General features: G+C 43.6%; 1 long non-coding RNA gene across 2 annotated transcripts; it reads right to left on the bottom strand.

Moving 5' to 3' along the window:
* Positions 1 to 37298: 37298 nt before the first annotated feature.
* On the bottom strand, positions 37299 to 58314 carry LOC115089291. 2 transcript variants are annotated; one of them, XR_003856044.1, is made up of 5 exons: positions 58213 to 58314; positions 57552 to 57649; positions 55586 to 55683; positions 54585 to 54679; positions 37299 to 37688 (listed from the first exon to the last, which is right to left on the bottom strand). It is a non-coding gene; the product is annotated as an uncharacterized LOC115089291 (long non-coding RNA). The 2 variants fall into 2 exon arrangements; XR_003856045.1 differs by having other exon boundaries at positions 54585 to 54665.
* Positions 58315 to 72089: the final 13775 nt, after the last annotated feature.

Raw genomic sequence — 72089 nt, 5'->3', positions numbered from 1 at the left:
CCTGCTGGGAAGACGGTGGTGGCCAGAAGTTTAAGAAAGAGACTGTTGAAATGGGCACACGATTCTCATCTGGCAGCCATCCTGGACAGAGTCATACCTCAGCAATGTTGCAAAGGTGATATTGGTGGCCAACCATGAAGAAGGACGTGCAAACGTACGTGGGTTCCTGTGCTGTCTGTGCTGAGCAAAAGCCACCACCCAGGTGACTTTGGGGTTTATTACAACCTCTACCATCACCAGATGAACCTTGGACCCATATCGCTACTGACTTTGTAGTGGATCTACCATCCTCCAGTGGCAACAACACCATATGGGTGACGGTCAACTGTTTCTCTAAAATGGCACACTTTGTAGCATTACCAGGATTACCCTCTGCAACTGAATTATCTAAACTCTTCATAAAGCACATCTTCCATCTTCATGGAATGCCCAAACATATACTATCCGACAGAGGAGTGCAATTTACTGCAAAGCTTTGGAGAGCATTATGTCAGAAGTCTGACATCGTTTTAGATCTAACTTCTGCCTACCATCCTCAGTCTAACGGTCAGACTGAGAGGATGAATAAGACGCTGAAACAATTCTTGCGATCCTATGTCAACTCTAGACAGAAGGACTGGGCTGAATTACTGCCTTGGACAGAATTTGCCATCAATTCACATTCTGCTTCTTCTACAGGGTCTTCCCCTTTCCAACTTGTCTATGGGAGACAACCTTTACCTCCGCTGCCTATTACATTGACAGTAGCCTCTCCTGCTGCCCAGGCTACCGCAGCAGAATTATCCCAGCTTTGGCGACAGATGAAGGAGCTCCTTTTTAAAGCAGGAAAAAAGGCAAAGAAGACCTATGATGCCCATCAAAAAAAGGCACCTCAGTTCCAGCCAGGCGACAAGGTCTGGTTAAGCACAAAATACCTCCGACTCAAGCTCCCTTCTGCAAGATTTGCTCCTCACTTTCTGGGACCTTTCGCCATCCTTCAGCGATTAGGAAATTTAGCATACAGTCTCAAACTGCCTCCATCAGTGAAGATACACAATGCATTTCATATATCTCTACTAAAGCCAGTGATACTCTCCAAGTTCTCCAGAAAGGAATGAGAGCCCACCAGCCTGGACACAGAGGATGACATTGAATATGCCGTAGATGACATCCTTGATATATGTAAAAGAGGCAAGACATAGGAGTATCTCATCTCTTGGGAGAACTATGGCCCAGAGGAAAACTCCTGGGAACCACTGGCCAATATTACAGACAAGGAGATGTTGTGCCAATTCCATCTGGCACACCCATGCAAGCCCAGACCACCTGGAAGAGGTCTTGGAGGGGGCCCTTTGAATGGGGGTATTGTTGCATCCGTCGGTCGAAGACAGCTGTGACCGCTCTGCCTTACCTCTTTCTCTCCCCTTTCCCTCTCTTTGGGCAAGATGGCTGTCTCCGGTGCCGAGTGCTGTGGGCCTTGGCGTTCTCAGACCAGGAGGCTTTCAGACCTCCTAGGGCGCGAGCGCGCACATCTCTGACCCTTAAATATACGTCATGGCGGGAACCTTGGGGTGGCCCCACCGCATGACGTCAATACCTCCGGGTATACTTAGCCTCCGCTACCAATTTGAGTTAGCAAAGACTTCGCTTCGCTACTCTGCCTGCTCTAAGCTGCCAGCTTAGGCACTTCCTTTCTCTAAGGGCCTCGCTCCAACAGAAACTCTAGACACCCGCTCCTCGGGGGTCTCTCACTTCCAACTTCCCTTCGGGGTCCTCACTAACTTACACAACCGCTCCTAGGGGGTCTTTCTCTTATTTCATTTCAGGATATTGGACCACTGGGTACTCGCTCCTCGAGGGCCTATCTACTTCATATCCTGCACCACGGACCTTTAGTCCCACCATTCTACCATCAGGAAGATGCCTTCACTCTGTGAGTACCTCTACGAACCGGCGCTCCAACTCCACCCACTAGCTGCGGCATTACCCGCACTGCAGGCTCCTGCCTATCGTGAACATCTGGGTGAGATTCTATATCCGAGCCTGTTGAGCATATTGGCACCTTGTGGATCAGGGCCTTACCTTCCTGCATTACCATCTAATTACATCAGTACAATAAAGCCTCTATCCATTCTGTGTCTGCTGTGTCAGCCTATCGCTGTGATTCCCCATGGGGCTCCTCCCCGTGGGCGGAGTCATCTCCATTGCGACTAAGAGTCCACAATGCCTCAAACACAACAAGAACATGATATTTCATGTGGACAAATGCAAAGTGATGCATGTAGGGAAAAGCAATCAAAATTATAGCGACACAATGCAAGGTTCCACATTGGGAGTCACCATCCATGAAAAGTATCTAGGCATTATAGTGGATAACATGTTGAAATCCTCTGCTCAGTGTGCAGCATTAGCCAAGAAAGCACATAGAGTGCTAGGAATTATTAGAAAAGGAATGAAAAATAAAACAGAGGGTGTCTTAATACCTCTGTATTGTTCCATAGTGCGACTGCACCTTGAATATTGTGTGCAGCTTTGGCCACTGCATCTCAAAAAAGATATAGCAGAACTAGAAAAGGTACAGAGAAAGGTGACCAAAATGATAAAGGGGATGGGCCGATTCCTTTATGAGGAAAGGCTAAAGAGGTTAAGGTTCTTCAGCTTAGAGAAGAGATGGCTGAGGGGGGTTATGATAGAGGTCTATAAAATAATGAATGGAGTAGAACGGGTAAACGTGAATTGGTTGTTTACTCTTTTAAAAAGTACAAAGACTAGGGGACATTCAATGAAGTTACTGGGTGATATTTTTAAGGCAAATAGAAATTTTTTTTCTTTTACTCAGTGCATGATTAAACTCTGGAATTTGTTGCCAGAAGATGTGGTGAAAGCTGAGATGGATTTAATAAAGGTTTGGGGAAGTTCCTGGAAGAAAGTCCACAAACCATTATTAAGGTGGAACTGCAGAAATCCACTGCTTATTCTTGGGATAAGCAGCTTGGAATCTGTCTACCCCTTGGGATCCTGCCAGGTACTTGTGATCTGGATTGGCCACTGTTGGGCTTGATGGACCTTTGGTTTGATCCAGTATGGGAAATCTTAGGGTCTTATGTTATGTTCTTATGAACTTGCAAAGCAAGGCCTGATATGCCCCAAACATGCCACTTTGTCCATGCAAATGCGGCAATACGCATGTACTCGACCTTTTTGAAAATACACATACTTGCCTACAAGCCATTGTTCCACATGGGACCCCTTTTGAAAATGTACTCAAAAGGGTGCGCTGGGATTTCTTTTCATTTCATTTTTGTTTTTGCTTTGTTGGTGAGGGTTGGGTTTTTTGTTTTTTTTTATTTTGTTTTATGGTTTTTTTATTTTCCTTTCATTTAGTTCTGTGCGTGCTATTGGCAGTGTGCGCTAAAAGCTGGCAGCCAGCCCAGTCCCTTCCCAATGCCATGAAGCCCCTGTCACAAAACTGTACTAAAAGCCCACCTGGGATGCCCCCTCCATCCCCTCCACTCCCTTAAACACCTCCCCCTTAATTGTGCCCAATCTCCAGAGCCTAAATAGGTCAGAAGATATCCCCCACTTACTCAAGCCCCACTAATGCTGCACTCCAAAACACTGGAAATTTTTTATCTTTATTTAACAATTGGATTTAGTCTTTTTTTTTTTTTTTTTTTTAATAATGATTGTTAAATTTCACCTCCTTCTATACCTCGCTCTGCGTACGTTGTAGTGGAATGAGACACAAACTCTGCAAAAAAAAAGCCCCCACATTTATAAATTAGTTATAGTGTAAATTGCAATTAGTAGTAAATAAAAATGTCCCTCTGACGGGAATGCCTCAGTCCCTGCAGAGGACAGTTCTCAAAGTCATTGCCTCAGGCAGATAACAAATGTACCTGGGTAACGTTCCCTCAGAGTGATGAAAAATCCATGCACTTGTAGCCATTTTACAAAGGGGAAATCCTCTGGGTGTGCTTGGGTCAGGGGGAGTGAAACAGTATGCGTTGTCCTCCCCCCACCACTTGTTGGTGTTTGAGGTAGTTGTGGGTGGATCCTTTGGCCGGTGGCAGATGACCACGCCCCCCAGGGGAAGATCCCGAGAGGGACCACCGGTCAGGCTCAGAGTATGGAGACAGACACACACTAGTTCTTTTATTAAACAGTATATGGAACCACCAGAGGTGGCAGTAGTGAGCTGGAAGTTCCTGGCAGGGCTGTAGTCCCTCAGGTACTGGAACAGCGATCCTGGATAACTGAGCTGTAGAGAAACTGAATATAGTGAGTAGGCAGGGTATGCAGAGTTCAGGAACAGAACCTTGATGGTAACACTCACACAATAGTCTCTAGAAGTAGTCCAGGTGTTGGAATGAGTTGGGCCCTCGAGGAGCGAGTACCTGGTTCTAGGGAAAGCTCTGAGAGAGAGAAGGTAACTCACCGGTGTAGTAGGCAGTGATGACTTCCAGGCAGAGTAAGTATTCAGCAACCAGTCTGGGAACATGGGCCCTCGAGGAGCGAGTGCCGGTTCCTGACTGTGACCTGATAAACGAAGAGAGAGCGAGGACCCCGAGGAGCGGGTACCCCTGGTAAGTCCGAGGAGGCAGAGTAGCTTAGAACGAATCCATTCCTTGCTAACTTGATTCGTTAGCGATTTCTAAGACCTTATATATCCGGTACTGCTGACGTCATCCCCTGAGGTTCGCGCCCTTGCTGGTACATCAGTCGGGGCTGCACCGCGTACGCGCCCTTAGGCCCTTGTGAAACATGGCGGATTGCAGCGTCCAGCCGCTCCGGAGATGCCGGAGGAAGACGTCAGAATGACGCCGCGGCAGCCAACCTTCCACTTGAGCAAGAGGGAGTCACCAAGGAGGTGAGGAGGGCGGAGTGGAGACGTCGGGCAGCGATGGTTGCAAGTCCACTCCGCTGCACTGCTTGCACAGATAGCAGGTGCAAAGCCTGCAGGTGCTTTTACGCGCGTAAGTGGCACTGTGAAGATCAGTCGGGGGTTGTGCGTGTGAAAGTATGCAATGAAGCCCCTCATCAACGACACCTCCGCCCTCCCAGTAAGAGGCGTTCCAGAGGGGGTGGAGTTGGGGGTGGGGAAAGCTTTTATATATGTACTTTCGATTTACATTTCGGGTACCTACAGTACCTACCTCAATGTAATCCGCTTTGCAGTGGCTGAAAGGTGGACTACAAAAAAAAAAAAATCAAATCAAATAAAAAAATGAATGCAATTAATTCATTCATTGATTGGTCTACACACGGACTGTTACAGCTGCATGGAAACTGGTGCAACATCCTGGGCATTGCGTACATGGTACATACTGGGACAATAGGTGAATTTTCAATAGCGGACTTCTGCGCTGTTATAAAATTACCCACGGAATGCACGCTATAGCATTTCTTTTCATTTAGTTACCTTTAGTATAGTAAAGAAATATGTTATAGTCCATATATACTAATCCAAGTTATATCGACCTGTTCATTGTAAGACATTTACCTGTCAATGTTATTGTTTAGAATGTAAACCGAATTGATCAGTAATTCTGTTATTGGAAAGTCGGTATATAAAAATGCTAAATAAATAAATAAATAAATAAATTCATTACAGGGTAGATTTTTAAAAAATACACATGCGCCTCCATGTGCTCGTGCTACCTGGCGTGCGCATGTTATAAAATCCAGGCTGGCGCGCACAAGGGGGGAGATTTGGCCAGATTACGCGCGGCAACAAAATCGGGCCTCCGCCAGTTCCCTCCCCTATCTTCCCCTCCCTCTTCCCCTCTCCTCCCTACCTTCGGGACCGCCCCTCCCCACCCTTGGGACCGCCCCTTGATAGAGGCCTGGCTCTTGTGTGTGTAACAGGGGTTATCCACGCGGCCGGGCCTCTTCTAAAATGCACGCAGCGCAGGCACAACCCCCATTTTTTATGCACGGGGGGGGGGGGGGGGTGTGTTGAAAAATCAGGCCTTAATCTGTTTTATTATATGTGATCTCAATTGGCTAACCCAGGGCTAAAAGGGTTAATTTCACCTCTTGGACCCCTATCATGCATTAAGAGTGTTGCAATTCACCTGCCTCTGTTTTAGCAACTGGGAATAAGAAATATAAGGGTAGATTTTAAAAGAAGCGCACGCGGCCTATATGTGTGCGCGCTACCTGGCGCGCACAAGTATGCCCGATTTTTTAACAGGCACGTGCAGGCACACGCATGTTATAAAATCGGGGGTCGGCACGCGCAAGGGGGTGCACAATTATGCACCTTGCGTGCGCCGAGCCGTGCTGCCTTCTCCCCGTTCCCTCCCATCTAACCTGACCTTCCTACCCCTTCCCCTAACCTTTACCCCCCAGCCCTACTCTAAACCCCCCCCCCCAAAAAATTTTATTTTACCTTTTGCTCCTACCTCTGGGCAGGAGCAAGTTGTGTGTGCCGGCCAACTGCCGGCGCATGATCCCAAGCACAGCGGTAAATGGCCGCTGTGCCTGAAGCCTCTGACCCCACCCCGCCCTGCCCCTGGATCACCTTGCCCCGCCCACGCCCCACCCAATGCCCCGCCCCTTTAGTAAAGCCCCGGGACTTACACGCGTCCCGGGGCTTTACGCGCGTCGCCGGGCCTTTTGAGAATAGGCCCGGCCCATATAGCTTAAATAGATTTCCAGACCTATGAAACCCTATCATGTCGTTCTACTGGAAATGGGATTGGGAGAGAATATTAATCAGTACCTTTCACTAAGTATGTGTGAAAAGATAGGGCTTTGTGAATAATTTCATGACAATTTGGTATTTGTTGCGAAATCATTCACCCTAGGATTTAGAGCACGTTGCTTTGAGGAAGCAGTCCAAATCTGGTAAACATTCTTGCAAAATAGGTGAAAAAAAACCACCCATCGATACAATGACTGTGCCAAACAAACAACCAGAGTTCGTGTAAATTAACAATTATGTGAAATGAATGATGAATTTTCATTAAAAAAAAAAATAGCCACAAGAAAATAAAAAATATCACTGTGAGGGTGAATACTCCAGAGTTTGCACTTTTCACTTCTGGAGGTCAATGTACTTAATTAAGCTGCACCGGAACTCACAGAGATGAGTTTGCACATTTAACTCACAGTCAGCGCACGCTAAATCAGTTATCACATGCTGTTTGCCTTTTTAGCCCAAGTCATTTTACTTTCCTTTGCAAGCAGCAATTTTAGCATGCATGCGTTTTTCTTTTGTTTCAGGCAAAAATAAACGCTGAGTGACTCCGATGCAAAATTATACAAGGCAGCTCATTAGCTATGAACGCAAAAGGCTTTGCAAAAGGAATATGACAAAAAATTAACTACACCTCAGAGAGGTGTAGTTAAGGTTTTTGCGATAAAATCTGTAGGTAACATATGCTTGTTATTTACCTCCTGAGCTCATTTGCATATAATGCTAGCACATGAAACAAAGTGTGTTAAAAATGAAATAATTCATGCATTTTATATTGGCCTTTTGGTGAGAACATTTTCATGACTCTGTCCATGGCATGAGTACTCCCCATGGTACAGAGAACCAATTTCCCTGCAGTCTGCATGAAAGAAAGTGACATTCACTTCAAATCAGGTCCCTCTAAAATGAGAGACGTAGATCTAAAAATCATGCCAGAGGACTATGAAAAGGGGGCTTTAATTTAATGTAATAAAACTCATAAAAATGATCACTTATTTTGAAAAGCAGTCATTTACTGAGCAAAAGTACTTTTCCCAACATGCTATTTTAGTGTGCTAGCTTCCCTTCTCTAAGCATTCATGACTTTCTCCATATTAGCACAGATGCTTATGAGATGGGACATTAAAACGAAAGGACTGGCTCTAATGGTCATTCATGATGTTGGAATATGTTGGCAGCTCTTGAGAGGCGAAAGGAAATAGTATGGATAAGTGAACCTTTGGGAGAAGAACTGAGAGCTGAAAGGGACAGGAGCTGTGAAGAGGAAAGTAAGGTAAGTATTTCATTGACATCCCAAAGCACAAAACATGCTAGAAAGCGATTGAGAATCTCAGAGCAATTTCAATGCTTAAAAATCACTCAGAATCTACTCTTGAAGCTTACTGACTTTAACAGTACCCTTCAATATCAGTTATGATCCATTATGGTCCTAATGCTAGTTTCTGCCATGTTATCATCTCTAAATTGCTCGTGAATAAGGATGTATGGAGAAATAGAGCACAGACTTGAATCTCAGGCTGGTTTTGACTTTGATGGAGTTTTAAACATTTCGAAGATTCGGTGTGGGAAATGTGTCTAATGCATATCAAAATCTGCCTGCTGTGGCTGCTCATGAATCTGGTAAAATTATTCCCATATTTTTTTAATGTGTTGAACTTATTCAACAAACCTGCAAAGTTCTTTTCAGGGCAAAAGAGGAGAGAAAACAAGAGTCAACTTGCGTAGAATGGCGATATGGCTGTGTCAAGCTCCACAGAGGAAGAAGCAAAATCAATGCATACGAAAAAGTAGGTAACACTTTGATATATGTTCTTAGATGTAACTGAGAAGAGGTGGCCAGTTCCCTAACACGGGCTGCAGGGTGATTTGGCAATGCTTGTTAGCTTATGAAAAGGAGGGATATCTTGCAGGTAGTCAAGGTTGACAGCTGGGCACGCCTTTAGCTAGGAAGGTGGAGGCAGAGGTAATTGGGGAGAGTGGATGTGTCAAATAGCCCTTATCTGCACATAACTATTTTGAGCCTGGTATTCGATAAGGACCTAATGTTCAAAACATTCCGCACGTAAAAAGTAGCCCAAACACGCCTCAGTACCATTTACTCGCTATAGTCTGCATTTTGTAAAAGTCAAAAATATGCAAGCATTTTCACTTTTGCCTGCACATATATTTGCGTAAAAAATGAGGTGGTCTAGGGCAATCCCAGGCGGGGCCAACATGCATGTAAATTGCTATTTTTAAAGATATTTACGCTTGCGTGTTTCCAACTTACTTGCCTATTTTTAACACCTGCTAATTATCTGCTGTAAGTGATACTTGTGTTTATGTTTGTTGCGTAGTTTTGGCTGGGTAGGAGGTCTGGGTAAACTGGGAGGAGTTCAGGCTGAAGAACCAGTCTCGATGATCTGGAGGACTGGGCAGACTGGTGAACTAATTGGTAAACAGGTTAATTTCATTTATGCACTCAAGCTTTATAATTAGTCAAGTTACACGCGGGGCCTTTGCGAGTAAGTCCTACTTTTCATTCACACATAAAACGTACACACATAGATTTTTTTAAACAGGTAGGAAAAGTCCACATGATCAGTGCATTGGTATATGTGGTTTCAATGCATTGCTTGCATTCATGCGTAAGCCTACATACACACGTATGTTGTGGGGTAGATATGCAAGTATTTTATAAAAAACGTGCATTGCATAAGCATGTGTCCCAAATTATTGCGTAGATCTGCTTGTGGCCATATATGCATGTATATTCTGCAGTGCACATTGGGCCGGATTTTTAAACCTAAGCGCGCGGCCTACATTTGTGCGCGCTACCCGGCACGCACAAATGTACACCCAATTTTATAACATGCGCGTGCAGCCGCACGAATGTTATAAAATCAGGGGACGGCACGCGCAAGGGGGTGCATATTAATGCACCTTGTGTGAGCCGAGCCCTCGGGGAGACCAACTGGCCTTCCCCGTTCCCCCGCCCCCCACCTTCCCCTACCTGTCCAGCCCCCCAGCCCGAAAAAAAAAACAAACCCGGTACCTTTATTTCCTAAGTTATGCCTGCCAGAGGCAGGCGTAACTTGCGCGTGCCGGCCGAGTGCCAGTGGAAAGGCCTCTGGCCCCGCCCCCGGACCGCCCGTTTTATCAAGCCCCGGGACTTACACGCGTCCCAGGGCTTTACGCGCGCCACCGGACCTTTTGAAAATAGGCCCGGCGCACGTAACCACCACCCCCACGCACGTAAATCCAATTGGATTTACGCGCATAGGCTTTTAAAAACTGCCCCATTATTTTTAAAGTTATCCTCAAAAGTCGAATTTTCAAAAAAAGTGCATGCATTAAAAATAACACGTGCCTGCGCAAAACAGCGCATACGCAAGTATACGTTATTTTAAACATAGGCACGGATATCGGGGACTGTACAGGCAAGGAGTGTTCTGGGGAGAGGCCAACAGTTACGCACGAGTCGCTATTTTACAATCTGCCAAAGTGAGGCAGGCCACGTCCTTTATTTGTGTACATTTACTTCTGCTCAATATCTGGTGTAAGTGATCGTAAGCGTCACAAAAATGAAAAAATGACTGGGTGAGGGATCTGGGTGAAATGGGGGGGGCATTCAGGTGGAAGAGCCAGGAGGGTCTTCCCGAGCTGTAGATGGACTGGAAGAACTGGCAGACTAATTGGTAAAACTGATCATTTCATTGCCGCACGCAGGTTATAAAGTCTCCTCACTTATGCGTGCAAAAGCCACATTTACACTGAGAAATGAAGGCTACTATGGCAGCTATTATCGCAGGCAATAAAACGAGGGCTTTTCTCCCTAACACCTACACAGCCCTGCTGGGTCAAAGAAATAACCTTTTCTTATTTGCCCTGTCTTCCCAATTCTTCTATGTTAGGGGGAAGTGTACTAGTGGTGGGATACTGGAGCTTCACTGGCCCACTTACGTGATGGAAGCCAGGTTTGCACGCACATGTGCACGCATACATTTCAAATAGGGCGCGCATGTACGCGCTTGCAGCCTGATATCATGTGCGCATATACGAGCTTATGTTACACGCGTATTTGCGTGCATGGTATCAGGCTGCAAGCGCGTACATGTGCGCCCTATTTGAAATGTACGCGTGCACATGTGCGTGCAAATCTCGCTTGCATCACCTAAGTGCAGGGATGTTCAGGATAAGATAGGGAGTTACATAGATTTGTTCAGAGCTGCAAGGGGGGGTTAAGAGGAAAGAAGAAGGTGAAAGTGACAGATGTTTTATGGTTTTTCTGATTTGCCTTTGGAGTACATAAGAGACACTGCACTCTGAAAGTTTGTGTATTTTGGTTAATAAAATGTTTTACACTACAAGGGACTCACACTGGTGCCATTGCCAGTTTCACCAGGCTAGGGATAGGACTTCCAACCCCCCCCCCCCCCCTTAGATTTTTTGTTTATAAGTTACACACCATCCGTAGCAGTAGTAAATTTAAGAAGCAGGGGACCCCAGCACACCCCTCTGCGCCTAAATATATACTCGCACAGCTATTGGCCTCCCCCCACGTGCCTATGCCTACTCCCTTTTCCGATGCTTTTCACATGTGCGCGTAGCGGGAGGAGCACACACGTCCTCGGGTGGCTTTGAAAACCCGTTCTCGCGCATGCCGGCCCGACTTGTGCGCGTGTCTCCCGGCTTGGAAGCGCGAGACCACCGCGATGCCGCGTCCCGCCAGGCAAAAATGATTGCAGGTTGCAATTTTTAGTCACCCGACGCGGAATGTCATACATCGACCTAACCATGCCTTAGCTGGGCAAACCATTTGAATATTGACCTCCTATGTTACTAGGTGCTGCCGGCAAACTTTTTTCTTTTAATTTTGAATCTTCGTCATACTCATGAGTCCAGTAATATGGCGTCTCCCGTATTTCAAGTGGAGACTCCTGCATTTTTATTTAATGAGAAATGGGTATGGAACGTGCATGGCTGTGGTTGATGCTGCTTATTTATACCATCTTAATTGCCATGCTTTGCTTTTCATGAGGTCTTTCAAAAGACACTTTTTTTTTCACAGTTCTAATGTTAAAATCTGTCCGTTGAGTAGGATTACTTCTTCCTCTTTCTGGATGGCCTCGCCCAGGAAGGCTGCACGGGTAACGGAGAGATCGGGCCCCATGCCAGGCTCTCCAGGCAGGCGATCTGGCAGCGCAGGAGTTGCCACGTGGTCCACGGTCTAGCCCTGCTGCCGATGGGCTGGGCACTCTTACCTCGCCTCCCTGGATGCCACTTCCTTCTGATTTACCTATTTTTGATTCGGCGGCATTTGCACGTGCTCACTGTTTCATGCGGACGCGCTCCCTTAAACCTGCTCTGGGGGCTGTAAATAAAGAGGGCCATTCCCTCCGTTGGGTTTTGGTTGAGAGGTGTAAATCACGAGTGGACTCAAGCCATCCAGATTGCAAAAAAAAAAGCAAAAAAAAGCCATCATCGTATTTGCATGGCAGATTCCCGCCGTGAATCAGGGAAGGGAGAGAACTTCGCATCCGACCTCTCGCTGCAGCAGATTTATTTCAGGTGACGCCTTTCTCCCCTCACCCCTACAAACTCTCAGCTTTTAACCAATCATCCTCTAAACAGCGCCCTTACGTGCCAATTAGTGCACGAAAGGCAACACAATGCAATTAGTGCAAGTGGTCAGGCACCAGCATTCCATGTCCCGTTCCCCTGCATTTTCTGGTTAAAAAAATAAAAGAGCAAATTGACAGTAATCCAGCCCCTTAGGAAGCTCTTCCTTCATCCTCTGGCCCGCGTGAATGAAGCCATCTCAGTCTTTTTGTGTCGGCTGCAGCCACGACAGGGTTAAATTGCTAATAGAGGTTTCATGAGGTCTGCCAGAGCCCACTCTCCAACACTTACATCTGTTCAACAATTATTACAGCATTTTTGTCATAAAAAATTCAACACCCTGAGTGTCGTGCTAGCAAAACCTGAAAATTTATGCAGTGGGTAGAATAGCTAATTTCTCTGAGGAAATGCAGGAGAAAAATTACAGACTTAAGTTAAATCCTCAAGTACTGTAATGCACACATCTGATTCCCTCCTTTTGGCTTTGTCACAGTATAGCATAAGTTAAAAAAAAAAAAAACCATACTGTGTGAATTGGGAGAAATTCACTAACGCAAATTTATATCTTCTAAGGAGTTTAAATTAAAACTCGGGCGGATAGCCTACAGGTACAGTACACATTAGCCCCTCTAAAACCTAGACTATAAATGAATTCCTGTGTTTCATTTTAGTATTTCCAACTATGCATTGATTTGATTCATGTCATTCATTTCAGATTAACTGCGCCACCCGTATTTCAGAAATAATCTATGCAGCTGAGATGAATATGGAGGACTTGAAATTAAATTCTCTAATCTTTCAAATGCTTTAGTTTGATGCTTTTGAAATAAGAAATAAAAATCGTCCCATCTCTATGTGGATTTGATGCTAAAATCTGCACTATTTACAGACTTTTTTTTTTTCATTTCGCATTTTTTTTTTGTCCTTTAATTGGTTTTCTGTTTTCTTTTCATTTGTTTTGTTTCTTTTCGTGACTTTAAAATGAAAAAAAACAAACAACAAACACAATTTTAAAAAAGAAACAAAACAAAAGACCATGGTAAAAAAAAAAAAAAAAAAAAAGAATGTTAGGTCCGCAATCAAAACCTGCACAAACCCACCCCCCCCCCTTCCCACACACACACACACAGACACTACCAGGCCCTTCCCTGATCCTCTCCAGTGCAACACAGGACAGGCGTCTTCTCCGCAGTTTCTCCTGCTCCACAGCTGCCGCTGTTGCAAATGGCGCTGTGGAGCAGACCAAGGCTGGCGCCACTGAAAACGTTCGGTGTGGAGCAGGAGCAACTGGGGAGGATCACTCCTACCGCATGAAGGATGTTTTCAAGAAGAGAGAAAGAGGGTCCGAGGGGGCATACGGTGGGAGGATCAGGGTAGGGCCTGGAAGTGAGGGTGGGGTTGGCAGCAGTGGCAGCCCTTATTGAAGAAAAAAAATAATAAAATGAATCGATAACAATGAACAAACATTTGTTCATTTTTCTTTCTTTTCATTTGAAAACCAAAAGGAAACGAAATGGGAAATTTAGTTTAATAAATTTTCCCCATCTCATTTCAAGTGAATATCCATCCTTAACTCAAACTGAAGCTGTCCAGTTAGGATAAGGGTGGACTAGAACACTGGCTGCTCTGAAGGACCATGTTCTTCCAGGACTGATGGTTTAAGCTGCTAGCGTGACTATAATTGCAGTCAGGATGAAATGGGAATTGTATCGCCAACGTTGACCGATAACAACAACAACAACAGAGCCTTTAAAAAAATATATTGGAAAGGCATTTACAGTGCACGGTCCTCGTGAAGGAGTTCGATTTTGTGAATGTCTGAAGAATGAGACAACTGAAAACCTCTCGACTAACCATGCCAGCAGTGAAACGCACAGCCATCTTGAATGTATTAACATTTGCAACGCAAACGGCACATAATACGTAGTGACGCAGTTACGCACTAACATTTAGTGGAACGTGACTCCATTTTGGAATAATAATTTGTATTGTATTAATACGATCGCCGCTATAAAATGTCTAACACGTCAATTAAATGACGAAACAATAGTCTGATCATAAGCTACACCTACTAGAGGACCACGCTAGCAAATGCTTGTTCAGCAGTTTGTAAAATGTTTGTTCAGCAGAAAGTAAAACGCATGTGCGACAGATAAGAACTGTAAAGTGTATAAAGGTTTGCTCCTAAGGGGGCGTGGCATGCAGTTGTACTAAGCTCTTGTCTTAGCTGCATCTTGCTGGCAATAAAAGTCTATCTTTGCGGATCAGTTGTCTGGGCCTCCTTACTGACTTTTGGATACGGTTACACTCGCACAATGGCCAGTCGCCTTCCAAAATGTAAAGGTAGCTCCGCTAGTCTGCTACTGGAACTAGAACCAGGAAGCGCGTACAAATCAGCTTACAAATACAGCATTCCAAACTGAATACTTCATCATCGGATGCCAAGGTCCACAAATTAAGAGCTGAAGCTGCTACGGAACGATCATTTGTTTCTTGCCAAAGACACAGCGTGAAAACAAGCAGCTAGGCAGCACAACGCTAGGCCCGGGAATAGCAGAAACATCATTCCAAATGTTACATATTTTTTTTGCACTTTATAGACCATCTTCATAATTTTTCCAAATAAGCATTTAAAAAAAAAAAAAAACAAAACCCCAAAACATTACCATTTAGCTGTACAAAATTAAAACACCAGTACTAGCCAGATTCCTCAAAATTTCATCTTTCTTTACATATTTTCTTTCTTATGTATTTACAATTTTTTTTTTAAATAAAACGTGTGTACTTATTTGTCACATCCACACATCCTGTTTGGAGAAAGCTCCTTCCCTGAGTCCACTCTTGACTGCTTGTGCTTTATTCGCTTCTCTCTCAAATAGCCAGCCTGATGTTTTCATGACCTTCTAAGGAGTGGTCAGCCTAGTCACACCCCTGGCTTGTTAAGCTCCTAACAGCAGGAGATGCTAAACAGGATCTTTCAGAATCTTTAAGAACTAGCATCTCCCCAAGACTTAACATTAAAAATGTCAGCAATAAAAGGGAACTTGAATGATTGCGTTTGTTTTACCTGGAAAAATAACCATCTAAAATAAATTTTGGTAGTGTTATTTTTTAAAATACTACTCGGATAGCATAAACCGTAACAAGCACAACATTTTCAAATTTCCTAGGGTTTTTTGTTTTTTTTTTTAATGAAATGCCATTTTAATAACTGTGGAATCAAACAGCCTTTTCTTTGCCTAATGCCTATCTACCTTTCTTTTCAGAAGTCTGTGCCTATAATAGTATGGTTAGTTGGCCATCCTGCAACACGGAAGCTAAATCTGACAGATGTTTCCATGTCAGAGCTCCCTTCTCCTTGTCAGGCTCCCCAGGCAGCAGGCTGTGGAGCTGCCGCTGGGTCTGACTCATGGCTCAGCACCTGGGGGGCTGTTTTCCCATGATGTTCAATCTTGCATGACAACGTCCTTTAACCCAGCTTTGCCCTGTAGGTACTTTTGCGCGCTCCCCTTTCTGAAAATCAGATTCTCTCACTTTGGCCCAACGCCGGTCTTTGCTGTGTTCATCTGCAGGCCGCAGTCACCGGGGCCTCTTTCTAGAGAACCAGAGTTAAAGTCTACAACTTCCTGTCTGTGCCTCTGTGAGTGCTGTGCAATTTAACGAGGCACTTTTATCCTGCAGAGTAGGGTCTGCTGTCATTTTTACGATTTTACTTGCTGATGTCAAATGAGTACTGCATGTATCCCGTTTGAAAGCCCTTTCTCATTCCATGATATTTCCAATGTTGCTGTTAGTCACTGGAAGGGTTAAGACTCTATAGGATGAGCTGACAATTATCAGAATTTTTTTCTCTCTACTTTTTCTCAACTAAGGAGGCAATTTTCAAAGAGTTATGTTTGTAAAAATTAGCATATATGCACGTAATTAGCCTGTACTCGCAAAATCCATATTTTATAAAAGCTGAAAATACACGCATACTTTGGGGTAGATTTTCAGAGGGTTACGCGCGTAACCCCCGAAAACCTACACCCAAACCCCCCCTGAGCGCGCCGAGCTTATCTTGCATAGGCTTCCGGCGCGCGCAAAGCCTCAGGATGCGCGTAAGTCCCGGGGCTTTCCTGGGGGGGGGCGTGTCGGGACCGGCACGTCATCGGGGGGGGGTGTCGGGGGCGTGACTCAGCTGGCGCGTCATCCGGGGGCGTTCCGGGGGCGTGGCCATGGCCTTGGCCTCTGGACCAGTCCCCGGACCGGAACATGGCGCGCGGCAGCCGGCCTGGCGCGCACAAAGTTACGCCTGCCTCGAGCAGGCATAACTTGTTCAACAAAGGTAGGGGGGGTGTAGATAGGGCCGGAGGGGTGGTTAGGTAGAGGAAGGGAGGGGAAGGTGGGGGGAGACCAAAAGAAAGTTCCCTCCGAGGCTGCTCCGATGTCGGAGCAGCCTCGGAGGGAACGGAGGCAGGCTGCGCGGCTCGGCGCACACAGATTACTGATTTTGGGCAGCCTTGCACGCACCGACCCCGGATTTTAATGGATACATGCGACTACACGCGTATGTATTGAAATCCCGTGTACTCTTGTTCGCGCCTGGTGCGCGAACAAAAGTACGCGTGTGCACAAATTTATAAAATCTACCCCTTTATGTTTCACGCGCACATAAATGCATATAAAAAAAGGGCAGTCTAGGGGCGTTCCAGAGTGGGGACAACAGTTACGCGCATAAGTTGCTATTTTAAAAGACACATGCATGTGTACATTTGGCAACTTTCATAATGTTACACCTGCTAATTATGAGGTAGATTTTAAAACATGCACGTGTGTCCCATGTGCACACGGTTCCCAGCATGTGCACATGGGCGCGCCCCTTTTTATAATGTGCAATTTTAACATCGGCATGTGCACGTGCAAATAAGGAGCGGACTGGAAAGGAACTTTCCTATAAACCTACCTAACCTTCCTCCCTTTTCCCCTCTCCTCCCCGACCCCTAGACTAACCCTATCTAACCTCATTTTTCTTGTTGATGAACTTACCTGCTCCTTTGAGCAGGTGTTAGTTCCACATGCCTTCCGGCTGCCAGCGCGCGCTCCCGCCCCGGCCAGCCCCTTTTCAAAACCCTGGCACTTCTGCGCGTACCGAGAGATACGCGTGTGGCCGGGCCGTTCCGAAAATGCACTTGGCGCGGCCACACACGTATTCCCCCCACCCCGTTTTGGCACACTCAGGGTTTTGAAAATGTGCGTAATTGCTATCGGACTTGTTTATTGTGTAGTATTGGCTGGTTGAGAGGTCTGTGTGAACTGAGGGGAGTTCACGCTGAAGAACCCGGAGGGTCTTGATGACCTGGAGAAAGTCTGCGAGAACCGGTGGAGGAATTAGTAAACTGGTTAATTCCAATTACGTACACGTGCTTTTAAAATATGCCAGTGTGTGCACATAAATCGGGTTTTACGTCAGAAAATCCTACTTTATTTTGGCATGTGAAACACACGTGCATATATTTTTAAAATAGGTAGGAAAAGTATGCGCATTCAATGCAGTGAAATACTTGTTTTGAATGCACTGCATCCGTTCATGCGTAAGCAAAAACAAAAATGAGACGGAAAACCTAAATCTTCCAAAAAATGAACTTGTTTTATAAGAAATTTTACTCAATAAACTTCTATTAACTTATGAAGGGATTGACAGTATCAGAAATAATCGTGCGACAATTATAATCTGCTGTCTCTCGCCCGCAATGGGCCTCAGGCAGTATCAGGGTTTCTTGCACACTCTAGGTTTAAATCATTTACCATCAACCTCCAACCAATTCAATTGTTCCGATATACTAAATGTTATTACTTCCAGAATCCACCCAAGTGGTACTATAAGGTCAAGCCACAAAATACTTAGCTGTACAGGCGTTCATGGCCACTCGCAAAATCCACCCGACATGGACCATGTTTCGGCAAATACTGCCTTCCTCAGGGGTATATACGCATACTTACTGCTCGCAGAGTCACCTAATACAGAATAACCAAAGCATTCCATTATTCGCCAGAATGCATAGGGGCAGAGTTTCAAAGGGTTACGCCCAAAAGATACCCGCGTAACCCCCGAAAAGCTGCCCCTTCCACCCCCTGCGCGCGCCGAGCCTATCTTGCATAGGCTCGGCGGCACGCACAAGCCCCGGGACGTGCGTAAGTCCCGGGGCTTTCCTGGAGGGGGGGGCATGTCGGGGGCGTGTGGGGGGGGGGGCGTGTTGCGGCCGGAGCATCATCAAGTGCATTCCGGGGGCAGGGCCACGGCCGTGGTTCCAACCCAGGAGCGTTCCGGGGGCATGGCTGTGGCATCCGGACCGGAACATGGGGCGCTGGTAGCCGGCCCGGTGCGCTCAAGTTACACCTGCCCCGGGCAGGCGTAACTTTTGAAATAAAGGTAGGGGGGGGGGGAATAAGTTAGGGCCAGGGGGCGGGTTAGTTAGGGGAAGGAAAGGGAAGGTGGGGGGCGCCGGAAAGAAAATTCCCTCCAAGGCCGCTCCGATTTCGGTGCAGCCTCAGAGGGAACGGAGGCAGGCTGCGCGGCTCGGCACTCGTAGGCTGCCGATTTTGCGCAGCCATGTGGGTGCCGTCCCCGGATTTTAAAAGATACGCATGGCTACACACGTATCTTTTAAAATCCAGCTTACTTTTGTTTGCGCCGGTTGCGCAAACAAAAGTACATGTGCGCATACTTTTTAAAAATCTGCCGCATAATGTAGAAAGCAGCAGAATATTTTTTACTTTGGTTGGTTTTAGTATATGCTGCCAGTAGCTTGCATTAAAATGTTTTAATGCATGCTATTTTACAATTAGTGCGCACTAACACAAATTTAAAAAAAGTAACGAAAGTGTAAAATAGTACCAAAAAGGAACTAAAAAAATTAAGCCACAAATGAAATTGAAATAAAAAACTGAAGACTGTATATCCCTAATAGGTACTTCTATAGTCATGGTGGACTTATCTTTTCATTTTATTAATCATCACTTTTTCCTTTTGCTGTCATCTACCATGCACTAAAAAATGTAGCAAAGAGCAGCAATGATCCGTGCAATTGCCGGAAATTTATCAAAACTTTTCGAGTTACCCAAATAGTGACAGAAAATCAGAGAACACCAAAATGCCTTTCCAGATAATTCAGCTTTGTGCAGTGTGCAAGTCCAAGGCTTCTATGCTCAAATCCATGCAAAGTTAAATTACTGTGCATACAAAAAGAAGATGCTTCTATTTATTTATTTATTTTCAAATGTATTGGCCGTATCTCCTGCAAGGCTGCAAGTTGGCTTGCTCACTCGGCATAGATATAATCACATAAAACTTTGGTTTCATATACTGATAACAGTGAGGAGGCGAACACTGTCTCAAGTTGGTTTCGATTTATATGTTCATTTAGTCCGCATTCAGCATCATGTCTTTAAATGTAAAAATCCCACATTAGTCCTGGAGAAACCTGGAATCTGTAGGCTGTGACACATCTCAAGAAGGGACCCTACGTGGTCTTAAAAGCTCATGTACATCTTTTGATTATTCGAAACGTGGGTCCAATAATAGGTAATCGCTAGCCGAAAGTGTCCAGCGTTGAATCCTCCAAGATAACGAGCTGAAATAAGTAACCACTTAGCGAAACTACTTCTAAGAAACTTGGGATGATGATGTCAGAAAGTCATTGACTGTAAATCCCCCCTTTGCGTTGCATTGGAAATCTTTCATCAGCCTTAATTGAAGTCAAGGTTGGGCGGGGGGGGGGGGGGGGGGGGTGAAGAAGGGAAATCACGGAACCCTCTGAAGTGACTATTGTTTAAACCCATTTAGGGACACTTTGAACAATGTCGTATAAAATATATATAATGAGATTTAAAATTCTTCGGTCCCTCTCTCGCTAAAGAGGCTTTTACTGTGAAAAGAATGAGTTATTCACCACAGACTGTGCAGCCCTTTGTACACTTTTGTTCTTGATTTGTTGGATAAATGCAACGTAAATGTTGAGACCAATCTATTAACGTCTTCAATTGGAAACTGGATTATTTTTTTCCTGTTTTACATATAGTAGTTCAGTAACAAGTGAAACAATGGGGGGGGGGGGGGGGGGGGGGGGGGGGGGGGGGGGGGTGGAGGGGATCAGGGGAGGGCAAGGTGGAAAATCAATAGATCTTATTTTTCACCAGGGCTTGCAATGTGAAACATTAGTGTGCCTTTTTTTTTTTATTATCAAATACTGCATCAGATTTCTGTTCAGAAGTAGACAAAGAAACTAACTTTGCATAATGCAATTTATCTCATCTTTCCCCCCCCCCCCCCCCCCCAAATATCTTTTTTTATGTCTCTATTGTACTTTATTTATATAAAAAATAATCCATATTTTGATCAAAATCAGTGAGTGAAAAATGGCACTGCATCAAGCCTGCCTGCTGTCAGCTCGGATTGCATTCTTCAAATGAGGAATGATTTAGGGGAAGAAAATCAGTTTTTCCTGACTTAACGAAAAAAAAAAAAAAAAACCAGAAAGAAATAAAAGACGGGTACCTGACACGAATTAGAAAGGGAAATGCGGCAAATGACTGACTTTATTAGTATTTTTAGAAGAAATTTAGCTAGGGAATTATTTCCAACCTATAGATTCTCAAACACAGCATGAAAAGACAGAAAAATGAAATTTTAGTCATTAGAATTTGACAGCACAAAGTCATAATATGCTGACATGTGTAACGGGAATTAAGCAGTTCTGCAGGAAGAATGAGCATTAATAATTTTTTTTCCTAGGCAAATCATTTCTTTCGGCTCCCCGAGTCACAGTGTGATGGAAGATCACTGGACACTTAATAAATGGGAGGGCATAATTCAGCAGCTATACATGCCTTGCATCCTTTGTTAAACTGATTTAATACGAGAACATTGATTATTAATTAAGTGGAACTACTTGCTCTGTGGCAAAACACATCCGAATTATCTTTGTGATCTAGATAATTTGTTTGCTAAAGATACACACATTAAGGAAAAACAGGGTAGCAGCAAGTTAATGCCATTGCATTGGGGGAAGCGTAATATAATTGCCTCACATTAAGAGGGTAATTTTCACAGACATTTCCATGGGTAAAACTGTGCTTTACTTGTGGGAATAAGCTTTTAGAAAGTTTCCCTTCCTATGTATGAGTAAAAATCCGGATGTAGGGCCTTTATGCGTTTGTACTTTTCCCCGGGGCGGGCTGAGGGGGACGGGGCTGGGGAAGGGATTGCACTGACATGAATTCCTTTTTTATTTTCAGAAGTATACCTGTCACATTTATTGGGAAAACTACCAGCACAGATCAGCAGCTGTACACGTGGGGGGAGGGGGGGATTTTCTGGGATAGTTTTGCAAAGGTAAAGCATGCATGTGTTTTCCCTTTCGAAAATTAGTAGAAAGTCCGTAGATAAAAAAAGTACCCATGGCATTGGAGACAAGACGAGCAGTTTTAAAAATCACTCTTCCTTCCCCACCCCCGACATACAAAATTTGAAGAATTCATGTTTGAATTACTTTTAAGTTCACATATCTTAGAGCTTATGCACCAGCGAAAGCTTGTCCGTTCCCCCCCCCCCACCACCACCACCATCCCCAAAGTACAGATCAGGATAAACAGCTTGGCTCTCGGATTTCTTTAGCAGTGTTAGTGTTCGATCAGCAACAGCTCGCCCTGATCCCTTGATATACGCAGGACAATTTTCCAAGCCATTTACACAGGTAAAGAAAGGTTTGTACGCAGAAATTGGCCATCTGAAAACTCCTGTCCCTCAATTTGGCTAAAAGCGTGCCTGCTTTTTCACAACAGGCACACCTTTAGCCACTTTTAGGGGTGGTGTTCTTGGGAGCATGTGTGGGTGGTATTGGAAATTAACACGACAGATTTCATTTGCCTCGCAAAATCTACCCTCTTAGTAGCGCTGCCCCCATCTGTCCATTGGGCCTGATTTTACAGATCCTTTACTTGTGCAAAGCTGGGTTTTACCATGTAAATGCAATTTGCTCGAGTTAAGTGGGCTTTGTCCGTAGGATTTACTCACGTAAGTGCACTTTAGTTGAGTAAATGGCTTTTGAAAATTGCTACGATTAATATGTTACATTTACACGTGTAATGCCTTTAAAAATCACCTCCATTGTGCGCTCAGTTTTTCTGCAGCTTAAGTGACTTATCTGGCTATCTGGCAGCAGCCGAGTTTACCCAGATATTCAGTAGCCGCTAGATAGCCCGATAAGTACAACTTATCGGGCTATCTCCAGTTTGAATATCAGGCCCTAAATACCCAAACAAAGACTTTGGCCCAAAGCAGATAATCTAAAAATTGTTCTCTCCTCACCACCAACTATGTATAAGAAGGTGGATCAACCAAGCAAAGCATGGTAAATGGGAGATAGAGCTATTCATAGGAGCCAAATGGTTTGTACTAAACTTTTGACACTGTGGGGAGTCCCCTATAAGCACTTATAAATTGCTGTTGCTGAAAACCTGGCACAGATTTCCCAGAGCTGTCTTTGATTTTCAGATACAATTTTTCTGTAAGGGACTTCTGTTTTTATATCTTTTAAAATAATGCTTTACTATCACAATTTGCAGTTGTGCTTAATTGGTTGAACTTTCAGAGTTACAAGGGGTTGTGCACGTAAAAATAGCACATACGTGCCCCATGTAGCAGGTACGTGCACATAGGGCTATTTTCTAACCCGCAGGAGTGCACGTGCACTTGCAGTATCAAGAGTAAACTTTAAAGGGGGAAAAAAGAGGGCAGTCCAGTGGTGTTCGGGGCAGAGTTCAGAAGTACCCACGCCAGCTGCTATTTTGGAAGAGGTTCATGCGCGTATATTACCAAACTTATCCAGATATTTCTGTGCCTTGGGCGATTGAAATTGGACTTGTCTTTTGTGGGCAGTACCTGAATGTAATCCAGTCTGAAGTGCCTGAAAGATGAAATATAAATCAATCAAATCAAAAGCTTACCAAGCAGGCACGCAGGTAAGCATTCTAAGAATGGCGCCAGTGCGCACTTTATTAAAAAAATATCTTCCTCCGTGTTTAATGCCGGATTACAGTGCACACATTGTTACGGTTACTGTGCATGCAATTCATTTCTAAGTGGTAAGAGAAAGTATGCATGCTCCTGCATTACAAATAAACGCACATACTACAAATTATTACCCACTTACATTTGGGGCAGAAATACCTGGTGTTCCTAAACCATGAGGCTCCTGCCCCACAGTTTGTAAAATATTAGCATAAATCTCCACACATCCACATCCACATCCACACATGCAAACAGTGAAAATTGGGCTGAATATATATATATATATATATATATATATAGCACATGCCTGATGCAATATCTTTAAGCAAATCTTGTTCCCCCATTTTACAGTATTTGCTATTTTTTTCTTCCATCTGAATTTTTGTATTCTGGCTAACTTTAGGACAGCTCTATGAGGCGACCAGACTTAGTCAGATACGTTATCCGTCTGTAACGATATTGGCTGTTAGCCTCCCTAACAGCAGGGGCCCTCACTGGGCCACATTCAGCTTCTCCCTTGAAGGCTGCAAGATGCAGCAAGGTCAGCCTATAAATCCCTCCCTTGCTCTCATTTAAGGGCCTCATCATCGAGTCGCCCTTGCTCCTTCATTTGGCCTTCATTGCGATTACCTTGCCTTTGGTTCCTGTTTGCCTTGCTTATGTGCATACCTTTTTTTGTTCTTGTGTTCCTTGCCTTGTTCTTGTCCTGTCTAGGTCTCCCGGTGGCCTAGTTTGCCTCTGTATTCCTTTCCTTAACTATGGTTCCTATTTGCTTTGCCTGTGTGTAGAATTTGCCTTGTTCTTGTGTTCCATGCCTTGACCTTGTCGTCTTGTCTAGGTATCCAGGTGGCATAATTTGCCTGTGTGTTCCTTGCCTTTGTCCTGTCTAAGCCTTTCGATGGCCTATCTTGCTTGTGTGTTCCCTGTCTTGCCCTTGTCTTGTCTAGGCCTCTCAGTAGCCTAGCTTGTCTGTTTTGTCTTTGCTGATGTGATCCCTGTTTTGCCCTGAAGTCTGGTTCTGGTTTGTCCTGCCCTTGTTTTACCTTGTTCCTACCTGTGGGTTCCAACCTTGTTCCTTGCTTTACCTAGGCCCCCCCGTGGCTTTTCTTGTCATTGTGTCCTAGCCTTAGGCCTTTCAGTGACCTGTCTTGTTCGGGGGTACTTTCGCTTGTATGCTGCACCTTGTTCCTGCCTTACCCTACCTTTTGCTGTGATTAGCTCCCCTGTTTCTATATCCTTGCCTGCCTTGTTTCCTTCCTGCCCAGACCTTAGCCTGCCTTGTTCCTGCCTGAACCCTTGCTTCCAGTGCCCTGCCGGCAAAGTTCTGCCAGCTGCCAGAACTGAGAGCTCAACCCAAAGGGGAAGCAGCCGGCCAGTCAGAAGAACCTTGTTGCGTCCGTTGGTTGCAGATGGCTGTGACTGCTCTGCCTTACCTCTTTTTCTCCTCTTTCTCTCTCCTTGGGCAAGATGGCTGCCTCTGGTGCCGAGTGCCGAGGGTCTCAGTGTTTCCAAAACCAGCATGGGCGTCCTAGTCCGCCATGCTCACTCCTGTGGCTTCTGCTACCACCTTGAGTTAGCAAAGACTTCGGTTTAGCCACACTGACTGCTCTAAGCTGCACACTTAGACGCCACTTTCACTCCAAGGGCCTCGCTCCAGTAGAAGCTCTAGACACCAGCTACTCGGGGGTCTCTCGCTTCCAACTACCCTTCGAGGTCCTCACTAACTAAGACAATCGCTCCTCGGGGGGTCTTTCTCTCTTCTACATTTCAGGATATCGGCCTATTGGGCCTTTCTGCCTTATATCCTGCACCATGGACCTTCGGTCCCACCATTCCACCACCAGAAAGAAGCCTTCATTCCTGTGAGTACTCTACGATCTGGTGCTCCAGCTCCACCCACCAGCCATGGCGTTACCTGCACTGCGGACTCCCGCCTATCGTGAACATCTGGGTGAGACTATACATCTGAGCCTGTTGAGCGTACTGGCACTTCGTGGATCGGTGCCTTACCTTCGTGCTTCTAACATCTATCTACAGGAGTACAATAAAGACTCTATCCATCCTGTGTCTGCTATCTGCGTTTCAGCCAATCGCAGTGGTTCCCCACGGGGCCCCTCCCCGTGGGCGGAGTCATCTCCATTGTGACCAAGGGTCCACAATGCCACAAACACAACAAACCTGCACTTGTCTACCCTAGAGTCCTGTACTGCAGCTATCGGGGAAATACCTTGCCTGTCCATCCCTGACACCAGCTAACTCTGAATATCAGCTAAATTCTAGCTGGCTAACTTATTATCCAGCTAGGATTTAGCCAGATAGGTGCCCAAATCTTCATTTAGCTGGATAACTTCTAAGCCATCTGGCTAAATGCTTTTGAATATAGATCTCTCAGAGTCTAAATGTAGGCACACAGCCCAAGTACATTTTCAAAAGGACTGATTTATATGCCAACTCCCAAAGGTTAGGAGCCTATACCCTTCCAAAAATTGTCCATGTCTAGGGCTCCATTGGGATCCTAACTATGGCATGTGTCTAGTAGCAAGGCCATGCATTTTTGAGTAGAGGGTTGCATCCTTCTTGCCATAGCTGTTGTGTCCATCGGTGCCCAATGCCCTCTCTCCACCCTCCTTACCTCTCTGGCGCCTCCCTCTCTGTCCGCGGGAAGACTGGCTACCGCGGCATTCTCCTGCCACTTGTCCTCGGGCGTTCCCAGACTGGCTCGACACTGCAATCGCCATGTTATCTGGAGGCCTAGGGGGCGCGCGAGCGGCGCGGCCCCGATTGAAGTACCGGCATTGGCGCGAACCTCGGCTGCATCCCCCGAAGATGATGTCACCCGCGACGGATATTTAAGGTCTTGGAATTTTCTAACACATCGAGTTAGCAAGGGTTTTGCTACCTAAGCTACTCTGCCTCCTCGGACTTACCAGAGGTACCCACTCCTTGGGGGCCTCGCTCTCTCCTTGTTTTTTCAGGTGACAAGCTGGAACCGGTACTTGCTCCTCGAGGGCCCTGATCCCAGACTTGCTTCGTATACTCCTCTGCCTGGAAGTCTTCACTACCAACTAGATCAGCTACATCAGTGAGTTACCATCATTCTTTCTGAGCTTTCCCTGGAACCAGGTACTCGCTCCTCGAGGGCCTATACTTTCCAGCCCTTGGGCTTCATTTGGACATTGTATGAGTGTTACCATCTGCATACCCTGCCTACTCACTATATCTCAGTCTCTCTTCAGCTCAGCCTCCAGGGATCGCTGTTCCAGTATTTGAGGGACTACAGCCCAGCCGGGCTTACCAGCTCACTACTGCCATCTCTGGTGGTTCAGTATACTGTCTAATAAAGAACTAGTGTTTGTTTGTCTCCTAACTCTTAGCCTGACTGGTGGTCCCTCTCAGGATCATTCCCTGGGGGCATGGTCATCTGCCACTGGTCCAAGGATCCACCCTCAACTCTCATATATAACTACAAATCCCAAACGGATTGCTAACTACTATCTGATTGCTCCTCCCATCAAGCATCAGATTCAGAACAGATTGCTAACTCCCTAGCAAATCCAGAACAGATTGCTAACTCCCTAGCAAATCCAGAACAATAGCACCCCAATTGGAGGCTGTTGCAATGGTTTATTCCTATTTGCATATTAGCAAATAACCTCTAGTGGTAGGAGATTTTTCTGTCAGTTCCCTTAAATTTGTTTAATATAAGCCCAAATCCTTCCCTGAGGAGTTTTAATCAGTTAGGAGATTTACTTACAACTCACTGTAAGTGGTTGATAATTTATCTCTACTCATGTTGTGATTTTTGTTGGGAGAACGTGTTACTCACCCTTCCTCCTCAAAAGAGAGAGAGCGTGGAGGGAAGATTTGAAGTTTTTCAGGTTGTCCCAGTGGATACCCAGTTGGCAACATAACTGGAAGGAGAAAGAAGGGAGAAAAAAGCTACCACATAGCTAAGAAGGCTCCCAAAAGGTACAACAGAAGAGCAGAAAATTGAAGAATTCAAGAGCAAGCAATGGATCACAGGCATTTCAACAAATCCCTAATGGAATAGGATGACTCTTTCTATTTTGCCAAATGCACCTTAAATTCCATCCAAGGGAAAAGAAGAGACCCTTAAGAACAGATTAAGAACCTGCAGTTTTACTGCTTTTATTTGCATTATGGAGACAACCTGAGAGACTTTTATCATCTGCCATATTATTCATGTTCAACTACTACTTCAGTCAAGTTTGATACCGGCACACCATTACAGCGTCTGGCTTTTTTAATGGCAATTGAAAGATCAGAGTATACTTTGGAGATATCCTTCCTTCTCCTCCTCCTCTTCCTCCTCACCTTCCCTCCCATGGAAGACCTGAATTCAGTGCAGATAGAGAGAAGATTAGGACTTAGCGCCTGGTATTGAGTGTGAGCCCCTCCCTCTTGGATCAGGCCTGAGGAGGATTTATATCAAATGCAACTGATGAATATTCATTGTGGACAGCCTGGAAATCAGGCCGGTTTGCCATCCTCATTGAAAATCCCTGGACAAGCATTTTGTTTATTATATTTTAACCTTTATACATTCACAATTTTCTCACTTTTTTGTTCTGACTATGTCCCCATTCCCTAATATGGTCATTCTTCCTCCATCAGTGTGGCATCCATATGGAACTTTAATAAAGTCATCAGAACAGCACCTTAATTTACTGAAATTTCCTAATGGTGGGACAGGTGACTAATCCCTTGTGAGCCAGAGAGTAAGTGTTATGGCAGTGGCACCTCCCAGGGTGCCCAAAATTTAATTTTTTGAACCCTGTTGAATATTGTTTTTCAACAAGCAGACACTTTTATAACAATTGCTATTTGGCAAAACTCTAATTTCCCAACATATTTGCCCATCTGGATCAGGGGGATTGAATCAACTTTGATGTTTTTATTGAAAGTATTAGCACTTGCGTATCCGCAGAAGGAGATACTTGGTATAAATTAATGCAAAACTGTCCTTTTTGCTCACGGTCTATGCACAGCCATTGCTTTCTTGAAGAAAACATCAGTATCAAAATTAAAGCTTCTGTTTAAATTCATAATCACCACAACAAATTACATATCCATGCTTATTTCCATGGGGAACCAAGCTATAAAGACTTAGATTAATGCTAGAAAATGCTATTTAATTACCACTTATTTACTTGATAAGAATTTAAACATTTCCAGAATACTTTACTACGACACATAGGTAGCAAAACTGGATATGATTATTAGTACAACATTGCCTATTCAGTTATAAGAATTAGGGATGTGAATTCATTTGAAATTAATAGGTAGAATATAACAAATGTTCCCATATTCACTTCATTTGTGGCTCCCTGAAATGAATAGTAGGCTCCCACAAATAAGACAACTATACTTAGTCCCATTCATTTATTTTTCTCATTATTTCAAAGGCTCATTGAAGTCTATGGCTATGTACTATGGAGAAAAAAGAACCTAGCAGGACAATTTGTCAAAAAGACTAGCCAGAGGATGAATCACAGTGCAGCATCTTTTTAACTAGCCTATAGCAGTTATCTGGATCAAGAGATTCTGACTCACTCTCACTGGAAAGTCTGAACATGTGCAAGAAGCAGATTGTATTTTCTCTCCAGCTTTTGTCACAGAAGGATTTGCTAGAAGAGGCTCTTTGAGAGTTTTAAAAAAGTTTAACTTTTGGATTTGGCACTGGTAAATGGCTGTTTCTAAGCTGTCTCACTCACTGTAACAGAAAGAGAGGCAGTGCACTACTGCTGATTTTGATTTTTCTCTTCACTGGTGGGTGGTCAGGGTAGGAGACAGTGGGGAAATTTCAGTTGCAGCAATGCTAGTGTTCTTTTTTATCCCTGGACATTGAGATGAGCACAGCACTCTCACAGACTGAAGAGAAGATTCTTATCAGTATTTAACATTTATTTTGTGGTGGAGTCAGTCTGCACACAGTATAGAACATATACACTGTATATGTGTCTAGTGTTTGTGTGTATGATACAGTTCTCCATACAGTGAAAAGGTACTATGAGTGGGGGTATACTATCAGTAAATTAATTTGTAATATCCAACACCCCTTGTAGACAGTGCACAAGCATATTCTATCATATCAGGAAAAAGTCAGAGAAGGGGATGTTGGCAGAATTGGAAGCTTTAGGAAGGGCAACAATAAAAAAAAAGGCAGTCCAGCACCTGAATTTAAGAGGGACTTTTTAGGTCCAGACTGAGAGGAGAGGAAGGCCGCTCAATGCAGAAGAAATTGAAATTTGAAAAGCATGTACCACTGCCATCTGTTCCTCTCCCTCTTTGTTTCTTTGTATATTGTTTTATGAATGTAGTTATGGTCATTGCTTAGTGACCTCAGTTTAAGTGATACATTTTACTAAATAAACTAAAAAAAGATGAGAGAGTCATTCAAGACCAGCATTAGTAGGGCAGGGTAGCAGCCCAAAACGAGCAGCGCACTCCTCTTTGGTTCCTGCTTCTGAGGCAGTTTGTTTGTGTGTTTTTTTGTTAAAAAAAAAGCCAAAATATAGGAAAATGTTTAGTTTGTGTGTTTGTTATAAATAGCTAGCCAAAAGGTAAGAAAAAGCTTATTTTGTGTGTTTGTTAAAAAAAAGTAAGCCAAATGGTAAGTAAAGGCTTACGGCTGGATTTTAAAAGGCCTGCGCACGTAAATCCCAGGGTTTTATGTGCGTGGCCGGGCTAAGTTGTCTGAACAGGAATGCCAGAGGCAGAGGTATAGTGAGTTTATAGCACAGGAAAGAGTGGCAGTCTCAGAAAGTAGTGCAAGCAGGAGCAGCACCCTCTCACTTACCACTTCCTCCCTCCCCCCACGTCAATGCACCAAAGCCATGTTACCCTCAAAGCACCATATCTCCAGCCACAGGCCATACCTAAAACAGTTGGCAAGAGAGACCCTTGCCCCACTTCAGCAAAGGAGAACTCAGCACAAATTTGTGTGACATGCTATCTCACACAGCCCATTGAGGATATGGACACAGATGTGCTGGCATATTGGGCAGATATGTCAGCAATCTTGCCAGACCTAGCCAAGGTGGTTCAGCACTATCTTTCCTACTCATCAACCAGTGTGCCCAGTGAACATGTCTTCTCAATGACAAGAGACATCATGAGCCCTCATCGCTCAAGATTGATGCCAGAGTTGATGGAAAAGCTGGACTTTTTGAAATCAATCTGCCTTTGCTTGGATTTCCAGAATTTCCTTGTGAGTGGCAAGATGACAAAAAGCTCCTTGAATAACTTGCTGCAGCCCTGCCATGCCTCGGGTTAACCTTAGGGTCTTGCTGCTACCACAGTGTCTACTTGCCATTCTCCAGATGTACCTGAATCTCACTTTAGTTCTGCCCAGATGCAACAAATGCTCAGCGTGACTGGCGCTGACCCATCAGGGTCCCGAGCCCAGCAGGACCCAGCATTACCTCTCACAGGCATCCAACAACCCTCGGATCCATGGCAAATGCCCTCCCCCCCAGAGGAGAAACCCACACACCGACCACACCACCCACACCTCGACAAGCCCCTAAGGACAGGCGCAGGCTGCAGGCCCCGCATGCAGGTCATAGAACACCTAAGGAGCACGACCAGACAGCCTAACCCTCAGAACTGCACCTTGAATACAAACCTAACATAATAAACTAAGCCAAACCCAAGAGAGCGCAGGCAGACAACATGCAACTACTCAACAAAATTATGATGATCCACGAGACCTCAAAACTCCCATTAATGAGACAATGAAACCTGATAAATATAACCATCAATGACTCTCTAAAATACTTGATATGCCTCACCTTCATACTCATAAACGCTCAATCCATCACTAAAAAAGTCATGCTAATCACAGATATGCTTCAAGATCAAAAACCTGAATTTATTGCGATAACTGAAACATGGCTAAAAAATACAGACAATGTAATAATAAACCAATTAGCCAATAGCACTTACAACATATTCTCAATTCCTAGGATAAACCACAAAGGCAGTGTAATAATGCTAATAGTAAAAAAATGTCTTGGCATGAAACTAATTCCTAACTCACTTCCCAAACAACACGAAATAGCCCTATTTGATTTTAATAAACTCCAAATATTCCTGATCTATTGTCCCCCCAAACGTCTTGAGAATGACATCACTCCATTAATCAAGTTCCTCACTTCTACCATCAAAAACAAGAAACCCACAATCATACCTGGAGACTTTAATCTCCACGCCGATAAACCCCTCCTATCCCACCCCACCCAGACCCTGATAGATATCCTAACCGCGCTTAACTTCACGCAAATAGTAAACAAACCAACACACAAAGCAGGTCACACAGTAGACTTAATATTCACTAATGATAAATTCTTAACAAACCCCACAGTAAATTGCTCGCCTGTCCCATGGTCTGACCACCACCTCATAAACTGCAAGGCAAAAATTGTATCCAGCATCAACCAGGAACCTAACAAACCATGCTCCTTCAAATACAGACCTCCATTCCCCCTAGAACCACTTCAACAAGAACTTGGAAAACAACTAAAGAACATAGACCTAACCAGCATAAACAACGCCACACAATCATGGAAACAAATTACCATAGAAATCACCAATAATCTAAACCCAGAAAGAACAAAAAAGATTGATAATAAAAGAAAGAATGATAACCAATGGTTCAATAAAAAAGATCTAAGAAATGCCAAATCAACACTAAGAAAAAAAGAAAAAGAATGGCGCAAAAACAAATGTCCCCTGACACTAGCCAGATATTGAACTAATCTAGCATTCTACAAAAACCTGATAAACAACACCAAAAGAGACTATTACAGCAAAAGAATCTAAAACCATGCAAACAACCCAAAAACTCTGTTCAACATAATAAAAAACCTTCCCTCAGACAAGAACAACACTAGCACCCACTCAAACAAAAATCTAAGCCAAGATCTAGCAATTTTCTTCAAAAATAAAACGAGTAAAATTACCGAAAACATAATCAAAACCCTCAACCAAAACATACAAATAAACAACAAGAACATAACACCATGGTCATCATTTGAAACTATATCATCCATTTAAACTGAGAATCTAATCAGAACCCTCAACCCAGCGAGCCACGATCTCGATAAAATACCAACACGAACCGTAAAAGAGCTATCCCACACCATCGCCACAATCATCACATCAATCATTAACAAATCTCTCGAAGAAGGTGATCTTCCAGACACCCTTAAAATGGCAACAATCAAACCCATTATAAAAAAAAAAAAACATGGACCCCACTGAGCTCAATATCTACCGCCCCATCTCAAACTTATCATTCCTGGCCAAACTAACAGAAAAGGTGGTCCTGAAACAATTGAATTAACACTTAGATCTAAACAACTTTCTACATCCCACACAACATGGATTCCAGAAATATCACAGCACAGAAACACTACTTCTCAAACTATCCAACACAATACTAAAAGGTTTCAACAAAGGACAACAATACATCCTCATACTACTAGACCTTTCTGCAGCTTTTGATACGGTCAACCATCAAACACTTCTCCACAGACTATCTGAAATTGGGCTAACTAGAAAAACTTTAAACTGGTTCAACTCCTTCCTTCTAAACAGATCATTTCAGGTAAACATTAACAACTCCATCTCAGAACTAATTCCTCTTGAAACCGGAGTGCCACAGGACTTGGCTCTATCTGCCACTCTATTCAACATCTACATACTCCACTTATGCAAACTTTTTTCAAGCCTCAGCTTCACTTACTATCTATACGCAGATGACAATCAAATACTCATCCCCGAAACTAACACCATAGAAAATGCTCTAAAACTAGCCGCCACCCATCTCACCACAATAAAAAATACTCTAAATCAAATGAATTTATGAATTTATGACCGAATGTATACTGCTTGAAATAAAAAATTAACTTAACCAACCCAAGAACTCAATACAAATAGACAACACCACGATCAATCTAAGTGAAAATGTAAAAGACCTGGGGATTTGGCTCGACCCTGAACTGAGCTTCAAAAAACACATAGCCATGAAAACCAAAGGATTCTACAAGCTCTCAATACTTAAGAGACTAAAACCACTCCTAAACCAACCTTAATTCAGAAGCATTCTTCAATCCCTAATATTCACAACCTTTGACTACTGCAACTCACTACTAATAGGACTACCCAAATCAACCACACGCCCTCTTCAGCTTTTACAGAACGCCACAACGAGAATACTCATCAGTCACAAAAGAGCGGAACACATCACCCCATTACTAAAAGATCTACATTAGCTGCCCATAGAGAAACGCATAGAATACAAATTACTTTCTATAATGCACAAAAACATAAATAACAGTGAAAAAGAATATCTAAATACTATATTCCAAAAACATATCCCACAACGCAACACCAGATCAGCTAATAAGGCCCTGTTCGCCATCCCATCAGTAACAACTACTAGCCTCTCTAGTATTAGAGAACAAGCAGCTTCAATAGCCGGACCTCGCCTATGGAACTCTTTACCTGAAAACCTAAGGTTACAAAATGACATGAAATTATTCAAAAAACAACTTAAAACATGGCTATTTCAACAAACTTACAAAGAAGGCATTGGTTAACAAAAGCCTCCACAATCTTACACATCAAGATAAGAAACCTCTGCACCAAAAAAATTCAGACAAATAAATATTACCATTGTTTAACAGTAACCAATAGTTACCCTGCCAGTTAGTAAAGTTAAATATGACCATCCCACCATTAGTAAAGTGAAATATCACCATGTTACCGTTAGCAAAGTTACGCCTTGGGCAGGTGTAACTTTTGAAATAAAGGTAGAGGGGGGGAAATAGTTAGGGGCCGGGGGGCGGGTTAGTTAGGGGAAGGAAAGGGAAGGTGGGGGGCGCCAGAAAGAAAGCTCACTCTGAGGCAGGCTGCGTAGCTCGGCACGCGCATGCTGCCGCCTTTTCTGCTTCATTCTCCTGTGACTTATTTATTTAAAATCATTTAGATGCCGCATTATCCCAGGCCCTAAGGGATCCACAAAGATACATTCATAAAATAGGAAACTGATGCTACTCTTGGTGTCACTCTGCCTACCATGCTCCCTTTGAGGGTTCATGCCACTATTGTTGGTGCCATCTTTTGAAGCGTTGGGGTGTTATTCCCATTCTTGCTGCTTCTTTGCTCCTCTGATGGTGCCTTGGAGAACTGTTTCCATTGTCGGTACCTCTTTGCCTCTTTATGGTGCCTTAGGCTATTCATGCCACTTTTGGTGCCATGTTGACATAGTGTTGATTTTTTGGAATGCCTTCACCCTTCTGATGATTAGAAAATCCCAAATCTGTAAGCCCAAAATAGTCTGTGTTGCTTCCCCCATCGACTTAATGGGAAACAAAAAATAAATAGAACTAATGAAACAATTTTTTTTTAAATTTTGGTTGAAACTATTGAAAGGGATCTAGGTGCCATATGAAACAAATAAACAAATCAAACAAAAAAGCATTCTCTGCACATCCCTAATAAGAATAGCTATCTATTACATTAGTTTTAGTGTGATTACAAATTTATTTCAAAAAATTAATTCAATTTTAAATTAACTCATGCTAACATAATCCTTGCAAGTATACAAGTGCACACCACTGCAGGGGAAAACCAATAACTTCTTGAATATTGTGGGCATTATTCTTGCTTATGAAATGATGCATTGGGCCTGATTTTTCAAGGCTTGTTACCATTGACATAGAGGAACAAAGAGAAATCTTTGATAAATCAGACTCAATGTTTTCATTTGCTCCTTTTCCTTAATCATTTCTCACTGAGTATTGTAAGAAAGATATAACAGTATTTTCATTTATTGATGAACCAGTTTGATAGCTTGTCAAAGAATAGTGGGATAAAATGGCATGCAAACATGTAAGCTCACTCCTCTAATCTCTCCTTCCCCTGCCTCTGTCAATGCCCCCTTCCCCTCAACACAGGCCTCCCAGCCACTAAGACCCTTCATCCTCCAACACACCCCAAATTCAGACTTCCCATTCTGTAAGGTCTTTCAACATCCAACATACGTCCCTCACTCAGCTCTACCACTCAGGAAGCCCCCCACCCACTAACCACATGCTCCAGGCAAGCCTTCCCCTCACACATACACACACTAAAGACACACTACAGGACCCCCAACCCCTAATATGTTCACACCTCAGTAGGGATAGCTTTAGGAGTTTGTCATTTCTAGGCATGTTTGGTGTTTTCACTCCCCCATCTTCCGTAAGGATTTGTAGCAGAGAGCTGCTCTCTGCTGAATGAGCCTCAACAAGGATGGAAGATGGCAAATCTTAGCCAGCCTGCTGCCCCTAAATGTTTACTTCCCTAGGCACAAAAATAATGGGTGCCTATTGATAAATCCAGGGCTGCCCCTCAGGCTTTGTGAGTAGTAGAGCTGCATTGGAGGGTGGAGTCTGTAAGTGTGGTGGGTATGTGTGGATAGAGGTCTGGCTATGTGTAAGTTGGTGGAGGGTATGAGTATGTATGAGTGAGCTTGTGATTGTTGGAGTAGAGTGGAGTTGAGTGAGGTGAAGTGGGGTATACGTGAGCCATTCTTTTTCCTTTGCATGCTCCCCTTGTTCTCTCCCTCCAAACTCTCTTTCCCATTCTCCTCCTTTCTTCCCATAATACTCCTCCCTTCTTCCTCCTCCCTCCTCCCTTCTCCCTGTATCCTGTCATCTGCCCTTACTTCCCTCCCTCCTTTTTCTCCCTACCCTTACCCATTTCCTGTTTAAAGTTGGATGGGGAGTAGGTGAATGGATAGGAATAGATGGTTGGGGTGGATGAAGTGAGGTGAGTGGGTAGGTGGTGTGGTAAATAATTGAGGGGAGGGAGGAGCATATAGGTGTGTAGGCGTGCATTAGTGGGGCTTTCTGGTTACAGGATAGTCCCTCTTGCTTGAGGGGCCCCAGGGCATAGTCCCTCTAGCTTGGGGAAAATTTGTGCAAAACACAGAAGTAGCCTTACTAGAGGTGTGCATATAAAAATGTCATTGTGTTTATTATTTATTTTTCATTTTGTTTGATGTTTATTTTTTGTTGTTTTATTTAATAGAAACAAAAACCATAACAAAAAAAAAGAAAAAAAGAAATAACAGTCCATCCACTGTCAAAAAAACACAGTGCCAGCATTTAATTAAAAAAAACCCGAGCCTTCCCCTATCCCTCCATCCTTCCCAGATGTTACTTACCCCATCCATGGGGTTCCAGTAATCAAAGTGAGGCAGGAACCACCTCCAATCACTCAGATCCCCTTTTTCAAAATGGTGCCGGACAACCCTGACGTTAATGCCTACAATAAAATGGTGACAGCTTCAGGGCCTGCTGGTGTCATTTCATAAATAAACCTGGCAGGGGGAGAGTGACAGAGGATCGCTTCAGTCCATTTTTGACTACTGGAACTCCACAGATGGGGAAAGTGCCATCTTGGCAGGGGAAGAAGGTATAGGGGAAAGGCCTGGGAGGTTAATTTTTAGATGTCTGTAGTGCTGGGAAGATTTCACTTCCAAAACAAAAAGGAAATGAACAAAAGCCCCTGAAGTTTAATTTTCTTACAAAGCAAAACAAGATAGTTATTGCAATTTTTCTTTTCATAATAAAACAAATACACATTCCTCTACCTCACCCAAGTATGCTCCAGAAGTGCTGTGCTTGTGTTCTGTGTATAGTAAGTTCCCTGCTCTTTGCTACATGGTCTGATATGATAGGCTACAGTCTTGTAACTTTCTCATCTGTTTTAATATATGTTAAAGCTTCTTTTGTCTATGGCTGTTTTTTTACTTCATACTCCCTTTGCTGACCTGCTTTCTCACCTTATTTGTAGGTGTGGTGGTTAAGGCATCTTAAGTCATTTGTCTGATAGGATGTAAGAAAAATGTGAAGTGGAGACAACATCTTCAGACAGATTCTTTATTATGTATTTAAACTTAATTATTTTCCCTACCCTTTCATCCCAGAGTAAGATACATAGCATCCAATCTACCTAATAACATAAAAAAAAAAATGTTTACAGTGTACAAGTAGCCAAAAAATGGTGGACAGATACCAAAACCAACCAACGAGTCAATAAATAAGAAAAAAGGGGAGGTTGAGAGTTGTTAATACTGTTCAAACAAAAGAGTATTTAAAATATACGGACAAGCCATAAATAGTCCTTGAAGATAATTAACAGAGTGTTAGAAAATCACATCATCCACGAAAAGACAAGTCACTTCCCAGGAAGCTTTCAAAACATGTAGAAAATCAGGGAACACGACCCCCAGCACAAGCCGCGTTTTGCTAATGCTATTTCGAGGGGGGTAACTCATATCTGTAAGGAAAACACATTAGAGTAAGCATGTAAACAAATCAGCAAGGTCAGGTAAATGACACAACATCAAGGAATCAGAATGGAAACTCACATTTGAACTTATAAACATGTTCAAAGCGAGTCAAGCGACATGGAAGAAGCCTTTTAACAAACACAGAGCAACAAGAATACATAAAAAAGGCTAAAAAAAAAATAAAAATCACATGATTGATCACATCCAATGAGATCTCCAAAACAACAGACCAATCAGAGCATAGAGAAAGGTCTGTCAGTATCAGCATTACAGCCAATAGCAAGGAAAAGTACAAGGCAGCCAAGAAATAACAAAACTTTATAGCACCAGAAAATCTGAGTAATGTTAACCTCCTTGCTGTCAGGTGTGGAGGAAGATCTTTTGCCATCAATCCTCCAACAGCCACAAGTTGTGTGCCAGAGAAATAACTGCAGGGTCTAGTGTGATATAGTGCTACGAGCTGTCATCGTGAGTGTGAGTCATGTTTGTTAATGAAGCTGTACAATATTTGTTTTACTCCGTGTCTTGTGATCTCCTTATAGCCATGGGGTGTCATAGTCCCATAAATATAAGCTGTGCGTTACAGTAGCCAAACGATATCTATGTACAAGTGTATTCATATAGCAGGCGTGTGAATTGCAAACATGAATGTGATAGTGTGGGTGTAAAGTCGTAAAAGAGGAGGTGAATGGAAAAAGACGCTTGGTATAAATTAAGAGAATGTTGTATAGGCCAATGAGTTAATTTTCAAAGCAGTTATGTGTGTAAAATCAGCATATACCCGTGTACGTAGCTTGCACTCGCATGTGTGCTATTTTAGATACATCAAAATTGCGCACATACATTTGGTATTGCGCATACAGCTGCCCGTGTAAATAAAGGGGGCTGTCTACGGGTGTTCCAGAGCGGGGCCAGAAGTCCATTTATTTATTTATTTATTTATTTATTTATTTACAATTACTCCATGTTTTCCAATGTTCAGGGCAGATTGCAAGATAACATGCATAACATTTCAAATGACACGTGCAAGCTGCTATTTTACAAAAGACTTACCAAAGTGCATTGGTCAACTTAGTCGTGAAGTTTGAACCCAGCGACATAGCTACCGCACTTGATATCGGCTTCGTCTATTGTCTGCTCTTGTTGGGTGGGAGGTCTGGGGGAACTGTGGGAAATTCAGGGTGAAGAACTAGAAGAGCCTTGATGACCAGGAGAGGGACTGGATGAACTGGTGGAGACATCAGCAAACTGGTGATTTCAATTACACAGGCATATTTTAAAATATGCCAACTTCTGTTTATAAATCAGGCTTTTATGCACATAAAATACACGTGCACATGTTTATAAAATAGGTAGGAAAAATACGTGCTTTCAGTGCATTGCAGGTATTCGTGCGTAACCAAACATATGCGTGTATGTCGGAGATGGATATATGTGTATTTTATAATATGCGTGCACCTGATTCACACAGGCTCTATAGTAGTAGATCTCCGCGTGGTTATACGTATGTACATGGGGCCACACTCGGCTCTTTGATAATGATCTTCTTAGGAGTGTGCTAGGGTATGCCAAAGTGCTTTTCATATGACTAGAACTATAATCCCAAGGACTTTCTGGGAGGCACATGTCCGTGGTGCACAAAAATGCATGGAACCAAAGATAAAATACATCAGAGTTCCTGCGTCACCCCTGACTTGGCCTGTGGATTTATTGTTGATAGGACACCAAATACACACACACACACACACACACACAAACACATACAAAAACATTACTTTTCTTTCAGAAAGGAGGCTAAAAATTAGTAGTGGCCCACTAAAAGAAGCTCTTGCTTGAGAAAACGGTAAAAAGTCAAAAGGTTCAGATAAGATCTAGCTCGACAAACCTGAGATTTTAAATATCCCCCACCCCCACCCTGGATGATTGGAGGCTTAGCTAGGAGGTGATAGACTCTTACCACAATCCCGGCTGCTTCTAAAGTTGCTTTGACAGCAATGCTGGAAGTGATGAGGAGCACAGCAGAAGTCTTCCGCTTCCTAGCTCTGCCTGGCGGGTTTAGAGGAGGCTCCATGTGGCAGTCGGGCGTTCTAACTAGGGTGAGATGATAGGCTGGGAGGTAGAAGAGGGTCCAGGGCCAACCATTCATTTTCATATCTGATGGGGATGTGGGGCGGGAAGCTTTCAGCTTCTGTGCTGCTGACATTGATTTAATTATATTGGGAGATGGGGGGGGGGGGGAGGTGATCAGATACTAGGTGCAGACATTTTTTTGAACTGTAGTAACAAAGCAACAAAGGGCCTGATTTTAAAAAGCATTTACTCGAGTAGGTGGGTTTTTGAAAATTGCTACGATATATGTCATTGAATTGTCCATAGGATTTACTCGAGTGAGTGCACTTTTCTCGCGTGAATGGCTTTTGAAAATTGCTACAATTGTATGTTACATTTATGGGTGTAACTCCTTTGAAAATTACCTCCTTAGTGAATGATGAAAGATTAAAGACCAAAATGGTCCATCCATTCTGCCCAGCAACTTTACTTCAGGGAAATAAATAAATAAATGCACATTTTTAATGAATGGGGAGCTAGGATTCTAAATTAGCCCTTTTGAAAATTTAGGGTGAATGCCTAAATTTAGAGTCCTAGTTTCATTTGACCCCGAAAATTTGGGCCCTAAAAAGTGGGTGATTACCGGGGTGGAGTTAGGGCAGGGAAACAGAGTTAGGAACTTAGGGCTGATTTTCAGAATTAGGCATCTAATTTAGGAGCCTCAATCTAGGCAAATAAATAGCAGACCTAAATTAAGAGGACTAACTTTTAGGACCCTAAGTTTATGGGAATTTCAGCTGAAACCTTAAGGACCTAATTTAGAGGCATAAATTTAGGAGCTTGGCTTTTTTTTGAATATCTGCCCCATTGTAATTATTTTAAGTAGCAGCAATTGCTGCTACATGCAGGCTGCCCCCAGACTGAAATGTGAATTTTAGCTATAATAGTGGTTACCTCATTTCTTCATTTCCATTCTCTGGCCAGCCAGGATCTTCTGTGTTTGTCCCAAGCCCTTTTGAATTCTATTACCATTTTGGGGATTGGTGGATCAGGCATATTTGCCTAGTGGTGTGGGGTTTTTTTCATAATTTAACTGACTGTGGGGTATATTTACTAAGCTGGAATAAGCATTTAACACATAAAAATGCTGTTTAATGCATGATATACTCTTATTGCAGTGATATCACATGACATTTTCAATATCACATGATTTTTTCTTTAAAAAAAACAACACATGTATTTAAATAAGCTGCTTTGCATGCATAATTTTTGCAAATGCATACAAAGCAGCTCATCCATACCTAATTTCTTGCAAAAAAAATCAGACAGCTTTCCTAAAATAACTCAAGCTGTTTTATTTTCTGAAAAGTTAGCTGCAACTCAGGAGTTGTAGATAATTTTTCTCGTAGGCGTCAGCACACTAACATATATCCAATGCCTCCATGCTGAAATGTACAGGACCATGGTGTCCCAAAACTTACCCCTCCCCAAAGTATCAAAGATCCCCCTGGGGGTATGGTTAACCCCTTCCACTGCCACCTGTATAGGTGACCCAGCAAGGAAAAAAGTGAAAAAATAGAATTGGCCATCATGCAGTGACACCCTGCCCCTTCTCAAACCCCTCCCATTTCCAAATTCCCCACCATTGATACCAGACATTCCTCCCCCAAGAAAAGCTAAAACAACTTTTAGCAATGAATGATGAGCTAGACATAAATGGCATTTCAGAGACCTGGTGGAAGGAGGCTAACCAATGGGACAGTGCTACATCAGGGTACAAATTATATCACAATGATAAGGAGGATCAACTTGTTGGGGGTGTGGCAATTTACATCCGAGAGGGTATAGAGTCCAACAGGAAGATCATAAAAGAGACTAAATGCTCAGTAGAATCTATATGGGTAGAAATCCCATGTGTGTTGGGTAAGAGTATAGTGATAGGAGTATACTACATTCCACCTGGCCAAAATGGTCAGACAGTTGATGAAATGCTAAGAGAAATCAGGGAAGCTAATCAATTTGGCAGTGCAATAATAATGGGAGATTTCAGTTACCCCAGATACCAGTTCTGGAGATGGTTTTCAAGGGTGATGAGTCAGATGAACTGAACCAATTCACTGTGAACCTGGAAGATGCAGTAGGCCAGATTGACAAACTAAAGAGTAGCAAATCACCTGCACTGGATGTGTGCATACCAGGGTTCTGAAGGAACTACAAAATGAAATTTCAGATCTATTAGTTAAAATCTGTAAACTATCATTAAAATCATCCATTGTAGCTGAAGACTGGAGGGTGACCAATGTAGCCCCAATATTTAAAAAGGGCTCCAGGGGGCAATCTGGGAAACTATAGACCAGTGAGCCTTACTTCACTGCTGGGAAAATTAGTGGAAACTATTCTAAAGATCAAAATCACAGAGCATATTGAAAGACATGGTTTAATGGAGTACAGTCAGCATGGATTTACGCAAGGGAAGTCTTGCCTCATAAATCTGCTTCATTTTTGAAGGGGTTAATAAACATGTGGATAAAGGTGAACCGGTAGATGTAGTGTATTTGGATTTTCAGAAGGCGCTTCATAAAGTCCTTCATGAAAAGTTTCTAAGAAAACTAAAGAGACATAGTAACATAGAAACATAGTAATGACAGCAGAAAAAGACCAAAATGATCCATCTAGTCTTCCCATCAAGCTTCCCAAGGTAGTAACTGCCGCTCCATGCAGTTACCCTCACGTTTCTGTTAAGGGTAGTAACTGCCACTCCATGCAGGTTACCCACAAGCTTTTTTATTCATTCCCATCCTCTAGCCTTTAGGGATCCACAGTGTTTATCCCATGCCCCTTTGAAATTCTTCACAGTTTTAGTCTTCACCACTTCCTCCAGAAGGGCATTCCAGGCATCCACCCTCTCAGTGAAGAAATATTTCCTGACATTGGTTCTAAGTCTTCCTCCCTGGAGTTTCAAATCATGTCCCTTAGTTCTACTCAGGGCCGGTGCAAGAGGATTTGGCGCCCTAGGCGAGCCTTCTCCCTTGCCCCCCCCCCTCCCCACCGGGTCACGCCGCCACTCTCCGGTCTCGGCCCCGACTCCTACCTCATTCTCGATCACACCTGCTGACTGTGTGATTTTCTGGGTCACGAGCAGGTTGGGCACTGCTCGCGGCCCCGCCAAATCTCCACTCCTCTTTGCCACCGCTTGCAGCCCCATATGGCTTGCACCCAGTGGTGCACCAAGGGTCTCCGGCGCCCGGGGGCCAATGCATGTGTATGCCTCTCCAGCATCCCCCCGTAATCCTTCTTGAACTAATGCTTAAGGTCACAGAAAATCAGTGGCGTCTCTAGACAGTTGGGGGGAGCCAAAATGACATTTCTTCATCACACCCACCTCTATAGCATGGATCCTGCTTTCAAATTGGTTATAAAAAAAAAGTGTTAATAAAAAAGTCCAAAGGCTCTTCTGCGTAATTTTAAAAAGCTGGCCAGTTTCACACTATAAAATTATTTGATAGCCTCATTCAACTAATTCTATATGGCTATGAGAGTGAAGTCTGGAATATATAGGAAGGGACAGAATGTCAATATAAATCCTGCACCTCCAGTTCTGTAACTCTGTGCATCCACTGAAATTCCCCCAAACAATGGAGCTTGGATGTTTCCCTTACAGCTCATCATACTAAAAGATATTTTCAAATTCTGGTGTCACCTCACAGTAACAGCAGTACAAACACCTTCTACTGCCAGGCACGTTGTGAACACACAAAACCTCGCAAAAAAGACACTCAAAATCTATACTGCAATCCCATTGGAAAATAACAGTAACACCAAGGACCCAAACAACAATAACCCTACCTGTGAATAAGCAAGGGTAAATATTACACTGGGTCCTAGAATACCAATACATCACCTACTGAGGAAACAAAACAAACCCGATTGCTATAGATCCCTATACAGACACTATATGCTAGCAGAATCTCTCATCATGGTCACACACATGGAGCAGAGACAGACCCTCACCAAATACAGAATAAAGCCACATAAAGTATAAATAGAAATGTGCAGACAAAAACTGAACTGTAAAACACATCATGCCAGACTCTATACAGTGTAACAATGGAAAAACAAAAATGTCACTATTCCTCATGAAACAATCAATAAAATCAAGATATATAAATCATTAATCATAATTATAAAACCATACAAATAAAATAATTTCAAAACAGCTGATGAATAGAATATCCAATAATTAAAAACTCATGCAAATTTTGAAAGCTTTACCAAACACCAATAAAATATTTCAAACAGCAGACATATGACACACTACCCAATAATTAAAATGGTAGTCAATCAAGAAAAATGAACTTAAAAAGCCACCTTACTTACCCTCTCCAGCAGTTCTCCTACTCCTTTCCCTTGCAGGCCACACCAGAAGCGGCAGTAGCTACTGATGCTGTCCTCACAGTCCTCTTCCTTAGGGACCACAACCAGTCTCTTCTCTCTCTCTCTCTCTCTCTCACATACAAACACACACACACCAGTCACACCCTCAGGACCAGTTTCTGACTCTCACACATCAATCATCTCTCCAACCAGTCTCTCTCGCTCACACACACACAAGCACACACATACCAGTCATCTCCCTGATCAGTCTCCCTCACACATACACACGTCACCTCTCTGGCCAGTCTCTCTCAATCACACAATGATCTCGCACTCTCTTACTTACACAGGCTTTCAATCACACACATGCTCTCTCTATTTCACTTACACACAAGCTCTCTCTATTTCACTTACACACAAGTTCTCAATCACACACATGCTCTTTCTATTTCACTTACACACAAGCTCTCAATCACACACATGTTCTATCTCACTTACAAACAGGCTCAATCGCACACATGCCCTCTCTCACAGCCACAAGCCAGCCAAAAACATGCTCCATCTCTCTTGCACACACACATTGACACACACAAGCACCCTCCCTGACTCACATATACACCACACACATACAGAAGCACTTTCCCTGTCTCACATACACATTACACTCTCACAGAAGCACCTTGCTTTCAGACTTGCATGATTTTTCACTTTTACTAAAAGTGAAAGTGATGCTCCCAACCGTTAAATAAGAAAACCACATTCCTATCAGAAGGCGAAATGACACCCTTCCTTCAGGTTCTGTCCTCCCAAGGGACAGTGACCCACATCGTACAGCTTCTCTTGTTTTACACTTTCAGGCAATAAAGCAAGTGTCTTTCTTCAAACTATCAGGCGTATGATTATTCATGTGGGAGATATAGAACAGAAAGACATCTTTAGTCAGCTTCCCTTTTAAATGGGAAGATTCAGTCTTAGTCATTTAAAAATATACATTTTCTAAAAGCTTAAAAAATAAATAAATAAATAAAGCAAAACCGTTTCAGATTGGAACTATTCTAGTCTTCATGCTTAAATTATGCTTAAAAAAAAAAAAAAAAACCCCACCTGGCATCAATATCTTAAATTTGTGATTTTGCTGAGATGAATATTTTAAATACTTTGATGTTTGTTACTTTAGTATTTGTCTCTACCCACTTTATGACATTTTATTTTCCAGAAGAGGGATGCTTAAAATTCAGTAAAATTCTGTAAATATCGCATACATACACATACATACATACATATACACACACACACACAAGATCGGCGCAGCTGGTCTAGCTGATCACGTGGCTGAAGAAAGGAAGATCGGCGCATCCGGAGACAAGGCGCCGAGACTTAGGGGTACCGTAGCAGGCAGGCAGCCAGCCCCCGACTCGCCCTGCCTCCCCCTCCAGTGCCACCCTCCTGACGCCCCCCTGGTGGTATAGCGGAGGGCCCGGGAGCGATCTGACGCTCCCGGGGCCTCGATTGCCACTAAGCAAAATGGCGCCGGTGGCCTTCAGCCCCTACCATGTGACAGGGGCTACCAGTGCCATTGATTGATCCCTGTCACATGGTACGGGCTAAAGGTCACCGGCGCCATTTTGCTTAATGGCAGCTGAGTCCCCGGGAGCGCAGATCGTTTCCGGGTCCTCCGCTGGACCACCGGGGGGGGGGGGGGCGGTGTTGGGAGGGTGGCACGGGGGGGGGCGGCAGGGCGAGTCGGGGGCTGGCAGAATTTTGAAAGGGTACTTTTTGCCCTTTCAAAATTCTGCTGCCTGCCGTGGCGTCCCCTACGTCTCAGCGCCCTAGGCACAGGCCTAGCTTGCCTAGTGGTTCCGCCGGCCCTGGTTCTACTAAATTGTTTCCAATGGAAAAGGTTTGTTGATGACCATGGATCATTAAAGCTTTTCAAGTATCTGAAGGTCTGTATCGTATCACACCTGCTCCTCCTCTCCTCCAGGGTATACATATTCAGGTTCTTCAACCTCTCCTTGTAAGTCATTCGATGGAGACCACCCACCATTTTGATCACCTTTCTCTGGACCACCTCCATCCTGTCTCTGTCTCCTTTGAGATACGGTCTCCAGAACTGAACGCAGTACTCCAGGTGAGGCCTGACCAAGGACCTGAACAAGGGGATTATCACTTCCCTTTTCTTACTAGATATTCCTCTCGCTATGCAGCCTAGGATTCTTCTGGCTTTGGCTATCGCTGTGTCACACTGCTTCGTCGACTTCAGGTCGTTAGACACTATCACCCCAAGGTCTCTCTCCTGCTCCATGTACATCAGCCCTTCACCCCCAACGCATACAGTTCTTTCAGATTACCACACCCCAGACGCATGACTCTGCATTTCTTGACATTGAATCCCAGCTGCCAAATCTTCGACCACTCTTCCAGCTTCCTTAAATCCCGTCTCATTCTCTGTACTTCTTCCGGCATGTCCACTCTGTTGCAGATCTTAGTATCATCCACAAACAGACAAACTTTACCTTCTATCCCTTTCGCAATGTCACTCACGAAGATGTTGAACAGAACTGGTCCCAACACCGATCCCTGTGGCACTCCACTTAACACCATTCTCTCTTCAGAGTAGGTTCCATTTACCATCACCCGTTGTCTTCTATCCGTCAACCAGTTTCTATACCATGTCAACACCTTGGAGCTGACTCCCAAGCTTCTCATTTTGTTGATGAGTCTTCTATGTGGGACCATATCAAAAGCTGTACTAAAATCCAAGTAAATTACATCGAGTGCTCTTCCCTAATCCAGTTCTCTAGTCACCCAATCAAAGAAATCAATTATATTCATCTGACAGGACCTTCCCCTGGTAAATCCATGCTGTTTCTCATTGAGCAACCCACCGGATTGAAGCCAGTTCACTATCCTTTCCTTCAGCAGTGTCTCCATTAATTTTCCCACCACTGAGGTGATTCTAACCAGTCCGTAGTTTCCAACCTTTTCTCGGCTCCCACTCTTGTGAAGCGAGACCACTAGTACTCTTCTCCAGTTAATAGGCACTTCACCCTTTTCCAGGGATCTATTGAACAGGTCACACAGTAGACCCACCAGCATATATCTGAGTTCCCTCAGTATTCTGGGGTGAACCTCATCAGGGCCCAAGGCTTTGTCCACTTTCAGTTTTCTTAGCTCTTCCCATACAATATCTTCCATAAATAGAGTTTCATCTACTCCACCCCCTTCTACAGTCTTGATAACAAGTGACGGATCTTCTCCAGTGTCTTCCTTAGTGAACACTGAACTGAAGTATGTGTTTAATATTTCTGCTAATTCAACATCTCTCTCCACCCATTGATCCTTATCCCCTTTCAATTTCACTGTACCACTATGTACCTTTCTCTTTTCTCTGATATATCTGAAAAATGTTTTGTCACCTCGCTTTATCTCCTTGGCAGTCCTTTCCTCTGCCTGACTTTTTGCTTTCTTGATTACTTTTTTCATCTCCCTCAGTTTTGCCAGATAATCCTCCCTGTGTTCCACTTTTTGGGATTTTTTATAAGGCATGGGATAGGGGGCAATATCCCTTCATGGATTACAAACTGGTTAAAAGACAGGAAACAGAGTAGAATTAAATGGTCAGTTTTCTCAGTGGAAAAGGGTAAACAGTGGAGTGCTTCAGGGATCTGTACTTGGGCTGGTGCTTTTCAATATATTTATAAATGATCTGGAAAGGACTATGACGAGGAGGAAATAAAATTTGCAGATGATACAAAATTATTCAAAGTAGTTCACAAGCGGAATGTGATAAATTGCAGAAAGACCTTGCGAGACTGGAAGATTGGGCATCCAAATAGCAGATGAAATTTAATGTGGACATGTGAAAGGTGTTGCATATAGGGAAAAATAACCCTTGCTGTAGTTAAACGATGTTAGGTTCCATATTAGGAGTTACCTGTTGCGGTCCTGGCAGCGAGCACCGCGACCAGGCCCTTACCTCCTTGTTCCCGGACCTGCTCCCGGCTCCGGAGCCCTGGCTTGCAGCCTGTTTGGCAGCGTCCCCGCTGGGGCTGCGCCGCCGTGAAGGTGCCTGAGGACGTCCTGCTCCTAGGCGCGCGCGCCACTTGGGCGCCTTTCTAGCCCGTTTCCCACCAGTGGTGACTCCGCCCAATTCCTGACGTCAGATGCCGCGGCCTTGATAAGCCGGCCGCGGCCACCCAGTCCTTGCCTTGCAACGGGTTAGCTTTTCGGTTTCCTGTTGCGCTGTGCCCCGGAGTGACCCGCTTGGCTTCGTCGCTCCGTTCCTGCTACAGTACCTGCTTGGTTCCTGTCTGCTTGCTACAGTACCAGCTTGGTTCCTGTTTACCTGCTACAGTTCCTACCTGGTTCCAGTACCCGAATCCTTCTACAGCTCCTGTCTGGTTCCAGTACCCGAATCCTTCTACAGCTCCTGTCTGGTTCCAGTACCCGAATCCTGCTCCAGTTCCTGCCTGGGTCCAGTTCCCGAATCCTGCTCCAGTTCCTGCCTGGGTCCAGTACCCGAATCCTGCTCCAGTTCCTGCCTGGGTCCAGTACCCGAATCCTGCTCCAGTTCCTGCCTGGGTCCAGTACCCGAATCCTGCTACAGTACTTATCTACTGTCCTAGTCTGGTTCCAGTTCTCAGTCCTGATCCACAACCAGCCTAAGTCCCAGCGGCCGGGCCCCTATGAGCTCCTCCCGGGGGGGCTTCGGCTTCCAAGGGTGAAGCCACCTAAGTCCCAGCGGCTGGGCCCCTACGGGCTCCTCCCGGGGGGGCTTCAGCTTCCAAGGGTGAAGCCACCTAAGTCCCAGCGGCCGGGCCCCTACGGGCTCCTCCCGGGGGAGTACCAGCTTCCAGGGTGAAGAGCATCTACGTCCCGCCTGAACATCTGCCTCCCGGCCTGCCACATATTAGAGACATTGACCATCTATTCCCCGTCTCCAGCAGGTTGGCCCAAGGGTCCACTAAACAGAGACTCCCACAACATTACCACTCAGGAAAAAGATCTAGGATCATAGTGGATAATACATTGAAATCATCGGCTCAATGTGCTGTGGCAGTCAAAAAAGAAAACAGAATATTAGGAATTATTAGGAAGGGAATGGTGAATAAAACTGAAAATGTCATAATGCCTCTGCATCGCACCCTGGTGAGACCGCACCTTGAGTACTGTGTACAATTCTGGCCACCACATCTCAAAAAAGATATAGTTGCACTGGAGAAGGTACAGAAAGGGGGGACCATAATAGGGATGTGAATCGGGCTTCGGACGATTGAAAATATCGTCGATATTTTCAAAATCGTCAGAAATCGGGGGCTCCCCCAAAACGATAAGAAAACCCCACAATATTGTTCGTGGGGGTTCTCTTATCGTTTTGGGGGAGGGCGGGAAAAACGCACACAAAAATAACCCCTAAACCCACCCCGACCCTTTAAAACTAATCCCTTAGCTTCCCCCACCCTCCCAACCCCCCAAAAACTTTTTACAGGTACCTGGTGGTCCAGTGGGGGTCCCGGGAGCGATCTCCCGCTCCCGGGCCGTCGGCTGCCACTAATCAAAATGGCACCGATGGCCCTTTGCCCTTACCATGTGACAGGGTATCCATGCCATTGGCCAGCCCCTGTCACATGGTAGGAGCACTGGATGGCCCGCGCCATTTTTAAAGATGTTTTAAAAAATGTTTTTGGGGGGGGGTTGGGAGGGTGGGGGAAGCTAAGGGATTAGTTTTAAAGGGTCGGGGTGGGTTTTTTGTTTTCGGCTCGGCCGCAGCCGATAAACAAAACCGCGATCGGGCCGGACGAAAAAAAAACCACGATGTGAATCGGAACCGGAATCCGAACCGATTCCGGTTCCGATTCACATCTCTAGACCATAATGATAAAGGGGATGGAACAGCTCCCTTATAAGGAAAGACTAAAGAGATTAGGGCTGTTCAGCTTGGAGAAGAAACAACTAAGGGGGGATATGATAGAGGTCGTTAAAATCATGAGGGGTCTAGAACAGATAGATGTGAATCGGTTATTTATGCTTTCAGATAATAGAAGACCTAAGGGGCACTCCGTGAAGTTAGCATGGGGCACATTTAAAACTAATCGGAGAAAATTCTTTTTCATTCAATGCACAATTAAGCTCTGGAATTTGTTGTGAGAGGATGTGGTTAGTGCAGTTAGTGTAGCTGGGTTTAAAAAAGGTTTGGATAAGTTCTTGGAGGAGAAGTCCATTAACTGCTATTAATCAAGTTGACTTAGAAAATAACCACTGCTATTACTAGCATAAGTAGCATGGGATCTACTTAGTGTTTGGGTATTTGCCAGGTACTTGTAGCCTGAATTGGCCACTGTTGGAAACATGGACAATTATGAAAAAAAAACCCACATAAGCATAATCAGTTCACTGAAATGTTCAAACCACCCTTAAGAGAAACATGGGGGTAACCTACACAGACTAGATGGACTATTTTGGTCTTTTTCTGCCGTCATTACTGTGTCACTATGATTTAAAACAGAATAAAATTCACAAATTTAAGCTGGATGAGAAAGACTATACATCTGGCTATATATATCCTTGGCAGTGACGCCAGGTGAATAAAACCAAAAAAGAGGCTTTTGCTGTCTCATCCAATGATTCATCTTCTGGATCTGAAGAAGAGGTCACAAATATACAGCATCTACATGCTCCTTCTTTTTTAGAAGAATGTCGGGGCAATTACAGAACTCAAGAAAGATACCAGGGCTGACGGCCCTACCGCAGTGCTAGAGGGGCTTATTGGCCCGAGATGGACGGACACCCTGAGACACTATCTCAGAGCCAATGCAATCCATCATAGTGAACCTATCTGATTTGACACTACATGGATCCTTCCCGGAGTCTTGGATCCCTACATAAAAACATTTATGGATTTAGTCTTATGTGACTTGAAAGCTTTAGAATCTTTGTTATAATTTGACTAAATCTGAATACTTAGCTTTGTGTGCGCTTGGATCCAATTCCTCTATAGTGATCAAACAAGCAGATAAGGAAGGAGCTGTAGTTATTCAAAATAGAGATCAATATCTATGAGAAGTTTTGTCCCAATTGTCTAATCACATAAATTATGAAGTATTACATGAGGATCCTGGTCCTTCCTTGAAACAAAAAATTTTGGATAAGGTGAAAACAGGATGCATTCAGGGGTTTCTTACATCTAAGGAGGCCACATTTTTGATTACAGATTTTCCTAGAACTTCTACCATCTAAATGGTGCCTAAAATCCATAAGAATCTGGATCAGCCTCCTGGTAGACCCATTTTACAGCTATAGGGCCGGTATTGGAAATCTTGTCCATTTTTGTAGACATGTTTTTGCAACCATTAGAATCTACAGCTCAGTTTTACCTTAAAGATACCAAACACATGTTGAAGATTTTGGAGACTGTGACTAATGTTCAGTATGGGGTAGATTTTTAAAAAAAAAAGCGCGATTGCGTACTTTTGTTTGCGCAGCAGGCGCAAACAAAAGTATGCTGGATTTTATAAGATACACGCATAGCCGCGCGTATCCTCTAAAATCCTGGATCGGCGCACGCAAGGCTGCCGATTTTGGGCAGTCGGCACGCGCCGAGCCGCGCAGCCTGCCTCCGTTCCCTCCGAGGCCACTCCGAAATCGGAGCGGCCTCGGAGGGAACTCTCTTTCGCCCTCCCCTCACCTTCCCCTCCCTTCCTCTACCTAACCCACCCCCCCGGCCCTATCTAAACCCCCCCTTACCTTTGTCCGTAGATTTACGCCTGCGAGAAGCAGACGTAAATCTACGCGCGCCAGCGGACTGCTGGCGTGCCGTCCTCCGACCCGGGGGCTGGTCCGGAGGCCTGGACCACGCCCCCGGGCCGGCACCACACCCCCGGTCCCGCCCCCGAAATGCCGCGCCCCGCCCCCGAAATGCAGCGTCATCGGGTCCCGCCCTCCCGACACGCCCCCAACATGCCCCCTTCCAAAAACCCCGGAACCTACGCGCGTCCCGGGCTCTGCGCGCGCCAGCGGCCTATGGAAAATAGGCGCGCCGGCGTGCAAGGCCCTGCTCGCATAAATCCAGGCGGATTTACGCGAGCAAGGCTTTTAAAATCCGGCCCTATGCGTTTTTGTTCACTTTGGACATCAAAGCGTTATATACTAGTATCCCTCAGGATCAAGCTCTTATAGTCATTCAACAGGGTTTAGACACCAGACCGTGTCCTCATCGAATAGCCACAGATTTTTTGATATCACAGGCCACTTTGGCACTAAGTGAGAATTATTTTGTTTTCGATGATTTTTTACAAACAGATTCATGGTACCGTAAGGGGTGCCACAATAGCTCCAAATTCAGCTAATTTGTATACGGTGGCCTTTGAAAAACAATATTTGTATTCAGCATCTGTTTTTCAGCATGTATCAATGTGGGTAAGATAAATCGATTTCATTTTTATTCTGTGGCAAGCTGATGAAGCAAGTTTACTTTCATTTGGGGATTGGATCAATTCTCTAGATGTGAATTTACATTTTACAATGACATATTTTTACAACATCAATTTTTTGGATATATTTATTCATAAACAAGGGGATTCTTTGAATACTAGCATATACAGGAAACCTAGTGATAAAAGCACACTATTACACTTTCCATCCATACCGTATTCAATGTAATTTGCCAGTTGGACAGTTTTTTGCGGTTATGTCGCCTTTTTGAACCTAGATTTATCAAATTGCTGTAAATATCGCAAGCGGTAGAAAAAAGGGTCATGTTAATTGCTTAGAGAGAGAGAGAGAGAGAAAGAACCTATCTATAAGGCCTTTGAAGTAGTTAGCTATTTATATCTCTATAGGAGGCCCACCTAGTAACTCGAGGTGAGGTTTAGGTAGTAGTGTAGGGGTTAGGGGCCACTTTTACATGCAGAGTGAGACATACGAACAGAACAGAACAGAACATGTATTATGTTTTCTCAAATTAACTATGTTCAATGTAAACCGCTAAATGTTCAATGTAAACCGCTAAATGAAGCGATAGTTACGGTTCCTTAGCGATAGTTATGGTTCCTTGTAAACCGGGGTGATATGTATACTATACAGGAACCCCGGTATATAAATTCTTTAAATAAATAAATAAATAAACAGTGCACTCTTGTGAAGATTTGATGTCCTTCAGAGTGAGGAAACTCACACAAAGATGAGATTTGTGCAATGTTCTCTCACCCTAGCTTGACTCTCTACCTGGGTGTTGGTGGTGATTTAGGGTTTAGGGGCCAGTTTCTCATGTAGAATGAGATGTACAAACAGCACAGTATACACAAAAATGCCATTTCTACTATGTTCTCTTACCCAAGCTTGATGGACTCTATAACAGGGTACCATCAAGCTAGGGTAAGATAACATAGTACAAATTTTCATCTTTGCGAGACTTTCCTCACTCCAAATGGTGTCAAATCTTCACCAAGGTGTACTGTGCTGTTCGTACATCTCATTCTACATGAGAAACTGCCCCTGAACCCTAAACCACCACCAACACCTCCTCACCTTGAGCTATTAGATGGCCCTCCTATTGAGATTTAAATAGTTGCCCACTGTGAGGCCAAGCTAGAGGCTCCCTTTCCCTCTCCCACTTCCACTCCTACTCCTTTCTCACCTCCCAAGCCCAGAAATGGCCAAAATGCAATTCTAAAAATTTATCATAAATTCCATCATGGCCATTTCAGGCATATCACACAGCCTAATACTAGGAAAAAAAGGTATAGTTATTTCCAGCATTAAAACCATGCAATAACATATGTTATGCTATCACAAAGTGCAATATTGCCCCCCCCCCATTTTCCTAAATCCCTCCCAAACTCATCCCTGATCCCATTCCTTCCAAACATTTGCATTTCCACCATGCGCTAGTGTTATTATCACGTGTTATGGCATTAACGCATGTATCAACGCGTTATCACATGCATTAACGCCATAACACATTTTGATGAATGACCAGGTTAGTTACTATAATATACCACAATTTACCTCTAGGCTATAATACAGAATGTATTAGCTGCATCAGCTGTATTATAGATATCGCAGTTATTGTAAATTCGAAGGCCTCCTATTGAATTGATCGTGTGAATTCACATTTCCGAATGAACACATCCGTACTGCTTCTGAGGGCAAGGCACATGTCACAGAATACCACAGAAACTAGAAAAATACCAACCCGGCTTTGCTTCAAAAACCCTCTGTGTCATTATTATGTTTTTTTTTTTTTGTATTGGCCATGCCAACAACTTTCTGTTTAAGTTGTAATCAAAACACCTCAAACCCAGTTACTGTTTTCATATCTGCCAAGGCTCTCAATTTCAGCAGTAGGCAGCAGACTCTAAGTGTGACAGCCTGTCTTTCAGACTCAGATTGAATCTGCCAAGGTTCCCCTACAGAGGCAACTGGTAAATTAAATGCAGGAAACAAGGGCAATCACGCACCTTTACGCTCTGCACATGGGGGAACATCACTGGCCTCCTTCATTCTCGTAGGTCATTTGTGTGATTTTTGGGAGCTTCCTTCTGAAAGTAAAAGTCTGGTAAATATAAATTACTGTTAGTATATACGTGAGCGCAATATTCATTATTACCTAGCAAGAAGAATATCATATGTTATTATTTATATGGAAGACTCTTAATTTACTTGAATTCTCTGGCTACAGAATTTGCTGGCTGCCACTGAATCTGCTTTGTGTTGCAAAAATATATCTTTTTTTATAATTTTCAAACAGAAAAACTCTGATTTTAATAAATGAGCAAGAAAAACATTACTGACACTTGTTTCTGTCAAAACCAATTCCTTATTATTAGTAACTGCTTCAGGCAGGTTTAATATGGATAGATACAGTATGGTGACAGGTGGATCAATCATGATCACCCTAATGAGGTGCAAAAATACTTTAGTCTTCTGTATAAGCATTAGTCTGGGAAGACTAATAAAAGTCTGAATGGGAGCAAATGGTGGTAATGAAGCTCAAGAATTTTTCTATATATGTATACAAGATGAATACGATTATTTTTAACCTGGAATGAATGTAGGCGGATTAAGAAATTCTGTTTTTCTTGGGATTTATATTGAAATACTTTCTTGTCAACCCTTCCCCCAATCCTATGAGATCCATTGAGTAGATGTTAGGTCATATTAATAACATAGTTTTCAGTATCTTATTAACAAAAAGTATTTTCCTTCAAAATATAATGAATCATAAATTGCAGTACATTTTAACACTGCAATAATATCCAGACTCTACTATAGAGCTTTAATAAATATTTATAGATATAGATATATTCACACACACCTACACACATGCACAACATTCAATTGAAAATGGAAATAACATTTTTTTATTATGATGGAATCTACAAGATAATATTATGTATTCAGGCAACATTTTTTTTTTTTAATTACATTAAAAATATAGCAACCAACCAATTCAACTTACATTTTACATCCTGTTTTTTTGAAGGAGGTGATAAGGGGGAGAAATGTGAAATGGGGTGCCATTCACAGCATCCGAAGGGATGCAGAATCTCTGTAGAGCTGAAAGCAGTAAGTTGGATGCAATGAACAGGTCCTATTGATTTCTGGTTAAATCGGCAGCATTCCTTTTAGACAGTATCATTTAATATAGCTGCTACATTACAATAGCATAAATAAAAATGCACAGCTAATAATACTTCTCTTTAGCGTTACTTGTTTGAGAGCTCTACAACTCTAAGCAAATGAATGTTTAAAGGGCCTAAAATATTTCACCAACAGTATATCGTCACTGATAAGAAAAATACTTTTTTTGTTGATGTTGTTATATGTGGTAGGAGAATGAGCCACCGAAAACTCATCTCCTACGGCTCTGTTTTAGGTATTTCTGCTGTTTCTTGCCTATCTTAATCTGCCAACGTTAAGGCGCTGAATACGAGCAGAACACCTAAGCATGGTGGTTTCCAAAGGGTTTCATCAGGACCTTGCACAACTTATAAAACGTTAATACACTGAAATCAAGAAGACACCACCACACTGCAAAGCTCCAGGACTGTGATGGCAAAGAACTTTGACGTCACCTGCGACAGGGAGCTACTTAGGAAGGAGCATGGGCAGATGTAATTGCAGATGAATTTTACCTTACCGCAGTTTCCTAATGTTAGAAAGGATCTCTGCTCTCTGTTTTCCAGAAGCGCATGTACAAACAGCAAACAGACTGAGTGACTGATGATAACCACTGCATGCGATATTACCGAGCCCTGTTCTTACTTAAACAGCACACGGCAATTTCAAGAAGACAAAGACATTGATCATCAGTGCATGCCAGTCTGGGAGAGTGGGGCGCGTGAGGGGAGCAGAATTTACCCTTTAGGGGACACATTAGCAAGGATGCCACAGCAGTCTGAAAATGCAATAGAACTCTTTCTCATTAATCTACAAATCAACGCTAGCATTTTTGCTTTTTAACCATAGGAATCAGCTCTTTCAGTTTGCTCTTCAAACACTTCCTGCATGAATGGAACAGGTGTGCAACCGAAGCCAGCAAGGTAACCTCTGACCCAGGATTTAGGGCGCAGGCAGCACAGGCAATTGGCCAGGGCGCCAGATTTTGAAGGCGTCAAATAAAATACCCAGGCTAAAGGGGAGTGCAAGTGAGCCAAGGAGGAGCCTGTTCTGGCAACCCACTTCGAAGGGGCGCTGCTCTGGCACTCTCGGACTCTGGAGGGGAGTGGAGGTAGAGGGGCTTCACCCACTAATCTGATCTCCAGGGTCTCCCAACCCTCCTCCTCTCCAGTCCTGCCTGTGGGCACCCAAATCCTAAATCCGGCCCTGCTCTGAGCCGGGCTCGGGACGGGACGCTTCTGCCTCTTGCATTATCAATTCAGAAGGCCCTTTTGTGTGGGTCCAGCTTCGCCATCCTCTGCAGCCTCCTGATTTTTTTTATCTGTGCGAAGCTAAACTTGTGAAAGAAAGGCACTGCACCGGTGACAAAAAAAAAAAAAAAGCTTTCTTCTGTGCCACCTCCTATTGGCCTACAAGATACAGTTTCATTGGTCATTTGTACCCCGGTATACCGGACAAACCAGTATATAGGTAGAAGTGGTGTATGTGGTCTTGGGTAAACTGGGAAAGAAAGGTGGCAAAGTCAAGTGTGCTGTGGCTATGAAGACACACCATCCTCTACCTGCGGCCTACTTAAACGGAACGGAAAAATTACAGGCAAGAACAAGTGGATAGCTAGCAGCAAGTGGGATGAAACAATTATTTTCCAAGAAAAAAATTACACTTGTGATCAAAAGTGGGTAAAACAGAGATTTCTTTTCATCACTTCAGGTGGTTTTTATTTATTTTTTTTTATTATTTTTTTTTTTTTACACAGCTCTCTCCTCCATTTTCTTATAAATCAAAAAATTAAACCTTGCACTCACCTAGAAAATGATAAAACGCATTTTATTTTCAAAATGTGTCCCAGCTGTTCACCGTGTAAAAAGGCTCAGGATTTCATGGTGTTGGGTTCTTAAGTCGACTGAAAAAAAAAGCAATTGATTTAGCGGTAATTAAAGGGTTAATATTCAAATCAGAAATTTGCAAGGGCCTGCATAATGGAACTGCCACCCTGATAACAATGGGAATTTTTAACAATATCCAGCCTTGTTAGCAAGAGAGTTACAAGCATTGAGGGCAATCAGTGTGTCTTGTCAGTTTCTTTTTATCTACCATCTCCAACCGCCAAGGCACCGAAATGAAGCACTTTGGAATCGTCAATTTCAGCCACATTTGCATAACAAAGCCCCGAGGAAGAGGCATGATAAATGTGAAGGACCCCTCTCTTGGAAAAGAAACTGTCAACCGCGCCCCGAAAGCTTCTCCGAGCGAACGCATTCCCTGGGATTGTAGTCAGCGAAAAATAAAATGAAAGCATTAAAGAAAGTCATTCTCTCTGAGAGGAGGAAAAAAAAAAAGAAAAATCCCCCTCTCTCTTCTCCCCCACCCCAACCAGGAAGGGAACTGGATGAAATGACATTACGCATATGAAAATGTCCAGAAAGATGTTTGATTTATGTATGCATTAGATGCAAATTCCATTACCGCACGCGCGCTGTTGTATGATTTGGCTCTGAACACATCACTGCCCTGATCAAATCTGATCTCATTAATTCCGACAAGGGGAGAGAGAGGGAATTGAGAAGAATTTATGGCCTGGACACTTGAAAGAAGTAGATTGTAATTCTGTTTAAAGCTGTAGCGAACCTTTTAAACACCTTTTATTATAGGGGGGGGGGGGGGGGGGGAAAAAAGCACTTACTTCTGCCACACTGTAGGAACATGCTTTAGCTGCTGCCTGGAACTTCTAGGCTTCATTTGACAAAATAAATCTCTTGACCTTGTTTAGGAGGGGAAAAAAAATGTCTTTTCTCAAAAAAAAAAAAAAAAAAAGGCCAGCAGAATGATTAGCACAGTGAGAACTAAGGGTCCCTTTCCTTATTTGAACAGCTGTTTGAAAAAGCAGCTACAATAGTATATGCTTTGTTAAAAAACAAAACCTTTCCATATCTTCAGGCTTAGGATTTTTATTTTATGTCATTGGCGTCACCATTTTTTACTTAAATAAATAATGTTAATTGTGATGGACATCAAAAAAATAGCTGCAAGCACACAGCATGATAAAAATCACATTTAAGATATGCATTAGCAGATATCAGCTCATACTCATACTATGACTGATTTCAGTAAGGTATACTTGATATCCCATAACTCAGGAATACATATTTGAAAGATACGGTTCTATTTAGGAAAGCAGGGAAGCTTTTCATGTTGCTGTAAAAATCGTTAACCAGCAAAGATCTGTAACAACTAGGGATGTGAATCGTTTTAGGACGATTAAAATTATCGTCCGATAATTTTAATATCGTCTTAAACCGTTATGGAACACAATACAATAGAGATTCTAACGATTTATAACGATAAATCGTTAGAATCGTGAGCCGGCACACTAAAACCCCCTAAAACCCACCCCCGACCCTTTAAATTAAATCCCCCACCCTCCCGAACCCCCCCCCAAATGACTTAAATAACCTGCGGGTCCAGCGGCGGTCCGGAATGGCAGCGGTCCGGAACGGGCTCCTGCTACTGAATCTTGTTGTCTTCGGCCGGCGCCATTTTCCAAAATGGCGCCGAAAAATGGCGGCGGCCATAGACGAACACGATTGGACGGCAGGAGGTCCTTCCGGACCCCCGCTGGACTTTTGGCAAGTCTTGTGGGGGTCAGGAGGCCCCCCCCAAGCTGGCCAAAAGTTCCTGGAGGTCCAGCGGGGGTCAGGGAGCGATTTCCCGCCGCGAATCGTTTTCGTACGGAAAATGGCGCCGGCAGGAGATCGACTGCAGGAGGTCGTTCAGCGAGGGTTCCGGCGCCTCGCTGAACGACCTCCTGCAGTCGATCTCCTGCCGGCGCCATTTTCCGTACGAAAACGATTCGCGGCGGGAAATCGCTCCCTGACCCCCGCTGGACCTCCAGGAACTTTTGGCCAGCTTGGGGGGGGCCTCCTGACCCCCACAAGACTTGCCAAAAGTCCAGCGGGGGTCCGGAAGGACCTCCTGCCGTCCAATCGTGTTCATCTATGGCCGCCGCCATTTTTCGGCGCCATTTTGGAAAATGGCGCCGGCCGAAGACAACAAGATTCAGTAGCAGGAGCCCGTTCCGGACCGCTGCCGTTCCGGACCGCCGCTGGACCCGCAGGTTATTTAAGTCATTTGGGGGGGGTTCGGGAGGGTGGGGGATTTAATTTAAAGGGTCGGGGGTGGGTTTTAGGGGGTTTTAATGTGCCGGTTTTGCGATTTTACGTTTTTTCGATTTTTTTACGATTTTTCACGATTTTTCACGATATTTTACCCCCCCAAACGGCAACAATACGATTCCCTCCCCCTCCCAGCCGAAATCGATCGTTAAGACGATCGAGGACACGATTCACATCTCTAGTAACAACTAAATTCCTTCCGTTCATCAGAGACAAGTGCTTTACTTGGACGAGATATCCTGCATTTTCTTGATAATCAAGTATAAAGCTGAAAGAGTGGCTCGACATGTTCTTACATTATAAGGTGAATTTTCAAAATGTTACACGCCATAAAAGCATATATGCTCATAAGTAGCTTCAACTTATTTTATAGAAGTCCAAAAAATGCACATATTTTTATATTTTCAATTTCATGTGCTCATATATACATATAAAAAAGGGGGGGTGGGGTCTAGGGGATTTCCAAGCTAGGCCAACACATAATGGGGTAAAATTTAAAAGGGCCGCACGGGCATCCATGTGGGCGCCGATTTTATAACACGCGCACTTTGACGTGCGCGTGTTATAAAATCCGATACCTGTGCGCACATGCGCGTCCAATTTTATATTGGCATGTGCATGCAGTGCCCACTTGCGTGCCTGCAAAGGGGGCTATTTTCTTTAACAGCGTGCAGCGAGGCGATCTGGCCATCCCCACTTCCCTAACCCCTTACCTACCCTTCCTCCCTTTTCCCCTCTCCTCTCCTCCCCGATCCCTTAACCCAACCTACCTACCCTACTATTTTTTTGTTGTCAAACTTACCTGCTCTCCTGAGCAGAAGTAAGTTCCGCGCATCAGCTGGCCGCTGGCGAGCGCTTCACCAGGACAGCGTCTAATGGCGCTGTCCCGGCTGGTCCCACCCCAACCAGACCCTGCCCTCGGCCTGCCCCTTTTAAAAAACCCGCGACACACCCACCCCCAGGAAAGCCCCGGGAGTTACTTGTGTCCCGGGGCTTGCGTGAGCCGCTGAGCCTTTTCAACATAGGCTCGTCACGCGCAGGGGGAGCTTAGGGCAGGTTTTCGGGGGGTACACATGTATCTTACGCACGTACCCCTTTGAAAATCTGCCCCAAAATATATGCTCATAGGAGTAGATTTTAAAAAGGTGCACGCGGGTGTACATGTGCGCGCACTACCCGGCGCGCGCACATGTACACCCGATTTTATAACTTGCGTGCGCAGGCACGCGCAAGTTATAAAATCAGGGGTCGGCGCGCGCAAGGGGGTCCACAATTGTGCAACTTGTGCGCGCCGAGCCGCGCTGCCTTCCCCGTTCTCTCCCTCCTAACCTGACCTTCCCACCCCTTCCCCTAACCTTTTCTCCCCCTAGCCCTACTCTAACCCCCCCCCAAAATTTTTATTTTAACTTTTGTGCCTGCCTCCAGGCAGGTGCAAGTTGAGCGTGCCGACAGCCTGCCGGCACGCGATCCTTCAACACAGCGGCATTGGCCGCTGTGTCGGAGGCCTCTGGCCCCGCCCCCACCCCACCCCCGGACCGCCCCTTTAATAAAGCCCCGGGACTTACAGACGTCCCGGGGCTTTACGAGCGTCGCTGGGCCTTTTTAAAATAGGCCCAGCACGTGTAACCTTTTTAAAATCCGGCCCATATATTTTTAAAAATAGGGAGGAAAAGTGCATGCATCAATATATACGTGTTTCTATGCAATGCATATATTCACATGTAAACCTACATGTTCATGAATGTTGCGGAGTACAGATAAGCATATTTTATAAAACACGTATATATCGTACACATGGGTTATAAAATAATATGGTAAAACTACGCATGGACATATATATGCATATATGCTGCCACACACAGTTGTTTCAGTTATCCCCTCTGTTAGCACAGTTCATTCCCCATATTTAATAACCTCTAGAGTGCATCCTTGTCTAAAATTGTTTATTTTCCATTAGACATTTGTCATTTTACCGTAGCTGAGAGGAAGGGAACTACAGTACATTGGTATACTTCAAAAAGAGGCAAAAGAGACACTGATTCCCAAAATCTTACCTCTCGTGATTCAATATATACAAGCTCAAAGATGCAGTAAATGTATTCTCCCATTAAGACAGCTGTTTCTTTTTCCATTCTATATCAGTAAGAAGAACTAATGATGACAATGCCAAGATTCTACTTACCTGTAAATCTACTTAAACAGATAGGTGACAAATAGCTAAAAAGGTAGAGAGAGAGAGAGAAATAGATAGATATGCTTTTAGGCTACTTACGTTTTTTAATTAATACTGGAAATATTTTTTTAACTAAGATAATTTTAAGCAGCTACCTAAAATATTTCAAGTAGAAAAACGTAAAGCAAAATATTGAATTTTCTATCAGGAAACATCTCTACTTTTTTCAATAGATGCACCATATTGAGGAAAATATACTGTATCAGAGGGGAAAAATATACTTATGTTATATGTTACAGCCCCATACTTTTATTATTGCACTTGTCAATACCCTGATGACTCAACTACTCAAGTGATGATTAGACTTATCAGATAAAAATTTGTAACATTTCATCTAAAGAATTGCATATACAATAGAGGGAAATTTTATAACTGTGCATATCTGGATAAAATCTGTGCGTACCTTGTACAGGCAGATTTTACACTGAATTTTCACAGAGTGCTTATGCATGTAAGTTTGCTTTGAAAATTTGCTGGTATATTTCGTCTGGTACACTTATGGATCAAGTTGCACAAAGTTACACTTCCTTTTTGGAAGGCATAACTTGTGGATGTTAACTTAGGGACTTTGAGGCTTATATTTAGCGCTGCTTATCCAGATAAATAGGGACTTATCTGGCTAAATGGCAGCCACTCAATATCCAGCCACTTAGATAAATATTTATACAGCTAAGTAAATAACTGGATATCTTGGGGGAGGGCAATGGGATGATCCAGGCAGGGCAACTTATCAGGTTATTCAGCCTTATCTGGTTAAGTTAACCAATTAAGTTAAACCTGCTATTGTCTAAAGTTATCTGGATATAACTTATCTGTCTAACTAGAACTTATCTGGTTATATTCAGCAGCAAAGCCTTGCCACTGAATATCCCTTCTAACAGGCTGATACAGTACAGTGCGCTCCGACGGAGTGCACTGTTAACCTGCCATTGGGCGCACGTTTTCCCTTACCCCTTATTCAGTAAGGGGTGGAAAACGAGCGTCCAACCCGCCAAACCTAATAGCGCCCTCAACATGCAAATGCATGTTGAGGGCCCTATTAGGTATTCGCACGTGATTCAGAAAGTAAAATGTGCAGCCAAGCCTCACATTTTACTTTCAGAAATTAGCGCCTACCCAAAGATAGGCACTAATTTCTTCCGGCACCGGGAAAGTGCACAGAAAAGCAGTAAAAACTGCTTTTCTGTGCACCCTCCGACTTAATATCATGGCGAAATTAAGTCGGAGGTCCCGAAGAGTAAAAAAAGTTTAAAAAAAAAAATTGGAAGTCGGCCGGCGGCTATCGGGTCGAAAACCGGACGCTCAATTTTGCCGGCGTCCGGTTTCCGAGCCCGTGGCTGTCAGCGGGCTCGAGAACCGACGCCGGCAAAATTGAGCGTCGGCTGTCAAACCCGCTGACAGCCGCCACTCCTGTCAAAAAGGAGGCGCTAGGGACACCCTAGTGTCCCTAGCGCCTCCTTTTGCCCGTTTCTACCGCCGGGCCTCATTTAAATACTGTATCGCGCGCACAGGCGAGTGGCCTGTGCGCGCACTGGGAGAGCGGGCGTTTGCCCGCTCTCCCGCGGACTTACTGAATCGGCCTGAGTGTTTGTTGGATAAGTTATATCCAGATAACTTAGATAACTGGATATCTTTGAATATTGGGCCCTTTCTTATTTAAAATCAAAAAGAATGTGCAGATGTTTCCAGTATGCCCCAGGACACCTCTAACTAGGTTATGCATATACTTTTATGCACACTGAGCATATGGCTATTTTCTAACAGCCCTTTACATGCATAAAACATGTTTTTTTTCTAAACATAAATGGCTTTGAAAATTCATCTCATAAAGGCATGTTTGCATCCAATTTATCAAGCAGACTATAAAATATCTCCAGAAATATTTTATCCAAAGGTAAACATGTACATACACATTAAAAATGATTTATTATCTTACTGTTGTCACTGTGGTCAGTCTGGTACTGTAATGGGGGTCATTAATACGCCTAAGATACTGTTTGAGTTCACAAAAGAGGAGGAGAGATCTGTTAGATATTATAGTTTAGGATTTTGCATTTATTTGAAACAAATGCTGAATCTACACTGAAAAAGCCCTTTTTCGGTTTATTTCCTTTCAAAAAATCAAATTGTTGGTGTCTCTAAAAAACCTGAAAAGTTTCAAATTTTTAATTTTGGCAAATAGTGGATGCTATTAGTAGTATGGAGGGTGATATTCAATGCTACTTAGTTAGATAGGTTAGGATTTAGCTGGCTAATTTTAAGATATCTGCACATATTCAGTAGCACAGCTGCACTGCTGAATATATGGGCTAAGGCCTGGATTTATCAAAATGCACTAAATATCGCATGCGATAGGAAAAGAGGTGTGTTTTATGGTAATAGGCAGTTTAGCGCTAAGAGCCACAATTGATGTGTTTCCTACATACAACCAATGTTCTCTCAACCTAGCTTGATATTACCCAGGTAGAGAGTCCATCAAGCTAGGTTGAGAGAACATCAAATCTTCACAAGAGAGCACTGTTCTTTTCGTACGTCTCACTTTGAATGTCAAAGTGGCCCCTAACCCCTACACTAATACCTAAACCTCACCTCGCGTTATTAGGTGGGCCTCCCATGGAGATATATATACCTATTTAGTGTGAAGGCATTATGGCTAGTCTCTCTCTCTCTCTCTCACAAAACAGCATGTGTGAAAACATCACAACCACAATAAAGCCCTATCGCAGAGCTTTACACAAATGAAAAAGGTGTAGTTAAAATTCACATTAAAGTCGTGCAATATAGCTTCACAAAACTGTGAGTTCAGCCCACTTGGCCAAAATTCCCACCCCAATATCCTCTCATTTGCATCACACCAATCTTTATGGTGCTTTTGCATGCATTAAGGCATTTTTTGCATGCAAAAACACCATATAGCTCTTGATAAATGACCCCCTAAGTTAGCTGGATAAATTTATCTGGTTAACTAGCCAAGCCACACAGCGACTGAATGTCTATCTTGAGTGTCAGTCATAAAATAAATTGGTGCCAGCCAGCCTGAGAATGGTATCATTTTTAACTGGAACAGGAGGGCCAAGAGCAAATGGGGATCACTCCTGCCCCTTTCACTATTGTAATACCCACAGAAGGGCAAGGCGGGAGCCATGCAGGGGCTGCAGATGAGTGTGTGAGGAACATTTCCTTTTGTTTTTATGTTTTTTTAATAAATTTAGGACCTTATTTTCCAAGGCTATCACAGGCTTGCGCTAACAGCGCAAGCCTGCGATAGCTAGCGAAGGTAGCACACGCCTGCGCTACCTACATTGGGGCGGAGTCGGCCCCGGAAGAGGAGGACTCTGCAACGACGGCGCGGACAGCAAAAAGGTAAGGGCCTTTTCGCTGCCTATTTCGCGCCCAATAACTACACCTTCTATGGTGGAGTTATTGGGCGTGATGCCGGCAGCGATCGCACCGCAGAGATGTGATCACTGCCGCCTAGTGCAGGACTGCCCCCCCTTGCCCCCCCCCCAGTTTCGGCCCCCGCCCCTCATTACCGCATTTTTCTAAAGTATCGCAGGCCTGCGATACTTTAGAAAATGAGGCCCTTAATGTTTATTTTGCTTTGGTAAACAAACTAAACCAAAATAAACATTAAACAAACTAAATACCAAAGTTTGTACAAACCTCGAAATGAAAAATATAAACCAGAATGAAGATTTTTACCCTACACATCCCTATTATAGTTTACCATAAATATATAGTCACCATTCTTGAAAAAACAACTCAAAGGTTCTTAATAAAGCTCTTTTTCCTACCTGGCTAGAAGGCAAAGTTAAAGAAACAAAAATTACAAGTCAAACCACATGAATTGTTAAGAAAATAGTAGTAGCAAAAGAGGCCAGATGCAAACGGGAAGACAAAGTGATTTAAAGTATGCAAGGAGTAGGAGATGACATTGAAGCAATAGGAGTTGGGAAAGTGAATTTTAGAGCAAAGAAATAACAGGGGAGAGCCAGATGTTCAAACTTTGTGAATATGGAATTCTAGAAACTCAAAAACTAATGTAAATGCTAAATATCAATGAGAAATGCCCAGTGCCTGATTTTAATTTAAAATGTAGCTAAGACTTGATAATTTGATGTGTCATTTAGTGAATCTCCCAGTATGACAATGCAGGATTCCACTGGTTTCTTAGTTTATATGTCTTTGTGGTTAGTAGAACATTCTAAGTCTTTCTTACCTTGGAAAAAGCCACTTCACTTGAAAGACATCTTCATTTATTTCAGAAATTACTTCTAACCATTTATCTCTTAGGGCCTGATTCAACTATGTCTTATCCTGTAGTCACTAGGGATGCACATATGTTTGAAACAAATGGGTAAAACACAACTAATGAGTACATTTTTCTTTCACTTGTGAACCCCCGAAACAAATGAAGGGGTTCCATATAATGAAATGAAAATGTTTATCTTATTTATGTTTCCCATTCAAATACATGGTACATTTAAGTGTATGACTATTTACTGCTAGGCCAAAGAACAACTGGTAACTATAGCCTCCAACTCTTGCCTCTGTAACATCACAACCTTGTCAGAGCAGAAGCAGGACAAGTTATCAAGGAGACCAGACAGAGAACAAATCACAGTGCATCTTTTTTTTAACTAGCCTATAGCTGCATTCTGTATCAATTGACACTGACTTAATCCCACTGTAAACTGAGCAGGTGCAAAAAGCTCTGTATTTTGTCTCTAGCAGTTGTTAGGAAAGGACATGTACTGAGAAGTTCTCTCAGAGTTAAAAAAAAAAAAAAAGCTAGAAAAAAATTGCATTTGGCACTGGTAAAGGGCTGCTTCTAATTTTTCTGTGACAATACAAAATAAATAATGAACTGAAAAGTGTACGAATAATCTCAAATATACATTTGTGGAATCTCTCTTGCAATCAAAGTGTGGGGCAGAAATGCAAAATTCACAAAATTTATTTTTGCATTTCTGCCCCACACTTTGATTTCAAGTCTAATGTCTAATTTTTCTGTTGCAGTGGTCTCACTCACTGTGCCAGAAAGGCACAGGCAGTAGCACTGCTGCTTTTTCTCTTCACTGGGAGAGGGTCAGGATAGGAGTGTGGAGATTGCAGCAGTCTATTGATGTTTTAGTCTCTGTCTTGTCTGAGTTTCTGAGATAGGACAGTAGTGAGGGTAGTTCACTGACAGATTTAACAGAAGGGGACAGTAAATTTGAGACAGCCACATGGGCACACATATATGCATGTATTCCGGCTTCTGCCAATGGATGTGGCCATTTTATAACATACATGCATATATGCATCTATGGCATAAAATAGGCTATACGTGCGTATGTGTGCACACAATTTTATATAGACATGCTCATATGCCTCTACTGCATAAGTCAGGAGATTTTAGCAGTCATGAGCGCCGACGCAATTACCAGTTTTCCCAGTTTATTCCTTGTTTGCATAGATAAAGGATAGGACTTCCAAACCCCCTCTAGTTAACTAGCCTACCTTTTAACCTATTAGCCCCAACCCTTAAAACCCTGCTAACCTCTTTAGTTTCTTTTGTTTTAGGACTTACACGCCATCCATAGCAGAAATAAAGCAATGTGGTATGGGACCCCAGCATGCACTTCTGCAAGTATACTTATGAGCAGTTTTCTCTAAGAAATCTAGGGATGCCATGCCCCACCCAGACCATGCCCATGCCCTAGGCTCTTTTAGCAAAAGTCTTTTTGTGCAAGTACCAGGTAATATGCGTGTACACAGGAGGTATGTGTGTGCTGCCCTGGCTCAACTTCTGTGCATATCTCCCAGTTTCAGTGTGCATAGGGCTTTTAAAATTCGTCTTGAAGAGTCTTACCAGGCTTTCAGTCTTATTGGTTTTGTTTAACAATTTTTTCAGTATGGAAAAGAAGGCAGTCAACAATGAGTGCACATATAGCACTATGCACATTCACTGTATATGTGACTGTGTGTGTGTGTGTGTGTGTGTGTGTGTGTGTGTGTGTGTGTGTGTGTGAGAGAGAGAGACAGACAGTTCTCCACACAGTAAAGTGGTACTGTGAATGGAGGTACAGTTTCAATAAATATTAAATTCCTTTGTGATATCCAAACCCCAGTAGGCAGTATATTACAAATTCCATCGTGTCACTGAGAGGAAAAGGGAAAGGTGGGAATGGCAGCCTTGGCAGGGGTAAAGGATTTGTTAGAAAGGTAGCTCTTCAAAGGAACAGAGATAAAAAGGGCAGTCCTCCCCAAAATTGAAAAGACTTTATTAGCTGCAGAATGGCAGGAGAGGAAAGCAGTTCAAGGCAGAAGCAATTGAAATTTGTAGAGCATGTGCTACAATCACCTGTTCCTCTTCCTCTTGTTTGGCAGCAAAGAAAAAATTTAAGAGAGCTATCCAAGGCCTAGATTCATCATTGTGTGATAAATATAGCAAAAATAGTGCCCACGATAAAAAAAGGGGTGTGATAAGACACATGTTAAATTTATCACACCCACATTGCAAGCTGACCAGACAGCTTTTATCACATTTTGGGCTTGGGCTGCTGAGAGGAAGAAAAAGAGAGAGAGTGATGCTCAGCAAAAGGTTAATTATTTATACCACTGTAAGAGGGATCACTTGTAAATCAGGGTGAGGTTTGTGGGGTGAGTTGAGTTTTAGGGGGCAATTTAACATGCACAGTCATATGTAGGAACAGCACAGTTACCATCAGTGAAGATTTAATGTGATTTGCACTCTGCATCAAGCTAGGTAGAGAGAACATGGTACAAATCTACTCTTCTTTCACTTTTGATCCTTCCAAATCACATTTACTCCTCCTACTCGAATAAAATTTGCATATGCATTTCATGATGTGGTATTTATTGCATGTGTTACAGTGTTATCGCAGGCATTAGGGCCCTAATGTGATTTGATAAATGCAACCCCAAGATTACAATTAGCAGGGTCAGGGCAGCAGAAATGCAATGCCCAAAACTAGTGGTATGCTGTGGTTTAGTAACTGCTTCTGAGGCAGTGAACGTAATATTTTCACCAACTGATTTTGAGGAAGAATCTTCCTTGTCTGGATTTCTCTAAATCACAACTTGAATAGCTAGTACACGAAGAAAATTTGGGTGGATTAGTCAGTAGCATCTTAGCCTCTAGTGCAGTGAAAGGGGAGATAGATGATACTGATGTTGTTGAAAGCAACCCATAGGAAGAGCAGGTAGCACAGGTAGATAGCATGAGCAATACCTCTGTCATTTTTCCTCAGGGTCCACCCTCAACCTCAACTCCAGTGCCAGCATAACCACCCAAGGATGAAGAGATGAAATCGCAGAAGACATCCCTGACCTGGAAGCACTTTAAAGTGAGGGATGACCTACATTTTGCTCATTGTATTCACTGCACTAAAGATATCAATTGAGGGAAGCAAACAGAGCATTTGACAAACCCTGGTATATAACATTACCTGCAGAAGCACCACTCGCTAGATTGGCTTCAGAGGACAGTGGCAGTTCTAGCCTAGGGAAAGGAGTTGAAAAGGAGAAGACTTTTCCCCAAGCTATTCCCACAACCCCTTCCACCAGTCAAGAGGCAGGCCAGCAGCCCCTGACATACATCTACAGTGGCAACCCACCATAGAGGAAATGGGGTAGAGGTGTTACATATCACTGTCCTGGGGCAAGAGGCAGCCAGCATCTAAAGTAGTAATGAAGAGCATCAGAGAAATGATTGCCCTACAAGTAGTGGAAAACATGGGCTTTAAGCATCTGCTGTGTGTCTTAGCCCCCAAATACAAAATCCCTTCCAAGACTACATTGAGTAGGCAGTTTATCCATAACCTGTACAACCAGTGCCATAGTCGCATCCAGGCACAGATGCCTAAGGTAGAGGTGAATAATGTGCATTTCACCAGCAATATCTGGACCAGTGCAAACACTGCACTTGATTACCTCTCCCTGTTAGCACAGTGGTGAGACCTGACTGAAGCAGGGGCAGGCAGCAACAATAGCAGGGACCGAGTATCAGGGTAGAGGTGGGCCGCCATACTTCATACAATATTCTATCAGCCATAGAACAACTAAAAGAGAGAGGAAGGGGTTTTCAGGCAGATTGTTTTGTGACAGACAGTGGAAAAATTGTAACAACACAGACAATTTGAGCTTTTGGGGAATCTGTTGCTTTTGACATTTGCTGTATCTGACAGTGAAGGATGCCCTGGGGCTAAGGAACAAGGTAGATGGGAATCCAGTCCTGAAGGACCTGATAGAGAGGTGCAGGAAAATAGCAGGGCATTTTCATCCTAACATGAAGGATAGACAGCTTCTCTGAAGGTGGAGGAATAGCCTAACGGTGAGAGCAGTGGGGTAAGAACCAGGGCTCAAATCCATCTACCACTCCTTCTGAGTTTAGTCAAGGCACTTTACTTTCCATTGCCTGAGGCACAAATTTACAGGGTCATTTTATTAAGCTGTGATATTTTGTCACAGGAGGCACAAAATATTGTATGAGGGGTGTGTTGTCGCAATCTTTAGCCTCTCCATGACAAACTTTCATGGTAGTCGCACCACACATGGGGTAAAAACATGCAACCTAAGGCCCAAAATCTCCCAACCAAGAGGCAAATTCCCCAAGGGGGTCTTTAGAGACCCCCGCCCAACCACTTGCTGCTTGTAGATATGGCTTCGGCCCCAAAAAATTAAAATTAAAATGCCATGAAAATACTTTGCGATGCCCTGCCCCATTCTCATCCCCTACCCTAGGTGTTAAAATCAATACCTGCCCTTCCAACAATCCCCCGATTAGCTCCCCCTTCTCCCTGCCCTCAGACAAAATTTTAAAAATTTTCTGGGGTTTAGTGGCTCCCCAGCCCCTCCTCCTAACCCCCAACCAGAAAAAAAGACCATGGTGATATGGAAGGGGCTATGGTTCCCACAACCCCAGCCCCCCTACCTCTAAGAAGTCATGCTGGTGTAAAATGGCGCCCAGAATGCCCCTAGCTCCAGTCTTCCTTAAGAATCAGCCCCGCGAGGGATTCTGGGTGAAGGGCAGGTCCTTGGAGACAGAGGACAAAGCCAGGGCCCAGAAGCAACTGGAGAGCAAAGCTTGAAATGCGAGAAGGCATTGTCAGATACCAGGAGAGTGTCTGAAAGCACTAACTCTCAGAGAGGGCAACCCTAAACAAGGTTAATTGATGGAAAAGCAGATTGCTTGTGGGAAAAACTAGAGGGAGAGCAGACTAGTTCTACTGGAAGCACTAAACCTGAGGACAGGGCTATCCTGTTTCCCTGTTTATTGTAACTTTCATTCACTTTTTCTCTCTTCGCCTATTGTTCACGTTGATATTAATGTTATTGCACCACTGTTTACTGTAAACCGATACGATATGATTGTTATCATGAGTGTCGGTATAAAAAAAAAAAAAGCCCTAAATAAATAAATAAATAAATCCTAAGCTGCTAAGGTCAGCAGACAGTGTATGTTTTGTGGCTGTGCTGCTGAAGGAAGCATACTGCATGAACTTTCTGTTACTGTCTTCAATAAAACACTCTGGTTGAGAAGAGATTTGTGTCTAGCTGCTTCTGTTTCCGGCTTGTGTCCAGAGCCAAGCCATCGGCTCTGTCACACCTTTACATGCGTATGTTTGATATTTATAAAAAAGCATGTGCACATGTACATTCAGTAGAGTGCACACTGGTGAATAGTGTAATGCATATAGAAAAGCAAAAGACATTACACAGTCCAAATCTTCAAACAACCGCTTCATGGCAAGTAGGTACTCTTATAATGGGACCCTCCCCCTGGGCTTTCCACTTATAAGTACCTGCTTGGTGCTATGCAGATCTCTGTAGTCCAGTAGCTGAACTGGAATACTCTCCTGAACAGACACAGTAGATACTGTGCTGATACTCTCTTGAGTAGAAACTTGGAAACTTGGAAATAGGTACTTCCA

This window comes from Rhinatrema bivittatum, chromosome 4, assembly GCF_901001135.1.
Source record: "Rhinatrema bivittatum chromosome 4, aRhiBiv1.1, whole genome shotgun sequence".
Lineage (NCBI taxonomy): Eukaryota > Metazoa > Chordata > Amphibia > Gymnophiona > Rhinatrematidae > Rhinatrema > Rhinatrema bivittatum.
The sequence above is the reverse complement of the archived record's forward strand: the minus strand, read 5'-3'. Positions and strand labels throughout refer to the sequence as shown.